This window comes from Micropterus salmoides, unplaced genomic scaffold, assembly GCF_014851395.1.
Source record: "Micropterus salmoides isolate LMB-PRFRI ecotype aquatic unplaced genomic scaffold, ASM1485139v1 Ms_hic_scaffold_20, whole genome shotgun sequence".
NCBI lineage: Eukaryota > Metazoa > Chordata > Actinopteri > Centrarchiformes > Centrarchidae > Micropterus > Micropterus salmoides.
The window spans coordinates 7753023-7825111 of record NW_024041151.1 but is presented as its reverse complement, the minus strand read 5'-3'; the positions used below and the strand labels follow the sequence as shown (position 1 = coordinate 7825111).

General features: G+C 39.5%; 2 protein-coding genes across 9 annotated transcripts in view; one reads left to right on the top strand and one right to left on the bottom strand.

Moving 5' to 3' along the window:
* pik3r1 (phosphoinositide-3-kinase, regulatory subunit 1 (alpha)) overlaps positions 1-4164 on the top strand; it is a 23190-nt gene extending 19026 nt beyond the window's left edge. For all 4 annotated transcript variants that reach the window (XM_038733022.1, XM_038733023.1, XM_038733024.1 and 1 more), the window contains 5 exons: positions 87-229; positions 335-511; positions 622-696; positions 793-963; positions 1455-4164. In XM_038733022.1, coding sequence (XP_038588950.1) covers positions 87-229; positions 335-511; positions 622-696; positions 793-963; positions 1455-1644 — 756 coding nt within the window. In that variant the 3' untranslated portion in view covers positions 1645-4164. The remainder of the gene's footprint in view (positions 1-86; positions 230-334; positions 512-621; positions 697-792; positions 964-1454) is intronic.
* Positions 4165-23024: 18860 nt separating this feature from the next.
* Positions 23025-68321, bottom strand: zmp:0000000846 (tenascin). Of its 5 annotated transcripts, XM_038733994.1 has the most exons (30): positions 68165-68321; positions 55337-55562; positions 47911-48469; positions 45484-46797; positions 44845-45108; positions 44624-44739; positions 43585-43738; positions 42538-42807; positions 41631-41816; positions 41443-41532; positions 40984-41247; positions 40241-40639; positions 38822-39265; positions 35735-36010; positions 33985-34257; positions 33540-33812; positions 33165-33437; positions 31582-31890; positions 30182-30454; positions 29811-29933; positions 28928-29071; positions 28678-28797; positions 28357-28500; positions 28125-28255; positions 27426-27558; positions 26915-27066; positions 26627-26723; positions 26382-26543; positions 25266-25429; positions 23025-24484 (listed from the first exon to the last, which is right to left on the bottom strand). In XM_038733994.1, the coding sequence occupies exons 3-30, from the start codon at positions 48386-48388 to the stop codon at positions 24374-24376; spliced, it is 7137 nt and encodes a 2378-aa protein (XP_038589922.1). In that variant the 5' UTR covers positions 48389-48469; positions 55337-55562; positions 68165-68321; the 3' UTR covers positions 23025-24373. The 5 variants fall into 5 exon arrangements, with proteins under 5 accessions (XP_038589922.1, XP_038589921.1, XP_038589923.1 ...); XM_038733993.1 differs by lacking the exon at positions 68165-68321 and having other exon boundaries at positions 55337-57090; XM_038733995.1 differs by lacking the exons at positions 38822-39265; positions 40241-40639; positions 68165-68321 and having other exon boundaries at positions 55337-57085.
* Between the last annotated feature and the right edge of the window lie 3768 nt (positions 68322-72089).

The window sequence follows — 72089 nt, the reverse complement described above, 5'->3', positions numbered from 1 at the left end:
GAGTACCATCCACATCCAAACACGCGATCAAGAATGTTACTGCAGTGTTCATACGACATGTACTAATACTGTGCCCCTGCGTCCAGGAAATCCAAATGAAAAGGACGGCTATAGAGGCTTTTAATGAAACTATAAAGATATTTGAGGAGCAGTGCCAAACACAAGAGCGGTACAGCAAGGAGTACATTGAAAAGTTCAGGAGAGAAGGCAACGACAAGGAGATCCAGAGGTAAGAATGTGCCACACTTTTACACCAGCTGTGTAAAAGATGCAACAGAAGCGGATAATAAAAATTAAATTGTGTGCAAAACTCATGCTTCTTTGTCACTTTCAGGATTATGGGCAACTACGAGAAGTTAAAGTCCCGAATAAGTGAAATCGTAGACAGCAAGCGCCGACTGGAGGAAGATCTGAAGAAACAGGCGGCCGACTACAGAGAGATCGACAAGAGGATGAACAGCATCAAGCCCGACCTCATCCAGCTCCGCAAGACCAGAGATCAGTATCTCATGTAAGTACGGTGCCGTGGCTGCTTCAGAAACTAAAAGCTTCCCTTTGTAGAAACTCAAAATGGCTCTGCCCTGGTTTCTCACGTCCACGTGTTTCCTCCTCTCTCGTTAGGTGGTTGACCCAGAAGGGAGTCAGACAGAAGAAACTCAACGAGTGGCTCGGTATCAAGAACGAGAACACAGAAGAGTGAGCATCCATTTTAACTTCAACAAATTCACTGACATGAGACACAAATGCCTTTTGACCTCACGACTTACTTTTGTGCGCTTTTGTATTTTCTAGTCAATACTCTATGGTGGACGACGACGAAGACCTTCCTCATCACGACGAGCGATCCTGGAAACTGGGCAACATCAATCGACTACAGGCGGAGGCTCTCCTCCAGGGCAAGAGAGACGGAACATTCCTGGTTCGAGACAGCAGCAAAGCAGGATGCTACGCCTGCAGTGTTGTGTATGTATCAGCCTGCGTGCTTTTTTCACACAGCCGTTAGAGGATAGGTTCGGTCTTTAAATGATAGTCAGGTAAACGCTGCTGTAATCATTCCTCCTGTTCATACTGCAAAGTAATATCGCTTCCTAAAAATTTCAGTGGTGCTTCTGACTTGACTTCAACAAATCAAGTCGATGTCTTCTAAAGTTAATTTTTTTTGGGGGACAAAATTCCCTCTTCTTGTTCGTATCCAGCAGGGGAACACAAAGAGGAGAATTTATACTTTATAAGATATTGACTCGATTCGTCTAACTCTCACTGTTGAAGCCTGACATTAGCTCCAGGTAAGTTTGTAATATGTTTTTGCACAAAACAAGGAGGAATGATTACAGCAAGTAAAAACCTACCTTTAACAGCTGATCCAGATATTCGAAAAGAGCGAGCGGTTTAGTCTGTAAAGAAAGGGGCGGTCAGAAAGAAGACTTTTATTGACTGTTGTCTTCTCTTTGCAGAGTGGAAGGCGAGGTGAAGCACTGCGTCATCAACAAGACCCCCTCAGGTTATGGCTTTGCCGAGCCGTACAACCTGTACAGCTCGTTAAAAGAACTCGTACTCCACTACCAGCACACGTCTTTGGTCCAGCACAATGACTCTCTGAATGTGACGCTAGCGTACCCGGTTTATGCCCAGCAGAGGCGGTGAGGACCCGGATAAATACACACATGGACACAAGAAAAGGCCTCATGGGAGTTGGAGATACGTGTCCTCAGACTCCATGATTAAGAAGAGGCTCCGTTTGCCGAAGTCAGACTTGAAATCAGAGGAAAGAAAGGCGCCGTACAGCCTGAAACATTTCAGTGACTTTGCCTGACCATGAGGCTGAGGCGAGTCTGAATGTACATTTTTCTCTTTTGCTTTTTGTGGGAGCACAGAATCAAGCAGACTGCTGAACCCTCCCCCAGCAGAGGACATTTGAGGCCTTTTCCTAACGGTGCTTGTTCGTTTTCAAAGCTTTACCAGCCGGGAATGTCTAATCGCAGCAGATAAACTCTTCAAATGGAACTGTACCCACCGGCCACAACTTTGTTTTTCCACTTTTGTTTTTTCCTTTCACGTCATCTGTGTGTGTGTGTGTGTGTGTGTGTGTCTGTGTTTCTGCACAAGTGTTTCTGTGTATGTGGCTGTGAGTGAGTGTGAATTGTCCATGTGACCAAAACTCATAGAATCAGGAAAGCTGTGTGAGACGTTGGTGGGCTGTGTAACACATACGCTTGTGTTAACTGTTGAGTAGCAGACCGTGGGGTCTGCTAATATATGTAGCAAAATGGCACTTTTTAAACAAAGTTTAATTTTTTTTTTTTTTTTTAAAAGACTCCTATGGACTTTTATCAGAAGAGCAGAGAGCCTTCTTACTGTTGAGCATTATAGCGCAGAAGTAAACTTGATCTTTACTGTGGGCAGGTGAAACTATGAATGGACTATTTCGTGTACATATGTGAAAAGTCGTGAATCAAAGTGCACCATACCAAAAAGGATCAGTTCCTGTTTAGTTCTGTTCTGATCTGCTATGCAATTCTTTCTCCATTATTTCTTCAGAATTGTGTTTTATTCTAATGCAACCCACAATATAAGCTTGTTTTATTGCTTGAAAAGTATCTTTTCCTGTGTAAATATCCAAGAGGATATTTTGTCAAAATGCCAAGATAATAATAGCAACATACACTTTATTTTAACAACTGGTATAAGATGGAAAAGATGAGTATTTTATTAGTGTCTTTCCTATTTTTTTTTTTTTTTTTTGGCTTCAAACTAATGTTCTTCTCAGGCAGAGCCTTTTGAGTATTTGAGCTGCTTCAGTCACAAGTACTATTTCTTACAGAGCTAAGCAAAGCATACATGCAGTTCTTTGTTGAGACGGACAAAGAAAGGTCGAGCACTCAGAGAATGGCATGATGGGATTGTACAACTGTCGTCAACCATCACCACGAACACAACAGTATAGATTTATTTTGTTATAAGATATATGTTCCCACATGAGAATATATCAAAAGCAGACTGGTGTGTTCAACTGATGGATATTGTTATTAAAGATCAATATACGTTGTCCACTTAGTATTTTTCTGTATCAGAAAATCACTGTGTTTACATAGGAGGATTAGCTCATTTCAGATCTGTCTGTAATTTCATGTTTCAAGAGGACAACATGTGCCAGTGGAATCCATGACAGAAACATTTTGCCACAGCTCAAATGCATTTCTTTCCTCGTCTTTATTCTAGCTTATTACAAGCCCAATGATTCAAGTGATTCAAGGAACAAACCCAGTGGACTGGTAATTATGATCAAAAATATTTTAGATTAAGCTTTTAGAGAAAAAACAACTAGCAATTGGAAAACCTCGTTAAGTCTAAATGATGTGAAAAATTAAATCACTCGAATGACAAAATGTCTTAATAATGCATGTATTTTACAATCCTAGATCTACTTGCCATTTATTAGTTTAGATGACACTTTAGTCCCACACCAAAATTTAGTCATGGCACAACTTCTTTGTCTACATGTGTATAAACAGGTTTATGACGACAGCTAAGCCTCCACTCGTGTCACTTCCTGTCAAAAGAAATGTGGATAATCAATTATGTCAACCGTTTTGAGAGAAACGCTGCGTGAACTATGACTACAGGGGAAAAAAAAAAAAAAAAGCCAGCACAGAAACACTTAGTGTTTAGTTTCTTTGCGTATTATTATTCTTACACCCCCATGGCAGAACTGTCCTGCAGCTTGAGCAAGCTACTACAATGTATTTTAGATGTATTTGGTCAGATTACTCATCCAAGATTAAATTCTTAGCTCACTGATAGAAACTGTCATTTGTCCTAGGTTTTATCACTTCTTTGTCATGTCTACTAGATAATATCAGACATTTGTTTTACTAGAAGTCTGATTTTATTTACCTCCCTAACAGCTGCTGGCATGAACTTTGTTTCAAATTGTCAAAAATGTTCTTTGACAAAATGCACCGTTATTTTCTCTGCCCCAATTCTGGGTTGTATGATTATTTTAGGTGTCTCTTTTTTTTATTTTTTATTTTTTTATTTGCTCATCTTTTTGTGGGTGTCCCCAGACATAATGATTGGATTGAGATTTACCAGTGTTTCCCAGTTTTGCTTCAAATCTGTATTGGGCTTTGTTAAAATTGAATTAAAACACTTCTTTTTAAGAAACAAGTCTTGTTATTGGATTAAATGTGCAACGTTAGTCGGTCGCCACATGTCTCAACAACTATTGGATGGATTGCCATTAAATTTTGTTTGTGATCCCAACTTTTCCTCTAGCGTCACGCTGAGATTGTTGTTTAAGGCTTTTAGGCAGCTAACAATTACTTTCATTATTGTTTAATTTGCCAATTATTTTCTGGATAAGTAACTTTTTGTCAGAAACAAAAGTGAAAAATGCCTGTAATGTTATATTCCATGGTGATGTCTTTAATATTGCTTGTTTTATTCAACCAAAGACTAAGAATTATTTTAATTATCCGTTACTTTGCTAATTATTTTTTCAAATAATTGTTTGTATCTTAAATATCCAAAATAGTGAAAAGATGTCCGCCGCATCCCTGCGTCTTAAATTAGTCCAAACAGCAGTCTTAAACCCAAAGAAATTCAGTTCACTATCACCGTTTAAAAAATTAAGGGTAGTGTTGTAGTCAAGACCGCCCAAACCGAGACCAAGTCAAGACCAAGACCGTGGGAGAGCGAGACAGAGTCAAGACCAAGACCAGTTCCCCACATTACATGACACACAATAAAATGTGGAATGAGATCATAGGTCCTTCACAAATTTATCTGAAAAATCTACATTCCCATTAAAACACCCACATCAAACACTTAGAGCTAAAATCAATATAAGTATAATCTTACCATCGCGGGGTGGGGGGACGTTAACGGTAACGGTTATTGGTTGCATTTGAAGCAATACGGACAATGCAATAGCAATTTGATGTTCCCAAAGTTGTGGTCTTGACTGGTCTTGAAATAAAATCCTGAGTCCTCAATGTCTGAGACCGAGACAAGACCGAGTACAAATGCGGTCGAGTCCGAGACGAGACCAAGACCATCAAAAAGTGGTCTTGACACCAAGACCGGTCTTGAGAACTACAACACTAATTAAGGGAACACCTAATCATCACAATATAACATCAAGTCAATTAAACTTCAGGGATATCAGTCTGTCCAGTTAGGTAGCATGAACAATTGCACATCAGCATGATTTATCAGCGAAATCTGATGTGACAACAGGTACACTGGAGAGGCAACAGCAAGACAATACCCAAAAAGGGAATGGTTCTGCAGGTGGTGGCCACAGACAGTTACTCTCTCCTCATTCCTCCTGACTGATTGCTCTCTAGTTTCAAGTTTTGCTAGTGTCCTGGTCACTACTGGTAGCATGGGGAAACCTGCAGCGCAGGTAGTCCAGCACCTCCAGGATGGCGCTGTCACAAGAAGGTTTGCTGTGTCTCCCAGCACAGTCTCAAGAGCATGGAGGAGATACCAGGAGACTGGCCGTTACACGAGGAGAGCTGGACAGAGCCGTAGTAGGACCGGTATCTGCTCCTTTGTGCACTGCCAGAGTCCTAAAAAATGACCTCCAGTGGTCTACTGGTGTGTATATTTCTGACCACACTGTCAGAACAGACTCCATGAGGGAGGCCCTCATGGAAATCATTAGAACTGTTATCTGACTTTCTGCTGGTGCAGTGGTCCGGGGTTTCTCCTGGTGCAGGACAATGCCTGTCGTCATGGGTCCAGAGTGTGTAAGCAGTTCCTGGATGACGAAGACATTAATGCTATTGACTGGCCCTCACATTCCCAGACCTGAATCCAGTTGAGAACCTCTGGGATGTTATGTATTGGTGTAGCCGATGCCGCCAAGTTGTACTGCAGACTATCCAGGAGCTGACTGATCCAAGTCTGGGAGGAGATCCCCCAGGACACCATCTGCCATCTCATTGGGATCATGCCCAGACGTTGTCGGGAGTGTAAACAGGCCCGTGGGGGCCGAACACACTACTGAGTCACATTATGAGTCGCCGTGATGAAAAATTAAAAACATGTATAACTTTGATTTTCGGTGTGATTTTAAATCAGCTGGTGATTTTGATTTCCACTGAACGTTTTTAGGTAATTTTGGTCACGAGTTATACGATAAAGATTTTGAGCCATTTCCTTCATCGAGCTCTGATGTGTGATTTAAGTGTTCCCCAATTTTGTGTGTAACTGAGCTAGAAAATGTACAAAAACAAAAACGATTAATTGATTACTAAAATAGTACACTCTAAAAAATAAAACATTGGATCAACAAAAAAAAATCTGTTAACTTAAAAATTCTAGTGGAAAACGTTAAGACTGATGGCAGAATTACATTAATTCAAAGCAATATTTTGAGTATGGTGAATTACCATTTCTAAGTAACATGTACTTAATAATTGTCAACATGAATGCAAGTATTTAAGTTGATCCAACATAATGTTTTAAGTTAGGTGAAGAAGCTTTTTGGCCACATTTCTAAGGAACTTGAACTTAATAATTAAGTTGATCTCTGCAAGTGGCTAACATAGCTACTTGTAGTTTATAAATGTAGCTATCCTACATGCTAACTGGAGCGGTGGCCAATGGGTAATCCCATATTAAGTTAGCTTGCCAAGACGTTTTCCCTGGCTGTCTGGCCACCTATTACTCCCGCATTTAAGCCTACTCAATCAGTGACAGGCTACAGCTACTAGCTAACTTTACCTCTGCACTCGGACTGTACTATCAACACTGCTCAAATTTCAGAGTAAGGACTTCCAGATTTCGGTATTCGGTTACAGTAGGCTATCACCAACAGAATCATGAGCGAATGCAAATATGTGTAATTAAGCATAAAATTACTTACCATTCACCATGTTACACTTTAATGTGTTTCAGCTGTGGCCCTGTGGTCACTCGTCTGGCCTTGAACATGCCCGCACATGCTGGAGAGGGAAACTGTGGGCCGTTTACACGTCATCAAATTGTATTTTACGTTAACAGAACTTAAAAATTAAAGAATTTTTTGATTAACTTAAAATGTTAAACTCTGACAAGTCATGATAGTATATTGAATCAATAGGCATAATGTGTGTGTCATCCAAGCTCAATAAAATAACAATTACAAGTAAAAAGTCTAACGGTATCTCGGAACTTGATTTTTTATTTCACAACAATATATATATTTAAGTAATGACTAAAGATCCCCTGAATCAGTTTGTAGTGCATTTATATTTGTCCATAACTTTGATTTATGACAAAATACCTGCAAAACTAATAACTTTCCCATCATTCTCATATGTATGTGATATTTAGTGCTAATAAGCAAATGTTAGCATGCTTACACGCTAAATTAAGATGAACATGATAAATATAATACCTTCAACATCAGCATGTTAGCATTTAACTCAAAGCACGACTTAGCTGCTAGCACCGCTATTTATAGACTTGTTTAACATTTCTTGTTAACATGGCATAAACCCAAACAGCTATGAATGCATTTTTGTACTTCTAACAACACAAAGAACAATTGCTTCTCCAGCCTCTGAGATTTGGATCATCATGCAGGTTTAACTTTTGCTGCCAGCAGACTGGATTTTTGCGAACAAACCGGTTTTTGAATGACAACTGGCCTTTATCTCGTGTTGCGAAACACCTTTGATGTTTGAAAGGTGCAATCTCAGTGGACATGACTGTCATACCAGACATGTAACAACACTAGAACAAAATGTCAAACCTGGATTCTATCCACTATTCATACAAAAACTCATCTGCAGTGGTAGAGAGGTATTGTGCAATTATTTGGCAGCTATGGATAAGATCATCATAATGTATGTAAAATTTTACTCAACATCGTTTCGTCTCTACAAAATTATTAATAACCATATACATTACTTGGCATAAGCATCACCTCAACCAGCAGCAACAATACAATGCATCAGTAATACAAATCCTGCAATACTTGGCACTTTGGTACATTTTGCTGATAATACTAAGTATTTACAATAATTATTCCATAAATAAGTCAAATCTCAAATGCAGCTTGTGATGATTTGTGCACCGTGGTACTGCTACTTTTACTAAAGTAAATGTCCTGAATACTCCTTCCTGCTCATCTTGTCTGCATTGTTCTGTGTAGTTGGTGAACAGATTTTACAGTATTTTACAATACCTTTGGCTCAGTTATCACAAAACAATACTCCCTAAAAATGGCCTCACAGGCAAAGGAACATTTATCAGAACATCACAACCTGTTTATCACCTGAATTTTAACCATTGTTGCATTTTAAAATAAAAATGTAATATCATGAATTTCAGTACTTAAGATTATGTACAGTAAGACTTCATTTTGAACACTTGTATTTATTCATTGTGCTGCATTAGTCTAAATATTGATAATGAAGTCTGGAGTCTGATGTTACACTGCAGTAAATCCTGATTTTACATCAGTCTAATTTTTCTGTTTTGTATCGATCACAAAGTTTGTTTTCATTCAAGACACCAAACCTATATATCACTTTTAAGTTTGATTATCTAAAAGTACAGTAAGCTAAAACTATATTTATAGCATGAAACCACACTTTACACAGACAGTACACTGCAACACTCTGACAGTAATTGCTTTGCATTTCCTTTCCTTTTTTTCTTTCCACCTCTATGATTTTAAGTACATGGCAGTTATATTGTGTATATTATATTGTATAGTGATATTTTATATTTCTAACTAAAATAAAACATGTATCTCAGACTGAAAAGAAAATGCACATATACTGTAGAGCACCTTTATATTTATTATTTTCCTATTAATTTTACTCTATTCATTTATCTGAAACGTTTGTGTGAATGTGTGATTGTGTATGGTGGAGGTTGTTTCTTTTGCTATGATGATGGAAATCTCAATAAAAACATTTTTAAGAAAAACTTGCAATTACTGTATGTTGCAAATGCTTGAAAGTACTGATCTGTATGCTTAGTAGTAAGCCCCGAAACTTGTGCTAATATGAGGCACCTGTACTCTGAGGGACTGAGCAAGTGATTTAATGTTGTGAACACAGTATGTAAAGGACAAGATTTTGCATTTAAACTTAATGACTTTATATATATACACACTAAAGTGAAATGCAGAACACGTGACCATAATACAATACTATGAAGTCAAATGTTTGCAGTGAGTCTTTTAGGGTGGAAAATTATCATCTAATGGTTTGTAGAGTTAACACACACACGTGCATTTTGAGTACTAGCACTTTGAGTATTTCCATTTCTACTCCACTAGATTTCAGGAGGAAATATTAAATATGTTTTACTCCAGTACATTTATTTCACAGCTGTAGTCTGTGGTTACTTTACAGATTAAGATTTTCATAGAAAACAAAAGGTGAGTCAATAAAATATGATGCATTTTGTAGATTTAACTACCCAACAGTGTATAAAATGGTTTTAATTAGCTCTGTGTCGACCAACTTTAGCACTGTGCACAGCAGTGCATACTTCTCTGCATTACTTTCCACTGGGTAAATTAAGCAATACAAGTTTCACAAGAGTGAAAAAGTGCTCGAAGTCATGGTTAAACCACATCTGCTGTGTACTTATTTCTAGTGAAAAGTGACTTGCAGTGCAGATCAACAAATAAAATGCAGCACAACCACCGCTATGAATATTACAAAAAGTTAAAAGTTAATTATCATGACACAGTGTAAGTGGCCCTTTTCTTCAGGTGCTATTATTACTATTGCAAGCTTCTTTACAACTGTAATTAATGGTCACAATCGGCAGGGAATATTTAATGACCGGTACAAAGATATTAAAAAGCAAATCATACATGAAAATGAAGCAGTACTTCAGCTTGTAAAAATCCGCATGCTTGAAACAATTACAGTGAAGTCCCACTCATTTTCTTGTTAGTCATCTGTAAAACAAGTCACCAGGAAATCCCATACATTTGACTTTTACATTTTTGTCCCTGGTCCTTTTAGAAGAGGAAGACTTTTAGGTCAGATGCGCTGACTGTAATGTAGCCACACCGGTTACAGAGCTGTAAAGGATGAGGTTTAAAGATAAGGCAATGGGTTCAGACGGTTTATCTTAAAAAACTCTGATAAGGGGAGCAGAGGCTCTGGCATTGCACAGCACTCTGTTAATATTTAACAGATACTGTATAATCTGAAGCATTGATGAGCACCTAAAGTCGAAGTCCACCAATTATTGCCCCACAAAATATTAGCAACATTGTCATGATCAGTGACGTACATTTCACGGTAAATTCAATGTACAGAATGACTGCTATCTCAATTAGCCAATGTGGAGGAAAAAAAAGTATTTCAGCAGTAAACCACATTTACCAGAAAGAAAAAATCATGCTGTAAGTTCCATTTTCAATCCTTTTAGGTGAGATACTATCTCCACAGAGCAGTTTTTTTGGAAATTGATAGATTCCAGGAAGCATGTTCATTGTGTTATCTAGATAACTTCAATGGGTAACAAAACAGACACAACCTAAAGGCTGGAACATGGACTGATGTACAAATGGACACAAAGATAAACCCAGGAAACCCGCTTCGTGGAATAGGGCCAAGTAACCTTTAAGTAAAGACTTTAGCTTCGACTGAAGGCAATTACAGTGAAAACAAACTGGGAATGACAGTTTTGTCCTCGGTTAGACATCCGTCCGCAATCAACTGTTCCAAAAATACACATGGGGCAGACTCAGACATACACTCTGTCTCCTGTCGAATGGCCCAGTGTGACATGTGGCCCAGCCTCCAGGTGCTCAGCTAAATGAACATCTGACCCCCGAGAGAAATAGCCTGATTAATCAAACACTAAACAGTCTCAGTTGACACGCTTACAGGGCGCCTCAACTTAAATAAGACGACTTTAGTACCTAGTCACATGCCACTGGGTGCATTGCCCTGCAGGAGTGTGCACGCTGTAAATAGTTGCCAATTATTGAGGCCATTATCCTGACTAAGCAACTCTTGCTGGAGCAATATGTGGCGTCTGGAAGATATGAAAGCACATATTCTGTCTTGATTGCAATCATTTGAACTTGAGTAGACAGGTCAGCACCTCAGTATAAGGTCAGCGCAACAGATCTTTGAAAAAGTTGATTGAATATTGTTGAAATAGTTCATAGTTAATTACTCTCTGAAAGTTAATTATAGCTCATGGAAGCATTTAAGGTAATCACTCATTGGAAATTGCAAATAAACTTCAATAAATCCGTTTAGAAATACTGTTTAATTAAACAGTATGATGCTAAATTTAAACAAATATAGGCTAAAAAAAAATAGGGCACATGCAGCACACAGCTAAGCTGACTCCATGACAACATTATACTTCCTGCTTACATCCTCCAAAGCCCCCAACTTAAACTTAAAGCATAATTAGCCCCCCAAATAGAAGTTAAGTAACTACAGATGTGACAAAATCAATTAATATTAGCTCTTTCTTCATTGACAGTAAGGCTCTGAATGTCCCAACATGTGCCCTGTGTTGAAATACTGTGGACCAATTTTATCTGAGGTGGGGCCCACAGTGTCAGAAATCTGCTGCTGCCTCCCTACCTCTGATTTTACTGGACAGCATTAAAGACATAACATTAAAATATTATATTTGCTTAAAGGCCCTGAAAACTTATTTTCTCAATTAGCTTCTTAGTTAAAACCATTTTAGTTATTTCACGAGATGTTATCTGCATTTTTTTCATCTACATGCTCTTCTGGTTTATTGCCTATTTATTCATGAATATGTAGTGTTATAGATAAATACTCAAGATTTAAAGTGATTATCCAGGGGCTTTAAACTGAAAAAAGGTTCCAAGAGGAATCTATAATGCGGTCTCTGGACTATGGACAAAGATAATACTTGGGCTGATTATCTAATTGCTAACGGTTAATCAATAATTAACGAGACAGGGTTCACCCAGCTGCAATGACATCAGCTCTGATTATTAACTGTGTGGATGGAAGTCAAAGTGCTGCTACATGAGAGCAAGCCAGACAAATGATTATTCCATTACGGCTTAATTCATTCATTTTGCAACAAGTCTGCAAGGTCACAACACAAACGACGAAAAAAACAGAATATCTGCTGCCTCAACAAAAACATTAGATTCGACTTTACAGTGAGATTAAACAAATCGGTTGAAGACCATGGTATTTTTATGTTTGTTCCCCCGCACTTGTTAGAGCTTGTTCGCCCTTCAAAGCTGCCCCCAAGGCCATAACAAATGATTTTACTTTCAATCCTTACTGTCACTGATCTGTTGATGTGTCAGAACGAGACATGATCTCAACAACAAGCTACACAATGACACAACAATTTATGAGAAAGAAACTTAAATATTCTCTGAGATTCTAAAGTCATATGATTGAAGAACGTAAAAAACTTGTGTTATAAAAGGTAACTGCAGAGTAGGCAGATGTTAACAACAACTGTCACATATAAACTGCTTTCACCAACCAGTGTTACAAGATACTTCCTTCTGTTCAAGGAACAAAAGCATAAAAAATTGGGGAAAAACTGCAGATATTTATAAATGACTAAGATGTGACACATGCTTTCAAAGTGGCTTTGTTGCAGTCCCTCATATCTTAACTATCAGAGCGCCGCCTCTTCTGTCTGTGCTGACTCTCGTCTTGTCGTGTATTATTAATAATTTGGAAAACACATTTTCGTAAATTCACAGCTTTAATCTTGGAAAACGAGAGTTATGGGTTTTTTCTTTGAATGTAACCCACGTCCCTGGGCTCTGTAATTTACCTACAATGGCCCTAATACACAGCATTGCATTGTCCTTTGGAACGATGAATACCTGTGCAGAATTTTATGACAAACCATGGAGCAGATATTTCAATCAAAACCATAAATCCAATCTGTTTGTTTAGACATTTAATGCTGAACCAAAAATGACAACTGAAAATTTAGGTCAAAACTCATTACGATACACTGTCTGGGGACTATGAATATGTATCTGCTATACATTTCAAGCCGATCATCCTATTTGCTGCTGAGATATTGCAGTTTTTCTAAGTTCTGACATGCTGGGGCCGTGTGAGCAAAAGTCAGGGGATCACCAAAGTCAGAGTGATTCATCCTCTGTATGTCACACATTTTGTGTTTAACCTAGTTGTTGTTTACATATCTCAGTTTTTAAAACTTTGACACGTTGGGGGTGGTGTCGGCACTAAATTAAAAGTCAGGGGATCACCAAAGTCAGAGGGATTTATCCTCTGGAGCGCATGAATGAATGTTTTTCCATGGAGATTAATGCTAAAATATTTCACAAACAAAGTTATATGTCATTTGTTGTAAGTAAAGATTTATTTATTAGTGTTTCACAATTTAAACTAAACATACAACAAAAGAACAGAAAAGTTAGGTAATGCTTCTAGTAAAATCACTTGCGTCTCAGTACACTTACCGTGTACCGCGTTATAGCCAATATGCTCCCTGCACCTACAGAATGATGTCTTTCTCTCGTGACCCATTTGAGCTAATTTGAGCCACGTCTCTCAGCCTTTGAGCTCATGAAGTATTCAGTCAAGATGATGGAAACAGTTATTGTCTTGTAAACCTTGCCTTAACTTTGCCTTCACAGATAAGCTGACCTGGTGGTGAATGAGAAACACTAAATTCTCCTTCACAATGGTGCCCTTGAACAAGACATGTAAGACACGAGTGCTCCTCGGAGGCCAGCATTATAGCACTGTGGTTTCTGCAGTTTCAAAGAGGAAATATGTGAATGTGGAGGACGGTGGTGACAGACAGAATGTTTGTCAGCTGACTATTGGCCTTCAGTTTTGTCGTCCTCAATGTCTGGATGGAGAGAGAGAGAGAACACAACAGCCCAATGCAATATCGGCAGAGATGTAAAACAATAGTAATGGTGGTTGTGGTAACATATCAATGAAAATAAATAACAGTACTAATAATGGTAATTGTAGCAGCAGGTGGCCTGCAACCACAGATCCAGAGTCCACAACTCTGGAAGCAGAAACACCTGCAGAAAGGGACAGAAGGAGAGAGGAGAGAGACAAAAAAGCACAAAACTACAGCAGAGGAAAGAAGTCCAGTTATTAGCATGCATTCATTGATAAGAATGCATACAGACGGAGAGGGAGAGGAGAGAGGAGCTCAGTGCATCATGGGAAGTCCCCCGGCAGTCTAGGCCTATAGCAGCATAACTAAGGGATGGTTCAGGACTCACCTGAGCCAGCCCTAACTATAAGCTTTATCAAAGAGGAAAGTCTTAAGCCTACTCTTAAATGTGGAGATGGTGTCTGCCTCCTGAACCCAAACTGGAACCTGGTTCCACAGGAGAGGAGCTTGATAGCTGAACGCTCTGGCTCCTAGTCTACTTTTGGAGACTCTAGGAACCACAAGTAACGCTGCATTCTGGGAGCGCAGTGCTCTGGTGGGGTAGTAAGGTACTATGAGCTCTGTACGATTAAGAGCTTTGTAGGTGAGCAGAAGGGTTTTAAATTCTATTCTGGATTTTACAGGGAGCCAGTGCAAAGAGGCTAAAATGGGAGGAAATATAATCTCTTTTTCTTGTCAGCACATTCACTACAACTTGTTTCTTTGTCATCTGTATGAAATGAAATCCTCATCCTGCTCTATAGATTCCATACCCACTTTTTTTTTTAAACATTCTTTCCATAATCATTGTCAGCATCTGCTGACCTTTGACCCCGCTGGTCTTAAACTGGTTCAAACTTAACCTTTGATTATTGGATTTCTTTCATGAACAGGTTTTCTGTTTTTGTAACAAAATATGGCGCATTCATCAAAGTGAGCAGAACTGCTGTCTGCCGACTCTAGTTATCGTTCTTTTTAAATATTCCACTTGATCGAAGTTCTTTGATACAAAAGGCTTTACACAACTTTGTTTCCTCCCACATGCAGCAGTCCTCCTCAAAACCTGTAAACATACTGATTTGTAAAATCGGTTCCCCTTTAAACCTGGTGACACTGTGAATGTAGCACGACTCCTCAGCTATCTTTCCAACCAACAGCTGGATGATACAGATGGTACATTTTTTGTACCTAAATGAATTGAAATCTGATGTTCTTTAAATGTGCCCTCCTTCTTCTAAAGCTCCTCTATAATCCCAATTTGTATGTTTTTCTGTTTGAAATCTAAGGGCTAAATTTGACTTAAACCTACAGTTTCACAACCAAGTTACCAGGGTATTACTATCGTGTTTCCATCTACTGAGGACTCTAAGTAAAATGAAATCATTTTAGCATAGTACTCCATGCTTTTATTTCCTCTCGCCTGGATTATCGTCTTTACTCCAGCCTAAACCATAAGTCAAGTTGCTCACCTCTAGCTCATCCACCAAACTCACATAATTTACACTCTTGCATCTTTGCACTGGCTCCCTTTGTTTCAGAATCGGGTTTAAAGATGTTCCTTATAGCCTTTACGGCTTTACATGCTCATGCTCCTATTGTTGAGTTGTTAATCCCCTATGATCCTCGGGTCAGGGGTCCCCTGATTTTTTTTCCAACCACAACCCTTTTTACTCAGGGGGACTTTTTCAGTCAGCACTCCTCAGCTATCTCTGTAGCATCTTTTAAATCACTTATTTTCAGTATGAATGTCTTTCAGCCTGAAAATAACTTAATCAACTCACTTTTTGAGGAACATTCTTGAAATTCACTTTTATTGGCAAGCCCTGTTTTGGTTTCATTTTTTTATATGCTCTTCATTGTTTTACACTGTTCAGTAAAGTGCCATATAAATATATTATGGATTTCTTTATTATTTTGGTATACATTAAACATACGTGTTCATGCTATCAGCTCTATGGGAGACAGATCAGTGGTTGCTGACTGCACAAGCAACTGCACAAGTCATATTATGCTCATTTTCACGTTCATAATTGTATTTAGGGGTTGTACCAGGGCAGGTTTACATGATTTCATTTTCATTTCACTTATCAAAAACGGACACCTCAATGGAATGACAGCTGATCAAATCTATATTTAGCTATCACAACACAGATGGGGATTTATAAACATTTCAAATGTCAAAGGCCACGGAGGAGCTGACCTCTGGGTTTGAATGCCCGGGGATTCATTGTGATGCTAATCCTGTTTTATCCAAGCGGACCCAAAAATAAACTGAGCGCTCTGAAGAATGAGCTGTAATCCCCGCCACCGAGCCCGTGTGCTCCTGTTCAGAGTCGGGATGTTATATCACAGTCAGAGCTGCAGAGCTAAAACCATCATCAAATGAGAGCGAGTGAGAGAATATGAGCAGGTACAACAGATATTGTGTAAAGGGATTTTCAGAGTTGATTTGTTTTTCCCAACATATAAATAAAACAAATGCTCGCCTATTGTGGATTTTAAGCATCCATGTGCGCAAAAACCCACAATGAACACACATGCACACAAACACAGAATGATGCAGAGGAAGGGATCCTCCTCCTAAAATGTGAGTCAAAGGAATAATTTTAACATTTTGGGAAATGCACTTAATCGCTTTCTTGCATATAATTAGATTAGAAGACAGAAAATTACTACTATTCTCAAGTCTGTATGTTAAATATGAAGCTGCAGCCAGCAGCTGGTTAGCTTAGCATGAAACAGCCTACCTGGCTCTGTCTAAAGGTAGAAACATTCATCTACCAGCACCTCTAAAGCTCACTAGTTAACACTTTACATCTCATCAGTTTAATCCATACAAAAGCTAGTGTAAAAACGACATGAGCGGGTTGTATGGGGGATGTGTGCTGGATAATTTCTTGGTTGCACCAGTGACCCCAACCACAAATTGTTGTTGTAACACATTGGGATTTTGTACAAATTAAGCAAAGAGTCAGGCTGGCTGTTTCCCTTTGTTTTCAGTCTTTACGCTCAGCCAACAGACACGAGTGTCATATCAACTTTCTCATCTAACTCTTAGCAAGAAAGCAAATCTGCATATTTTCTAATATGTCAAACTATTCCTATAAGGAAGCGATTAACACATAATGTACAATGAAAAATTCTGAAGCCATCTAAGCAAAGCACCTACGTTTGTATTTCAAATACAATATAGCAAAGTAAATGTCTTTTGGTTAGAAAACAGGCTTTTTAAATCAGGATTACCACAACTATTTCTATTGCAACATAAATGACTTGTACTATACATTCCCAAATGTATAGGCTGATGGAATTTCTTAGAATTTGCTGTAAGGAGCTTTGAATCCAAACTGCCCCCAAGTCCAGATGGCAAAGTGATGAAGTAAAGAAATTAGGGTGAACTCCATAGTAAGTAGGACTGCAATGAAACAGCTTGAGCCAGTCATGTGTGAGGTTCAACATGTATGCTCTAAACACAGCTACAATCCTCTTAGGCTCAGGTCCAACTTGACATACATCTGCAGCGATCTAATGAAATGTATTTGCCCCTAATGCTCTCAATATAGAGGAAGGACCATACGCTACAGTGTAATGATGATAAGATCGCTTCAATTGGGTTAAAAGGAAGGAAAGCAACTGTATTCAGAACAAAAGAGATGAAAACTAGCATGACTTCAAAGCTCCAGCCGAATAATTCAATTTAATGTAGCTGTCAGCTCTGCTTTCTTGGCTTTTAATCAGAGGTCAGACATCTGGCCTTGGGGCTTTCATGTAATTGCTCTGCTTTTCTAAAATGGACAATTACACCAAATCTATAAATTTAATCCAATCCACTGTGATTAAATAAATGAGCTCAGTTGTTAATCTATGAAATAGGGATCCATTAGAGATCACTCACCATCTTGAGGTTATATCCTTCTATACATGTTGGTATGTACATGGGAGGTAACCGACCCTCTCTTCTATGGTTTAATTTGACATGTCGGATGGCTGCATCCATTGTTGAAGCCCACAGATGTCAGGAGATGATCACAATGATTAATGTTTATAATGGGATCATTCCACAATCCATGTTATGTATGTGCATGATTTCATGGGGATAAAGTAAAATACCAAAGCACTGCATAATGTTTAACCCTTATATAAAGAGTTTTAAGCCTCAAACTAAGCCAGCCAACAACGAGGTGAATTATGACCAGGTGGCAACTTCCTGGGCTGAATAATTAAGCCAACGCGGAAGTTCCAAAATCTGTAGTTCATCAATGGCCAATTGAGGTGGACTCCAAAAGCGGGTCAGTCGCCACAGAAAATGCCCAACTTTACAGAAGAAATTAGAACGTTGTTTGAAGTTCAAGGTGTCCTGTCAACAGTTTTACAGCCATCTCTTTCAATATTATCTAGCTGCAGTACCGGAGGCTGCAGTTTCAGGCCCCCCACAATCCTGGGACCCCAGTTCTAGGACCGTAGATCTTTTGCGATAGCGCCATCTAGTGGATTGATGGTGGTAATACACAGCAACAGGAATGCGGTCATGAAATTCCAGCCTCCGGTATTGCAGCTAGATACTACTCATCTCTTTTATAACGGTGGTCTTTAGGGAAAATGCTTTTTGGGCCGCAGGGGAAGTTTTCGTTGCAATACCGCGAGTGGCCACCGGGCAAAACCGGACGTAAACCATCCTATCCATGAATGCACTTCATGATGACTGGTCAGAAACCTATAGGTGATGTCACAGAGACTACGCCCATGTTTTATAGAGTCTATGATCATGACCATAAAACATTTTATTCGGAGCAAAACATTTAGTGGAAAACGGAATAAATATTTTAAAAGTGAAGGAACTACTCATCCCATAAACCATTGCGAATCACACCTTCACAAAGACTTCCGACCTAACAACATGTAACTGACTGTGATATTTTAATACTCATTGCGGTATGACGACAACATGATAGTACGACTCATGTAACCAGCCAGTCTTGTTTTTCATACTGGTCCTGACTGAAGCCACAAGAGAGCCCTCACAAACTCTACACTCCAGTAACTTACGTGGCCCTTACAACACTCTTGTCCACGTCAAAAAGGTCAAGTCATGGCTGCTCTGTGGTAAAACACGTTGATATCAAATGGACGTGTGTGGCTTCTACAGGACGTGTCGCAGTTACCATTTTTTCACAATCTCAAAGCTTTTGGTAACTCTACCTTGGTCAGAAACAACATTCTGGTTATCTTTAATAACCAAAATCTTTGATCCAGATTATGAAAAAAGGCCAGATCCACACGTGAACTCATCGTTTTGTTCCGCAAACCATTCACAAACAATGTTTGCTTTGTGGCAGAGCACATTATCCTGCTGAGGGAGGCCACTGCAGTCAGGGAAAAAAAACGAATGTAGATGGTCTGCAACAATGCTTGGGTATGTTGTACGTGTCAAAGTATCCACACGAATGGCAGGACCCAAGGTTTCCCAGCAGACCATTGCCCAAAGCATCACACTGCCTCCACCGGCTTGCCTTCTTCCTATAGTGCATCCTCATGCCATGAGTTCCCCAGGTATGGATCCTCAGACCAGGCCGCCTTCTTCCATTGCTCCATGCCTAATATATCCCACCAACTGACAAGTGCCAAGACAGTGTTATTCACTTCACCATAGTCAGTAGTCATAAAGTTATGGCTGTTTGTGTTACCATATAACACAATATGACAAATTTGACTTTTCAGATAATGCCACATGTGGACATTTAATTATATTATATTAAATTGATCCATCTTGCTCAGAACCAGCCCTACAGTTAGTCTGAATGTAACGGACAGAATCTGCAGTACTGCTGTTTTTTGCTGCTTGAATGCAGCACATTAAAGATGCATGCAGCATTAATCAATGATTGATGTAGTATGCTGTGTGCATTGTTAGTTTTAAAGTTTGTTTTAAGCAGTCACCCTAAAGGCAAGTTATACAATGTCTCTTTGCTGTACAGTCAGTTAAACATCTTGTCTATGTGTAAAAATTCTCAGCTGCATCATTATTTGTTAGGGATGAAAACTCAAAATTAAAAAAGAAAATTCTATTTATATCTGCAGGCTTAAATGTAAAATAATGTTCTTTATGCCACAGTCATCTATATCAGAACCTGCATGAGGAATTTACTATATAAAATATATATAAAATAATCAGACAGAGCGTGAAATTAATTATTTTTCACTTACATATGTCTAATGGTGGAATGGAAAATAGTGTGTGACATGGCCACGGCAGATGATTTAGATACATGTTCACACAGTTCCAGGGACTCTGCACCGAGAGCGGAGCCAATTCAAATATAGCACAGACTCTTGGGAAAAAGTTTCCTTGAAAAACATGATTAATGGCAGTTCAGCATGTTTCAGCAGGGCTGCATGGCGTGACTAATGCAAACAGGTTTTCTTAGGCAACAGGGTAACCTTTGCTCAAAGGGCACATATGGAAATCACATTTTTATTTCGGTTCCTATTTGACCTCATGAAGGAAAAGCTCTGTGCAGTCTCCATGTTGCTTTCAGAATATATTCAATACCCAGACACAATTCCCTTTTCTGTAACTTGGAAAAACTGCACCAAATCATACAGTAATAATACTAACAACAAATAAAACATTACCTTAAAAACTGCTAATTTAACAGAAACCAGACAGTGACATGACAGATTTTTCTTCTTATTGCATCAACAGGAGAGAGTTGCTTGTGTAAATTTGAGGCAGCTCTTTGAGCAAACAATGATCCAACGCTGTACAAATACTGACAGTATCACAATGTGTTGCAACACCGTGACACTTCTAAGAACTGTTGGCTAATTTTGATTCACGCATCTTGAAGCAGGTCCCCATTGAACTGCAGCCTTACCTGGGATGTATACGTTACCCTATAAGAAGTATGTGTATATATAGTAACTACAGCAGCTTACTGCAGTATTTTATACTTTCTAGTGCGGATAAATCTAATCCAAGCAAGACTTTGAGTCTGCAGCCATGCTTGTGTCTCTGTGAGTCTGTATTTAGGCACAGTAGCAGTGCTCTTAGCTAAATGCTAACGTCAGCGTGGAAGACTTTTAATGTGAATTTACAACTAAGCGGTGACTATCAGTAGCATTTCTAAGCAACTGCTTAAATTTAGGTCATGGGTGTCAAATCCACATTTTCCACACTTTAGTACATCATGTCATGTGTATAGCAATGAGCTAGCAGCTTAAAGAGGTAGTAACGTTACTTCAGAAGTGATACAACACAAGGCTGAACAGGACAACCATATACTACCTGATATACATACTGTGAGAAAATTAGACTAACCGTCTACAGCCATGCTGTCTAGGCCGTAGTTAAGCACAGTGTTGCTTTGAGGTATAATCAGGCATAATGTTTACCACCTTCACCAACTGAGAATAGCATGATTGCATGCTAACATTTGATAACTAGCACTAAACAAAGTACAGCTAAGGCTGATGGGAATGTTATTAGTTTTGTAAGCATGTAGTCATAAACCAAATTGGACAGACTCAAATTTTGACATGATGGTGCTAGAGGAAAAGTCAGGGGATCACTGAAGTGATTAGGATACATCCTCTGGGAACTATGAATATCTGCCACAATGTAAAAGATTTTGTGTTATTGTGTTTAATGGATGTTGTGCTATTTCACTGGATAACTTACAACTTTGATCTGCTGGTGGTGCTACAGGAAAAGTCAACAGATCACCAAAGTCATTGGGATTCATCCTCCAGAGACTATGAAGGACAGTAGTTTTAGAGATATTTCCATCTTGATCAAGGATCGACCGACAGACATCGAGACGTCTTGATAAACATAGATATTTTTTCAGAAAAACTGGACGCCATCTAATCCAAGAACCTACACATCTATTTAAAAATGCAATGTCAAACAGTACATGTCTTTTAGTTAGAAAACAGGCTGTATGGACACACTGTACGTCCATTGGTGGTTTTTGTTACCTTTGGCTAGCTGCCTAATTTTGACCTCCTTGGTCAGCCTTCTCAAAAACCTGCTGGATTTAGGACACAAACAGCAGCCTTTACTTTTTCAAGCACTAAAAAAAACAAAACATGTTTATTGTAGTTTGACTATTTCACCAAGTTAAAATCCATATCATCTCTTAACAAGAGCTGTTACCGGCTTTTATCTTACCTCGTGACATCAGGAAGTATCTGTTCCTAAAAGCTAAGGGGAAGATCACTTGAAAGCTTTTACTTGAGGACCCCTATCACTGGTACTGTTTAGAGCTATATTACAAGGACACTTGACTTAAGACCTCCAAGTTCTTATTTAGAGATGTCTCAGGATGAAATTTGATCTTGGCAAAATGCAGATAGAAATCCAAGTCAACAGTACATGTGGAAAAGTCCCTGCTTTCCGCCAGCCGACATCTAGTATCTCTCCATTCCTCTTTGTCATATTGAAACTAAATGTTCCAACATCCTAAAACCTCAACAGCTGAGTGTGTCAGGCTTCTCTGAACACACGGAGGTTGATCTAGGCACGAATACTCAGAATCGACTGCTGTGATCGTGACTAGACGAAACATTCAGTCTAAGGTCTGACGGGTCTCTGGGAGTATCGGATGCTAGAGGCCAAAATGTGCCCATTAAGGTGAGCTGCACAACAACAAACAGTGCCAGAGGGGGCAGAGAGGACACTGAGGTGGGCTGCAGATCAAGATGAATGATCCAGGCTGCCAAGGTTGGGGAGTAATCACTAGGTCACCTGCCTGATGTTGAAAGACTTAAATTACCTACTGCTTGCAAGCCAAACACAACCTGAAGTAGGGCACGTAGATCAGCCATATTTAATTAAAATGATCCCTCGTTTAAGGCTCTTATTTAAGGATTTTAAGAAGTTGGCAAGTCTTCAAACACCAAAGTCCACCCTTGTTATATGCGATGAGTGGAACTGTTTCACTTTAGATCTGGAAGAGTTTGACCTAATTAATGGATTTACTGACAAGTGTAGAAAGATACTGATTATGAAACCTTGTGTGGCTTGTACAAAAAAGGCTCCAGTTGCAAAAGAAAGACGAAAGAAAGAAAGATAACAGTGATTTTAGCCTCAACTTCGGAACAGTGAAGAGACCCTGGCACAGAAATATTAGGCCGCACTCAAGAAAGTATGTGTCTAACAGGTGTATAAAAGACTTTTACTAAACATGCATTAAACCAAGCCTTGGTTCAAAAGTCACCAGAAAACCTTTTCTAAGTGACGACGGGCTTTAAGTTAATTAATAATTTTTTATTTAAACCGGAGAATATTTTCTGATATCAAACATGTAATAACAGGGTTTCTAAACAAAATTCAATGGAAGACTTTTTAATACCACAAAGAAATACTATTTAATTCCTTTGTCATGGCCATGCAATAATAAGCCTACAATTATTTATTAGGAACATGAATTTATTGACATTTATGACTGTACTTCCCAGCTGTATATAACTAATTCCTATTATGGATAATCAATTAACGAGATCTGGACCAAGAAAAACAGCAAAAAATTGATGGACGCATTAACCAATTAAAAAATAATTACTTAATCTTAGTTTTTGCTCAAACTGACACTTGCTCTGAGCTTCCTTGTTTGTTACAGTCCACAACAAGGGAAGAGAGGGAAGACAATTCAAAGCTTCAAGACTTTTCAAGATCTGCACATTCCATGCATAATGAATATTTGATACTTAATTGTCATTCTGTAAAACATACTCCTAAGTAGCACCAGACAACCAGATACATATAGTACATTATAAATTCCCTAACCAGCATTGCATGGAGAGTAAACACTGCCATCTGCTGGAGTGGAGGTGTAAATTTATAAAATCAAACAAATTTTTCTATTTGTATTGAAGGCTGCAGAGCATCAGATTTCTTTCCAATCAAAATAAGTAAAGAACATTTAAATTAGATCAGTGGCTAAATTATATTCATTACTGTGTTATTTTATATAATTTATCATTGTCAATAACTAAGGAATTTATCTAAATCAGCATAGAATGCCACTGAATGAACTTTCCATTACTTAAAGGGGACGTGGGCAGCCTGACGCCTTGTGACTATGTGCCTTTGACAAGTTACGGTCTCAGTGGATACATCCACATTTCCATCCATTTAAATTTTACAATTACTTCTCATACGATTACAAATGTTTGGTCCCAATAACACATGTACTGTATGTCCATTCACACTCAATCAAAAACTCACTGCTACTTTCTTTTGGAACCCAAAATGTGGGAACACAGAAATATAATCACACATACACAACTGTGCCGAATTGGGATGGCTACATAAAAAAAAACGGCTAATTGTTTGGTTCTTTGGTGTAAAATTAACCAGGTTCATTTCTCGCAGCCAGAACTGAATTACATTCAGTGTGATTGTCTTTGTGTGTATTTTAGAGAATGATCTGAGTGAGGATGATGGAAGACAGAAGTTCATGGGGGACGGAGATGAGGTGTAGACGAGGAGGGGTTCACGAGTCTATGATCGTTTTTTTCTGCTCTCAAAATTTCTGAAGTTGGCTGGTCTAATCTTCATCTCTGCAAATTCAATTGAGTGTTCGTGGCCTTTCCAGTGGAACCAGTTGATCCCCTGCAGAAAAACAAAATGCAAATCATAAGAGAGAGACTCCAACAGTGAGACATCGAATACATAGCACATCATCTTTCCCTAAACTATACATCCGCCAATTCACGGACATGGAGGGAATTTTACTGGAAAAATCTGGTCTGTTTCTTTATCACATCAAAGCAGTTACATAATGTTAGAGAGTGTGGAACATCTGATGTAGATCACTCACATGTTTTTACACTTACAAGGAATTTGTTTTGGTGCGTAACCATAGACATAATATATAAATATAAAAATATGAAATTGACAAAACATACAAGTTATTGAATAATAATTAGACTATAATTAGACTACAATTACATTTTTCACATGTGCATAGAAAATGGATATGAGCTGTTTGGTACTCTGTAATTTCTCTTGAAGAGTAAAGGGAAGTGACAGATATTTAGCAAGTAAAAAAAGCTAAAATAGCTCCCCTGACAAAGGACCACTGGCGAATAATTATTTGCAGGAATTTTAAAAAGCTGTTACATAGTTTTTAGCAGATGTCTAAAAACTGACATCTTAAAACAATGGACATTATATAAGACTCAAAATGGCAACGGAGCTGCAAATAAACCCATCAACATATGAAAGATGAATAAATGTGAATGTGTTAATTTCCCAGAAAGTTTTTTTTTCTCATTGTTTGAGGTTGCAAATGTCTTGCAAATGAAACAAAGTGGGAGAAAAAGTAATCTTTCCATGAACGAGAAAAGAATAATCAGAGATTTTATGAAATGTGTGGAAACTGTTTACATACCTTACTGTGACTGTTGTCGCCATATTTCCCCATGAGGTTGACGCGATGACAGTTTTTATACCAAAAGGCACCTTTGTAGGACAAGGCGCAGTTGGTGACAGCAATATCATTATCATTGTCATAGGTGGAGAAGGGTCGACCCTGGTGGTACGTCATGGAGTCCCCTGGTAAAGATATTGACAGTAAAGCCCAGAAAACACAGCTCATGTTTTCATGTATGTGAACGTTTGAGCTTATTTAAAGACAGTGTCTTATATTAAGTTAGCCGGTCGTTACTTATAAGGAATAGTTCAACATTCTAAGAGATATGCTTATTCATTTTCTTGCAGAGAGTTAAATAAGAAGATTGGTTCAAATCTCATATCTGTGTGTTTAATGTAGTCACCAATGATGAATCCCACAAGGGATATTATAGCGTTTAAAAGCAGTATTTGGAGGTGCATGCAATTCTCGGCATAACAACTGGAGCTTTCTGATCAGATGCCGTCGTGCTGTTCCGGTGACGTTAGGCCATATAAGTTTCTTTTATGGTGGACAGTAACATTACAGAGTTGTCGTTTTCTTTTAGCTTAAAAATAATCCCAAACTTTGGACACTTCCTTCTTCGTCCCTCGCTATTTTCTCTCTCTTCCTCCACTTTGCAACAGCACCATCATAATCACGTCGTGTTCACACAGCGTAAACACGATGTGCGACAGTAATGAATGTCCATGTGCTGTATAGTTATATGGATTAAACAAAGCCTCGATGCAAAGAATTTGCTTTTTAGTAATCGAATGAATCGTTTCAGCCCTAGAACACATAAATATCTATTTTATTTAATCTACACAAATACTGTGTTAAGTGTAACAACGACAATGTTTGTTTTTGATAAAGGGTCATGTGCCAGACTATTTCTTGGCCAGAAGAAGATACAACAAACTAAATATAAAATTTTGAAAAAGGAAATTTAGAGGTGCTGGTAGTTGGATTTTTGATTTATGCAAAGCTAAGCGAACTGGCTTATCTGATGTACCTTAATCTTTCTTTGACAGATATGAGTGGTATCCTTTTTCTCATCTAACTATCTGCTAAAAAGCAAAAGAATGTTGAATTAGTCCTTAAAATAGTACGTACCTGCTGTTCCACTGTACGCTCCGATGTAGATTTTATAGCGTGTTCTTGGCTCTGCAATCGTCAGCCTGTCGTACAGAGCGTAGGCTGTTTCCCCGTTGTCCCTCAAGTCAACTCGCAGCTCATAATGACCAGAATTTGTAATTTTATGGAGATTGGAGAGACCTATAATAATTTAATATGTGTGAGTTTAGAAGGGACTGAGTAAGAGGCAATGTGAGTTAAGACTAGAAGACGAGTGCTCTTACCCAGCCAGAACTCATCATTCATGTTACCGAAGCCAGCAGTGTAGTTCTTCCAGTTCCTGTAGAATTCCAGCTTTCCATTCTGGCGTCTGAGGAAAACCTGAGGAGGACCGACTATCATGAGTGTCACAACAGCTTCAAGATAATCAAAACAAGCGCAGGCCAAGGTCACTGTGGAGACGTCTATCAGTAGAAAAACAGGTGTTTTGTAACTAGTATGGTTCTCCTGTTCAATGTGAATTATGCTTTAAAACGTCCTTTAATTGGATTCCAGCAGGTTGATTTACTTACCATCCACCCTCCGCCATCTGTGGTCATGTCACAGTACACCTTGATGGGCTGGCTCTCCTCTCCTCCCACATACATGGTGTACAGACCAGAGGTCGTCTCTCCATTCAATAAAATCTGAGCACAGTCCTTAGGGCTTCTGTACAACTGTCCAACTAGAAGCACATATTAAAAAGACATAATCTTAAGAGACCTCAGAGGACACATCTCTCTCCGTTATATAAAAAGAAGCACAAGAGAGTATACCATATCGTGCAAGTAAGTAGGGACCTTGGAAAGAAAGGAAAGGAGGGAAAAATAAAAAAGGTTTTTCCATCGGGAGCAGCTCAGACAGAATGAAAAATAAGCACAGGTGGAATATCAAATTCACTGAAAGGAATTTGCGTTAGCTGTTGCGTAACCCATAACCAGATTCACTGCTGAAAAAGTACCAGAAAATCTAGTTAATGTTGATTTTAGGCAACACACACACACACCTGATAAACAAACTTGCTTGTTTTTTTTTTGTCCTTACTGGTAGTGAAGACTGTGTGCACGTGGCTACTCCTCTGGGCTCCAGCGATGGCCTGCAGTCTGACAGTGTACTCTGTAGAGCCAGATAGCTGAGCCATGCTATAGGAGGATGCTGTCGGGCTCAGCACCACTTCCTGAATCCATGCACACACATATTAACACAAAGCATTAACAAAGAGCAAAACCATTCTGGAGATATAACTACAAAATGTGCACATTTTGCATCACTGCTAACCATTTTATCAAAGAACACCACTGTTTTAGAGCCACTGGTTTATATTTTTTCACTGCTGCATGGAAAACAACTAGAGAAGACTCGAAACATTAAACATTAAATATTTTTGCTTTATTAATAATACATAAGGTAAAGTTGACATGCTTGTTGCATTTATGAGCTATGGTGACAAAAAAATCAGACCTAGAAGACAAACAGACGATGTAAAACAAATTTCTTGCAATGAAGTCTTTAAAAGTAGATCTCTGATGTCTGAGTTTCCTTAAATGCACCAAGAAGAAAGTTTTTAATTGATTGCCATTCCCTGTTGGTAAGAACTGAAAAGATTGGCTGCCAAGAAGTTCGAAAATCAATCCAAAACCTTGTGGCATGCTTTGGAAAATGGTCGTCAGTAACGCTGAATTCATGCACTCAGTTTTTTTCTTTTTTTTGTTTAAACTACAAAAACCACCAGGATGCACATACCCTGATTATACCATCAGCAGAGGAGAAGGTGAGTGTGTAACCAGTGACAGCAGCCTGCGGAGGTTTCCACGTGAGGGTCGCACTGTCAATCTGAATGTTAACAGCGGTCAAATCACGAGGAGGGTCCACATCTGAAAACACAATGTCACACTGTAGATTTATCATTCAATAAAAAAATCTACATATATACATTTTGTTTAGGGTCAGAACTCTTTGACAAGTCTCAGCCTACCAGTGGTGAATTCAGTGACAGCGGAGTCGCTCTTCTGAGCTTGTTTCGTCGCGTGTACTCCAACTGTGTAGTGGGTTCCTGGAACCAGGGAGCCCATCTCGAACTCCACTGTGTTCCCAGAAACATGCTCCACCACGGGGGACACTGCAAGACAAGGCACAGTCACACCAATAAATCAAACCACACAGTCAAAGTCATTCGTACCCGCCCTGATAGCTTGTGGAAGGAAAGCAGGATGGCCAATAGACATAGGATGGATGAACTAATTGTGCTTCTTGTCTAAATTAAGGGCTAATACAGAGACAAAGAACACAAACACACCTGAATCAGCAGTGTAAGTAATGACGTAGCCATCGACAGTGGCCACGGACGGTTGCCATACCAACAGGGCTGAGCTGTCTGTGACATTAACTGCAGTCAGGACCCGAGGTCTGTCCAAAGCTGAGGGGCACAAACAGGAAGACGCGGTCAAGAGAAACGGCTTCAATTCAGTTTTCTATAAAGTGACTAACGTTATTACAGGTCAGGAGGACTGAGACAGAGTGTTGCGTAAGAGACGAAGAAAGCCAACCTGTGGTTACAGTGTCAGTGCTGGGGTCACTTTCCTCCAGACCCTTCACAGAACTCACGGTCACACGGTACGTCTTGCCAGGAGTCATATTGGGCAGCAAAGCCTCAAACACGCTGCCATCCACAGTCAGTGCCATCGGGCTTCCTGTAGAGGACAGAAAACAAAATGTGGCTTCTGCACACACAAAGGCTGTAACATGCTGATGTTGGGTAAGTTATGTTTCCAATGTTCACTATCTTAGTATAACACAATATACATTTAATATGTCAGCATGCTAACATTCACCTGTTTGCGCTAAACACAAAGTAAGGCAGATGAGACTGTCAGTTTTGCAAGTATTTGGTCATAATTTAAAGTAAAGTATTGGACAAAATCCAATTCTGACCTGATGATGGCGCTGCATAAAAAGTTAAAAGGATCACCAAAACTCTTACATTTCATCTTGAGGTAGGTAGGAATGCCTTTCTGTACTAAATTTCATGGCAATCCCTATAAAAGTTGTTAAAACATTTAACTAAAAACCAAAAATGTCAACATCATAGTGGCGCTACAGAGAAAGTCAGAGGATCATAAGAGTCATTAGGATTCATCCTCAGGGGACCATGAATGTTTACACAAAAGTTCCTAGCAATCATCTGACAGACAACATATTTTAACCCGGACCAAAGTGGTGGACAAACCGGCGCCACATCACTACAGAGGCTAAAATTCACCTAAACTAATAATTTATTAAGATAATTTATGATAACTTTATATGTTGTAAACTAAACTGTGTAACTAAATTCAAAGGTAAATTCTAAATTCAAAGGTAAATACAAGTTGTAAATTAAATTTAAACCAGCAATTAACTATTGCAATGCAATAACACTGATCGACTTCTTACCTCCTTCAAAGGGCACATAGGTGATACGATAGTTATCCACATGAGAGTGAGGCATGGACCAGTGAACAACGGCTGAGGAGTCTGTCACTTCAGAGAAGTGAAGTCCCCTTGGAGTGCTCAGGCCTAGCAGAGAGCAGACAGGAAAGCAGAAAAAAAGTGAAAAAAAAAAAAGAAAACTGTGAGCTTAAGGGATTCAAATTAAACTCCAGAAATGTTTCCCAAAAGTCCATTTTCCGTTAGGAGTCAGACATGGAGTTAAGCCTATACAAATAAATAAAAGATGATTAGTGGGGCTGTGGTTTCATTTCTCTGACAGCAGATGTCACATATCAAAAAAGTAAGTTTAGTAGTTAGTATAACACTTTTTATACCTGTCTGAGCAACCCCAGTAATAGGTTGGGAGCGTTGGTCCAATGTGACACCATAAAGCTCGATTTCATACTCAGTGCCACTCATGAGTCCAGTTAAAACCTTGGTTCGTTCATCGCCACGGACGCTGTACTCTTGAGGGTGGGCTAATCTTTTGCCGTCTCTTATTTTGATCACAAATCTGTCAAACATGTCTTCGTCAGAAGTCCACGACAGACGGAAACCATCAGCTGTGATGTCCGAGACAAAGAGATGCTCCACCTCCGGCTCAGCCTCTGATTAGACAAGGAAACATAACGTTGCAGTACATTTGGAGTTTTCCCAGCCTGATTCATCAACTTCAGGGAGATGGCCAAAGACATCAGTTTGGAAGAAGTCAGCAATCAGGCAAGATGGTTTCCAGGTGGCAGACAGGGTTACATTCCAGCCTGAAGGCCTTTCTGTCCACCACCTCCGATCTGCCATGCTCAGGCGTCCGTTAGTGTAAACAAGTCAAAAACACAGCACACGGGCTACAAAGGCCGCAAGATTGAGTGAATTAAAATGACAAGATGCTTTTTGTAAGTGTTTATTTTTGTCAGTTAACGGGTTCACATTCAATAACAGAGCTGTTGGAGGGATTTCAGCAGGTTGAGACGAGGTCCCCATGCGTCTTCAAGGCCAGCCTTGATGCATTCAGTGCATTGCAATGAAACAAATTAGCTTAGAGGTTAAATCAACTGACATTTCATGCTCAGAATGTCCTGTTGATTATCAGTGTTTTCCTACTTTTGATAATTTTTTGTTTTACTCATTGGTCTGTATCCATTCACTGGAGTTTCAGCCAGATCGATTAACCAGCATGAAAAGGTAGCAGCATGGTGGAGGTAACTTTAAAAAAAAGATGTCTGTAAACATCTGTGCATGTAGCTCCAATCAGAAATCTGAAGGAAAACACATTTTAAAATATGAAAACAAACAAACATGTTCGCTCATATTTTGGAGGTAAGAAGAAACAGACGGGAGCTCCACATCTCGTCCTCCCGGTGACGAAGCTGCATACCAAGAAAACTCTTAAAAGAAGAGTGAGCTCATTCTGGGAAAGTGTTATAAAAAGTTAGGGTTAGATTACAATACTCAGCTGAAGCCTCACCATCAAAACATGGCATTAACCAAGGTTTACCAAAACTCAAGCTCAATGTTGTTAAATTATATCTTACGGAAACTTCGCATTTTTTAAAATTATACCAAAAGCATGATTATCAAAATAATCATGCCGTTTACAGACAAGCCAGGTTGTGATGGTGAAACTTCAGAATTGGATCATAAAGTTTATCGATTATATATGTACAGTAGTTGCAACAAATTAAGGAAGTGCACTTTTTTAGAAAGGCGAGGGGCCTTGCAGTGCACTGACTGGTACCTGTCACAGCCACTGTAGTCAGAGGCCGAGAGAGAAGCCCCGACTCTGACACCCCGGTCAGCCTGACCTCATAGCCTATGCCGGTGATAAGGCCCCACATGTCCAGGTGAGTTTGGTTTCCTGGCACAGTGAATTCCTGAGGCTCCAGCAGCCAGCCAGAGTCTGTCACCACTATGTGAAAATGGCTGAAGCCGCCACTAGAGGGTGCTAATTCCTCCTGCTGCAGCTGCTGCTTCACCTCCCAAGACACACGGAAGCCGTAGGGGGTTATGTTGGAAATGGTCAAGTTTTCCACTTTAGGCAAAGGAGCTGGAGGGGAGTGGGTTTTGATTTTTGGGTGTATTTTTGTGAGAGGGAACAAGATTCCATTAGGAGGATAATGTGTGCAATGGTTGCAAAAGCAAAATCTGTTCTTCCTGTGAGGTGATCAGTTTATTCCAAATTCCAAAGCCAAAACACATTATGGGCATATTTGGCATGCATCACAGTGCTTTAAATATTTTTACAACAGACTGTTGATAAAATGGATGCAACCTCTCTTTCCTCGCCCAAAGGTTTCTAAAGAGAAATTTCAAGCTTGGACTTTGGTTTACTGTCTGGAACAAAACCATCAATGCCGGGAGTCCTTACAATAACACAAAGATGCTGCTCAAGACAATTAGAAGACATGCATCACAAGATGTGAAGACAAAAACGTCTTCGGTAGAAAATAGATAGAACTCAAGACTTCTAGTGTTCATTAGTGGTCCTGCGTCTTAGCTTTTAGCCTGATGTCTTCTACTGACATTTCTATGGGTGCCCTCCAGACAAGTGGCAACTCTGTTTGTAAAGGCAAAGTATAATCAATGCCAGCTCTTTATCCGGTGGTGAAAAGTACATTTACTCAAGTACTGTACTTAAAGGGTAATTCTGGTATTTTAAACCTTTTTGTTTAACCAGAAACTTCAGTTTTGCTCTGAAATCTCGCAACATTGGAAATGTGAGTCAGTATGTCATCTTACTTTCTGACAATATTAGGGAAAGGCTCTCTACAGGGATATACATTTTTACTTTAATTATATTTTGATGCTAATACTTCTGTACTTTTACTTTGGGTACATTATTATTAGATAAAATAAATCTACAGCATATGTAAACTAAAATTTTACGCTTGTGCTGTCAAAGCTTATAACAAAAGATGGTTGCTCTCCCAAAGACGTTTATATAATATAAAAAGGAAAAAATATAGTGCATGCCACAGTTAACATGTCAACATTTCTGACCTCCTTGGGGTTAATAAATCAAATGGTTACATGCACTAAAATGCTACTACATTGTGAGAACAGTAGGTGCTAATGATGCGTGTCAAATTTGCTCTTAATGGTTTTCAGGCTTTGTACCCGTAGATAACAGGTATTGTTACAAACTGCAATAAATGTGAGTTATTTTGGTATATTATTCTGACAGGAGACAAATTTCCCCAGAGGGTACTTAAATCCATTAAAAGGTTTTTCCAAAAGTCTCTTAAATTTTAAAAACACAAATTATTTACATTTACAGCTACAAGTGATGAGGGTTTAAGATATGAGAAAAATACGTAGTACCTGTGACTGCGTGGGCTAACACAGAGGGAGTGTGGCGCCCATGAGAGATACCGTATAGTTCAATATCATAGCCTGTAGCATCCATCAGGTTAGAGATCGTAATGTTACGAGCTTCACCGGGTAGTCTGAACTCCAGCGTATCAGACTGCTGCTCAGGGTCACTGACCCGGACAACAAAGCCATCAAAGTGGCCTGACACAGTGCTCCAGGACAAGCTGAGGTTATGGGGGCTCACAGATGAAGCAGATATGCGTCCCAACTGTGGGACATCCTCTGAACAGAAAAAGAACATTTCCTTTCAGTTATGTTGTACTGGTAAATTACAATGTGCTTGTTCGTACATGCAGTATCCAAAAAATGCATGTCATGTGATACCTGTTGTAGCTACACCAAATAGGGGCTGTGTGTTCTGGCCACCAGCGCTGGCGTACAGCTTTATGTTGTAACTTGTGCTCGCTTTGAGCCCCGCCATGACTGTGGAGTGCACGTCTCCAGGCAGAGCGCGCCCCATTGCCTGCGAGGGCAAAGCAGACTCTCTGACTTCTACTATAAAGTTATCAAAAGCCTTCTCTCCTGTCCGCCACGACAGAGAAAATCTGTCTGAGGTAATGTTAGAAACAACTAGCCTGGACAAATCAGGCTCTTCAGCTACAGGGGAGAGAAAATATAAGATGCGTTCATTTATGAAAATAGAAAAGCCATGTATGCACACAGGCCCAAGTCAACTTTACAGAGCAGATAACAACTGAAGAATATTTAAAAGCTAATAGATAATCCTATTTTTTGTAAGATTAATGACAAATACACAAAATCATAATACCTGTTGATGCAACAATACTGACAGCACTTGTTCGGGATCCCTTGTATGTCACATAGAGGTAGGCTACATAGTCAGTGCTGGGCCTGAGCCCTGTGACGTCATGGGACGTTACATTGCTGGATATGTTATATTCCTTTGACTCCATCAGCCAATCAGAATCAATTATCTCCAGGATAAAACCATCAAATTCTCCTTCAGTGCCATTCCAGACGATTGAAAAGCTCTCTGACGTTAAGTTTGAGACATATAGTTTGCCAACCACTGGTTGATTCACTAAAGAGAGAAATCATTATTAGACTTTCATCAAAACCATTTTGCAGAACATATACTGATAGATGTAATCAATTATTGGTATCTGGTTGGTTTGAATTATCATATAAAATGTGTGTAGTGTTACAGAACACTCACCACCACCCACTTGCAATTCCTGATTGTCTGAGTGGCTTAATAAAAGATTAAATACATGCATATATTTTTGCATAAAAATTTTGTACAATTAACTTAGCAGCTTGCATTTTAAACCAATTACGCCTTTTGCTTTTATGAAAAACATGAAATAATTAGATGTAATGCCAAGGGGAGAAAAACACAAAAGCCTTCATAGTAATAGCTGAAGATTACTGGCCTGCAAGTGTTGATTAAAATGTAAAAATGTGGCGAAGGAAGAAATATAATAGGACTAAAAGACTCTTTACGTAAATGGAGCAAGATCGGATCATGAGGTTGATCTGTTAGCAGTAAGGGTAAATTCTGCATTATGTTAGCATCACAGCAATTCAAAGCACAGTAAGACAGCTGCAGAGAAAGTCTAACTTATAAAAACAAATTTCTTTACATGCAATGAGAAATATTCAGTTGTATGCAAACATGCAGAAGACAATTTAGGCATCATTCAGATGTAACACGAGGTGGCATTACTGTTAACCTCATTAGCTTTATTATTTATTATTAGCTTTTTACCTTGATAACGACAAGAAGATTTAATCATTTGCCACCTAGTAGTTCAAAAGGAAATGGAGGATATTTACTTTGACGTTCAGTGAAAATAACAAAACTAAACTACGTCGGTGCCATTCACACAAACGAACAGATCTCAAATGTCACTACAGTCCCCATTTGAGTTCTTACACATCCATGGGCAAATGATCGCTCAAGGTTAATCAATTATATACTGAATGAGGTTTGATGGGATGAAATGAGATGGTCACGCATGATGTGACGGGCGTGTGAGGGTGGAAGTTATTGGTTTGCTTTTGCAATCATTGCAGCACATCAGCATCAAACTTCACCACGATGCAGGGGATGGTGGGGGTGGGGGTGGGGGGGCTTCATGCACTTTGGTAACTGGGATGGAGGGAGCAGTTCGGGGTAAGGGTAAACATTTGAGTGGCGTTTGCTTGGCTCAGTGATACGGCACTGGTGCGCATCACCATGCCCTCTCTCAGCTAGATAGAAACAGTGGCTGGAGGGTAAAGAATGGCTCATGGCATGTGGGTTAAGATGAAGCAGTACAGTACTCTGTGGTCAGGGTGTTGGACAGTGATGACAAAACAGGAATTAGGTTATTATGTTGCTCTCGTTTCATGCAGCGAGCTGTGTGGATGCTCCACTGTGAGTGGGACTACAGAGGTTCTAGTGTCAGTGTATGCTTCACAAATACCGACTGAAAGAGAAAGTCAAAAATCAAAGGAAAGAAAGAATATTAAAGAGCTAGAGGACAAAACGCTGCAACGCTGCAAGTTGCAGGTACCTGTGGTGGCTTCAGTGTACACGGGTTCAAGGAAGGAGCCCTGATACATCCCAAACAGGCCAACCATGTAGCTGGTGTTGGGATTCAGCCCGGAGATGCCCAGGCTGAAAGCATCTCCCGAGAGAGTGAGGTTCTGGCTCTCTGCGAAATTCTCCAAGTTTGTTACCTCAATGACAAAGCTGTCATATTCCCCACCCGTGGGGCTCCAGGACGCAGTGAAGCCGTCCCATGTAATGTCAGAGATGGTGAGGTTCATCACCATGGGCTTCAGCTCCTCTGGTAGATAGACAGATCACAGAGGTCAACTGATGGCAAGATGGACTGTAAAAATATGCAAAAATTACTTTTCAAGGCACATTATTCAGCGCTGTAAGTACGACAGTATCTGAACTGCAGTTTGGTAAAAAATAATTTCAGAATTGTGGCAATAAAACTAATAAGAAAATAAAGTTGCAAAATTACAAGAAATTATTTTTAGAAAAAAGTTGGAATATTTCAGTGAATTTGGAAATGTTATTTATTTTGAGAAAAATGTTGACGAGTTGAAGTTGACTTGAATGTTTTTGCATTAATCTTAAAATATTGCAACTTTGTTTTTTAAAATTTCAAACTTTTCTCAAAATATTACCATTTCAATCTAGAAACATTACAAATTTAATCTATACATACATATATACACATATACATACATATATATATATACACATACACATACATATATACACATATATACACATATATATATATATATATACATATATATATATATATACATATATATATATACACATATATATATATACACACATATATATATATACACACATATATATATATACATACACATATATACATATACATATATATATATATACACACATATACATATATACACATATATACATACATATACATATATATATACATATACATATATATACATATATACATACATATACATATATATATACATATATATATACACACATATATATATACACACATATATATATATACATACATACACACATATATATACATACATACACACATATATATACATACATACACACACATACATACATACATACATACACACACACACACACATATATACATATATATATATATATATATATATATATATATATATATATATATATATACACATACACGCGCACACACACACACGTGCTGGTCATATAATTAGAATATCATCAAAAAGTTGATTTATTTCAGTAATTCCATTAAAAAAGTGAAAACTTGTATAATGTATACATTCATTCCACACAGATTGATATATTTCAAGTGTTCATTCCTTTTAATTTTGATGAATATAACTGACAACTAATAAATTCCAAAATCAGTATCTCAGAAAATTAGGGCATTGTGAAAAGGTTCAATATTGAAGACACCTGGTGCCACACTCTAATCAGCTAATTTACTCAAAACACCCGCAAAGGCCTTTAAATGGTCTCTCAGTCTAGTTCTGTAGGCTACGCAATCATGGGGAAGACTGCTGACTTGACAGCTGTCCAAAAGACGACCATTGACACCTTGCACAAGGAGGGCAAGACACAAAAGGTCGTTGCTAAAGAGGCTGGCTGTTCACAGAGCTCTGTGTCCAAGCACATTAATAGAGAGACGAAGGGAAGGAAAAGATGTGGTAGAAAAAAGTGTACAAGCAATAGGGATAACCGCACACTGGAGAGGATTGTGAAACAAAACCCATTCAAAAATGTGGGGGAGATTCACAAAGAGTGGACTGCAGCTGGAGTCAGTGCTTCAAGAATCACCACAGACGTATGCAAGACATGGGTTTCAGCTGTCACATTCCTTGCGTCAAGCCACTCTTGAACAAGACACAGCGTCAGAAGCATCTCATCTGGGCTAAAGACAAAAAGGACTGGACTGCTGCTGAGTGGTCCAAAGTTATGTTCTCTGATGAAAGTAAATTTTGCATTTCCTTTGGAAATCAAGGCCCCAGAGTCTGGAGGAAGAGAGGAGAGGCACAGAATCCACGTTGCTTGAAGTCCAGTGGAAAGTTTTCACAGTCACTGATGGTTTGGGTGCCATGTCATCTGCTGGTGTTGGTCCACTGTGTTTCCTGAGGTCCAAGGTCAACGCAGCCGTCTACCAGGAAGTTTTAGAGCACTTCATGCTTCCTGCTGCTGACCAACTTTATGGAGATGCAGATTTCATTTTCCAACAGGACTTGGCACCTGCACACAGTGCCAAAGCTACCAGTACCTGGTTTGAGGACCACGGTATCCCTGTTCTTAATTGGCCAGCAAACTGGCCTGAACTTAACCCTATAGAAGATCTATGGGGTATTGTGAAGAGGAAGATGTGATACGCCAGACCCAACAATGCAGAAGAGCTGAAGGCCACTATCAGAGCAACCTGGGCTCTCATAACACCTGAGCTGTGCCACAGACTGATGGACTCCATGCCACGCCGCATTGCTGCAGTAATTCAGGCAAAAGGAGCCCCAACTAAGTATTGAGTGCTGGACATGCTCATACTTTTCAGTTGGCCAACTTTTCTAAAAATCCTTTTTTTGTATTCTTATGATATACTAATTTTCGGAGATACTGATTTTGGGATTTTCATTAGTTGTGAGTTTTAATCATCACAATTAAATGAAAACATTTGAAATATAGCAGTCTGTGTATAATGAATGAATAAAATATCCAAGTTTCACTTTTTGAATGGAATTACTGAAATAAATCAACTTTTTGATGATATTCTAATTTTATGACCAGGACCTATATGTATGTATATATAAAAAAATATAGTTTCACAGATTTTCTCTAATAATTTAAACATTGTTCTTGAAGTATTACAACTTTTTTCTCAAAATATGACCTTTTTGTGGCCCCAACACTCTACCATAAATAGTCAGAGGTTAAGAAACAGAAAATAAGGGATGAAAGGAAGATTGTCTTTTACAATAAAACATTAACCATCTGTAAGGAGAAAAAAAGTACCATGCAGCCATTCAGAAATATTTAGAAGATAAAAACAAATGGATGTGATGATGGATTGTGCTGAAAGCCTTGAAAAAGAAATATACGCTCCATGTACCTGTAGTAGCAAAACCTTTGAGAGGTAAAGAGGACTTCCCTTCCACCAGCCCTTGCAATGTAATATTATAGTGTGTAGAGGGGGACAAACCCTCTATTTCAGCCTTCCTCACACTTCCTGGCAGTGTGGTCACATGACCTTGTGTCACCCCTGACGGAGCACTGAGCTCCACCAAAAAGCTGTCAAACACCTGGTCAGGCGCCGACCAAGCCAGGCTTAGACTAGTGGAGGTAACATTGACTGTGAGGTCCCCCAGTACGTCCAGGTTTGAGCTTTCAGGCTCAGCCCCGGATCTCAGCACACCAGTATCAGAAGAGGAAGGAGCCTCAGTGTTTAGAGGATGGGGGGGATCAGAGTTTTGAACTGCTTCAGTATCCAGGGCAGACTGTGGGGTGGTTGGGGTATCTTTGATGCTCAGTACATCTGAAGAGGTAGGCTTGGGTGCTACAGTGAATAAAAGCAGGTTAGAGAATGAATTTGTTACCGGCTCTGCTGAGGACTGAAAAAGAACCTGTGAAGAAGAAATTGGTTTCAAATAAGAACAGAACATACTTATAATTCAAATCAAATAATTCAGCATTAAGTTATGTTCTTTTTCTGCCTAATTCCTGCAAAGATCTCATCATTTTCCCGTCTCCTTTTATTCCAGTTTTTCCAGGACCACGGTTTATATCATAAAGCAACAGCTAAGGAATTAATGTCACTTGAGTTAGTGTCATTAATTTTTGAAGGTCTCTGAGTAGTCCACCAGAGTGGAAGTACACAGTTGTCTTCAAACAGATGATGAAGCCATGCACAGCCATTGTGTTGCTGCAGTCCTAAATAAAGACTGTTGAGTCACTTGTTTGACATGCGAGTGACGCACGGTGTAATTTTCTCTGACTGCCTAGAAAATCATTTAATTGTGTAAATGGGATTGGACAAGACGATGAATGATGCTGATGGAATTAGTGACACAGGCTTTCAGACAGCAAAATGGTTGCATTTAAATACTCAAATGCAGGAAGAAATCGGGACAGCCAGTGTACTGTAACCCTTTGTTTCTGAAAGGTATTAATGACTCGGGACAGAGTTCCCACAGTAGATTTCTTTATGTATTTGGATTTCAGGAAGCAACATTTTGCCACAGTACTGAAGCCTTGTCAGATCCCATGTGGAATCAGGTGACAATGAGTATTTTGTGAAAGTACAATCATCTCTGATGGGTTTGTCATCATACTGTCTCATGCCAAAGGTTATGCAGATGATTGTAATAAAAAATATTATCAATGAGAAAAATAGCAGCATGCAAATCAAATCACTATTTTGATCTAGCAATTTGACCTCTATCAAATTAATCCTTCAGTGGAAATTTGTTCTGTAAAAAAACTACAGGACAAAGTTTCTAATAAACATTCAGACTAAAAGAGAATCTTATACCTGTGATTGCAACAGCTTCAAGTAGCGCAGATCTCTGGCTACTGGTTATTCCATAAAGTTTAATTTGATATTCTGTCGATGCCTTCAGGTCTTGGATTTTAGAGCCAGTGGCATCACCAGGAAGTTGGACTTCTCTCACATCCCATAATTCCAGCGTGTCTTTATATTCTACTACGAAACTATCATAGACACTGTGAGCCTTAAGTGTCCACGAGAGGTCAAACCCATCAAACGTGATGCCTGAGACGGACATCGTTCCAAGCTCATCCTCAGGCTCCGTCCCAGACAACTGGGACTCAGAGGGGTCTAAATACACAAAGCTAATCACATTGTCCTCTGAGGCTGTAGGAGTCGTTAGCTCACGGTCGTCTGAGTCTGCTAAATAAAACGTGAAAGAGGCTACAGGAAAAACAAAAGGGTACAGGTGAAGAGAGCATCATGTAGGTGTGATCTCATTTTCAACGTGTTCGTTTTATTTCCAAAGTCATCTAATTTCTAACTCTAAACCCCAAAGGTTATTTCTGGTGTGCATTCTTTTAAAATATACCAAGTTAATCCTTATGGATTTACAATGACGAACAAACACTTTTAAACTTCAAAATCTAAACAATTGACTGTCTAACCGAAGTTCCTTTCCGTAAGGATGATTTGGGGGACGTAACAGCACATGCTGAATAACTAAACGTTTTTTCCCTCATCATTTATTCTAAGATTGAACTGTGGCAGAATTGTTCCCTACCCACCTGTAGATGCAGGAAGGATGACAGGTGTGCTCTTCTTATGACCCCTCTCTGCAGTCAAAGTGATGGTGTAGCTCATTCCAGGAGTCAGGTTGGACAAGACATATCTAGTCGCTGTAGCAGGGATCTCCACCTCCTCAACCTGCCCATCTCTGGAGACGTACACCAGCCTGTAGGCGCCAACCTTGGCCCGAGGTTTCTGCCATCTCAAGGTAAGGGAGGTCTCTGTGGACTCGACGTCTTTGAAATCCCTGGGAGGATCGAGGTCTGACAGAAGAAGAATTAAGTGCATAACTGACTGCAAAATTCTTTCTTCACTTCTGCTGCATTCTCAATATAAATGACTGTTCCCCCCATTAGTTTCATTTCTTCACCCAATTTGTATCAACAAACTTGTCCGTGTATGTGTGAGGTGTCGTGAAGGGGCGACTGTTTTGACAGCTGCTCAGCAGCTTCTCTCACCAGTTGCTGCATTTGTAGTAGCAGGGAGGCTCTCTCTCTCATTCTTCACGGCAGTAACACCGATCCCATACTCTGTCCCCGGCTTTAGCCCTGACATTTAGAGGGATAGAAGGAAAATTACCATGTGGAAATATTAATACAAGCAGTGTGTGGTCGTCCTTAAAAATGTTTGTCTCTTTGACCCTTACCAGTGATAGTAGCTTTTGTGGTGTCTCCTGGTCCCCGTGGGAGCAGTTCCTCACCATGAGTCGCTCCAGAGATGGGACTGTATTTGACCCGATAGCTGCCAACATCAGCTTTACTGTTGGTCCACTCCAGAGTGATGCTGTCATCTGTCTGGGACACAGCCTGCAGGTCCGTGGGGGCATCCAGGTCTACCGTAAACACATTTATAATCATATTAGGACAATCAACCCTCTGACCACAAACTTTAGATTTATACAGAGACATTGAACGTATTATTATGGCTATTACTACTGGAAATTGGGTCACTTGTGCACAGCCCCAAAGCCCAAATGTTTCCAGTGAAGACTTAAATCTTCAAAAATGCATCACAAATACTTGTTCTCTTTTACTCAATAATTTACAGCATGGCAGTTGTTGGGACAGGTGCGATCTCCAAATTCCTCCCTGATGTATCCCTCATCGCAGCTCTACAAATGTTACTCAAACATGAGGAAATTGTGCATTTTTTGGGGACTATTTTTCAGCTGCAGCTTACTCCAAAATAGGCGTTGTATTGAGTATTTGGGTGAGCAGGACGGTGTATGTGTGACTCAAAATAAACTACAGTAATAAATGAACATGTCATCCTGTGCAACTCCATGTGTTTGTAATAGATTTTTGGTCAACAATGGAGGTCTATGGCACAGAGAAAGAAGATATTTCAGGCTCTATATACACAGACAGACAACTTGTTAGTACATTCATAGTTGGTTTTGGTCTTTTCATGGAATTTGTTGAAAAACAAATGAAATACACTGAATATCACCATCTCTTCAGTATTTATCAAAACATTTGACCTGTTTGTCATTGAAACCATGCAGCTTTCAAATAAATGAGAATATAAAGCGAAATCTGCAATCACAAGCCTACCTGTAACGAATGTGGTGGTGACAGGATCACTGCTCATGTCTCCACTCCTGGAGATGAGCGACACCTTGTACTCAGTGTCTGGCCTCAGACCGTCAATGCTGTACTGCTTGTCTGGTGGGGAGATCTCCACGATGGTTTCATCTGACAGGCCGGAGCTGGGCCCATAAAACATGGTAACTCTGTCAATAGGAGCCACCGGCTGAGACCAGCCAACCAGAGCCGAGGAGTCTGTCACATCCTTCACCTCCACCTGCTGGGGGCCGTCAATCTCTGGTACAAAAAACAGCCCTTTTAAGACTCAACTTGGCTCTCTCTTAAGACAAAGCAATAATGTGGATCATCAAGGGAAAAGGTTTTCATGAAATATAACGTGATTCCCTTTCACTCTGACGTTGTGTTTACTACCTGACAAATCTCCTGTGTTCACATGTGGAGGAAACATCTTTTCTCAATGTTTTGGAGCCTCTGGGGGTAAAAGGCTACGAGAGGTTTAACATTACTTCTATCATTCATTTCTGGGAGCTGTGTCTAGTTTCAGCCTACACAAATACATGACATCAGTAATGAAATGGTGTGATACCGTGAGAGTCCAACACAGACTTGTAAACTAAATGGATATTCCATGCACAATGAGAGTTGTTTGGGCTTGCGTGCCATGTCGATTGCATAAGCAACTGGAAGCATTTCAGAACATAATGTATGGAGTAACACTGCTATAAAAGCAGAGGACAGGAGCTACGAGCAAGATTTAGTGAAGGAAAAAAATACTATTACCATGTTATGCTAGGCTGAGAGTCAATGTGTCTGAGTAATTACTCTTTAGCTAAAATCTGTTAGATGGAACTGTGGAGAGCCAGCAGGGATTTCCTGTTACTCATCTCACCAAACTACTAATATCTGCCAGACACAGCAAGAAAACGACATACCATCTGAAATGGATACTTTCTTTGGTACAAAACTGGACGGTTTTTATCATATATGATCTCACCACTTCACTCTAAATAATCTGTGTGCTAAGAAGATATTTATTTAAAGCCTGAAACTCACTGGTAGTGAATTTTTCAGATGTTTGGGGTCCTCTGGTGTTGTTCTTGATGATGTTGATGGAGACTTCATACTCCTGTCCTGGTCCAAGTCCTGACTGGAAAAACTTGTTTTGAGAGGACGGAAGAGTGCTTGCGATTTTTCCGTTTTCTTCCTTCTGCAAGGACACATTAGCAAAAACTAAGGTTAAATATCCTGTTAAAGACTTACCCACACAAGACCAGATTACTGTGAGAAAATCAGGTTACGACAGAAAATCAGACAACACGTTTACACGCACTTACTGCGGTAGTCTTAATTACACTACAAAGTCCAGTTTACACCCAGCTGCTATTTAGCCACTGCAAGCTTATTTTAATTGAATTTAAAAAATAGTTTGACATTTTGGGAAATATTCTTATTTTCTTTCTTGCCGAGAGAAAGATGGGAAGATCGATACTACTCTCATATCCGTCGAATCAGCCATAATTTAACCTTAATATTTGTTTCTACACAAGTTGTGTTCAGACTATTTGTTGGCTGGAAGCAGCTGGAGTCTTGTTGTCACTGAGATTTTCTTCAGACAAACCTTAGCTTGCTGTTTCTACCCATTTCAAGTCTCTATGCTTATACCTAAGTTCACTTATGGAACGTTTTTACCTTCTGGTACATAACTGAACTGAACTGACGTCACTTCCATCAGTGGCAATACAAAGCACAAGTGAATAAAACACCAAAGACATTATCCCCTAAATGAGTAACAACTCTGCAGTAACTGCAAAACTTTTAGGCCTCTGACTTATCAGCTGGCACAGTAATTTATTTTCAAAGAATTACTGGCTGGAATTCTGAGCAGCAGATTTACCCGCAGTTCTGTGACATCCAGACTTTTACTCACTGGGGGTTTTCCATATGTCAAAGCAATTTTAATGGTTAGCACTGAAATAAATCCATGTTTTGCTGAGACTTTCAATAAACTGGCATAGCTTATCACCTCTCTATTTTTCCCCCTCTTGGATAATAAAATCCTGGGCAGGCCTTCAAAAGAGATGGGCAGACTGACCGTGTTGCGGAAATAGATCTCCCAGCCATCAAAGGGGATGTCCAGCTGGTCCCACACTACCTCCACTGAGGTCTCTCTCACTGATTTGAATCTTAAGCCCTCTGGCTGGGGAAGGTCTGGAAGGATGGAAACAAAAATAATCACAAAACAGTTACCATCGATAGCTTAGCCACATGAACTTTTTTCTACAGGAATTCGCAGTAAACAAGCCTGGAAACAACCTGTGGCCACCCTCGCGCTGACAGGGACACTCCTCTTGTTGCTCAGAACAGCGTAGACATTGATCTGGTACTCCATGCCAGGTTCAAGCTCTCTGACAGTGGCAGCGGTTTTGTCTCCCGGCACAGTGAACTCCAGCTGAAGACCACCAGGAATTGTGGGCACATATGTCACAAGGTACTCCGTCACCAACATCTCGTTGTTCCAGGACAGGTCCACTGTGTCAGAGGTGACCTCGCCAACAGTGAGATCCTTTGGAGGAGACACTGGAAAAAACGAAAGCAAAAGAACTCTGCTGAGGCTGTTGTCTTGGACAGTTTCTTGTGCCTTCAATCACCGAGTATTCACCATACAGAGCTAATGCAAACTCCAGAGCTACATCTGGCTGTGGTGTGAAGAACTGCCAAAAAAGTGCGAACAAAGTGCAGACAACGGCAATACCCAAACCAAAAACCTCTTTTAAATTCACTAAAATAGTTTCTCTCAAGATGAGTGGTGAGTGCATTTTGAGAATACAAGGAAATTACGTCACTGGATTGGTTTTTATAGTACATCTAGTTAACACATGGAAACTTTCAGGGTTTGTAAACTGCCAAATCCTTTTTTTGTGTGTATTTCTGCACAAGAGCAGAGTTTCTTACCTTCTGAGCAGTCTTCTCCAATGTATCCCTCATCACAGACACACTGACCATTAATGCAGCGGCCTTTGTCATGGCAGTTGTTAAGACAGCTCAGCTCCACACAGCTGTCTCCTTCATATCCACTCTCACATATGCACTTTCCATTGATGCAGCGCCCCCTGTTGTTGCAGTTATCTGGACAGGCGAGCACAGAGCAGTCTTCTCCTGAGAATCCTTCCTGACAGATGCACTTGCCATCAACACAGTAACCTCGGGCTAGGCAGTCATTGGGACAAGCTTTCTGACCGCAGTCTTCACCAGAAAAGCCTTCGTCACAAACACACTGCCCATCGATGCACTGGCCGCGGTTTTGACAGTTGTTAGGGCAGCTCAGTTCACCGCAGTCCTCGCCGGTGAAACCTGCATGACACACACAACGTCCCCCAATGCACTCGCCGCGGCCATAGCAGTTGGACGGGCAGGTCCTGATGCTGCAGTCCTCACCAGCGAAGCCCTCCTCACACACACACTGGCCGTTAACACAGCGTCCCCTGTGTAGGCAGCTGCTTGGACAGGAAAGCTCTGCGCAATCATCTCCCTGGAAACCAACATCACAGGCACACTGTCCGTTTATGCACTGGCCTCTGTTGTTACAGTTGTTCAGACAAGCTAACTGACTGCAGTCTTCGCCTTGATAGCCCGTGTCACAGATACACATCCCGTTGAAGCACGTACCTCTGCCGTTACAGTCGTTGAGGCAGGTGAGCTGAGAGCAGTCTTCTCCACTGTAGCCAGCAGTGCAGACGCACTGGCCATCTACGCAGAAGCCATTACCATGGCAGTTGTTGGGACAGGTGCGATCTCCACAGTCCTCCCCGGTGTATCCCTCATCGCAGTAGCAGGTGCCATTCTCACAGCGTCCACGGTCGTAGCAGTCTTTGGGGCAGATGAGTTCAGAGCAGTCGAAGCCAGTCCAGGGTTCGTCGCACACGCAGTCTCCGTCTTCACAGCGGCCACGGCCGCGGCAGTTGTTGAGGCAAAGGGTTTGAGAGCAGTCTTCCCCGAAGAAACCATCCGAACAGATGCAAATACCGCCCACACACTGACCGTGTGCTCCGCAGTCCACAGGGCAGACCGCGATCGTGCAGTCTTCACCGGTGAAGCCCTGGAAGCACTCACACTTCCCGTCAACGCAGTGGCCGCGGTCCTGGCAGTTATTGGGACACACGGGTTCAGTGCAGTTGGGTCCCTTCCAGCCTGGCTGACATACACAGCCACAGGTTTCAGTGCTGTAGTTTCCATGACCGTTGCAGTAAGGTTTAGTTCCAACCTCACCTTTGATAACAAAGTAAAGAATATTTATTATTTGTTTTTTTTTTCATATTTTGTGCAATATGACTTCAGTGGTATTATATTGAATTGATTAGCTTTCTTGCAGAGTGTTAGAGGAGAAGATCGGTACCACTCATGTCTGTACGCTTAATCTAAAGCAACAGCCAGTAAATGATTGGTTTAGTTTAGCGAAAACAAACAACTAGCCTGGCTCTGTCTAAACGTGGCAAAAATCTGGTAATTAACGTTAGCTTCAATCTGTCAAAAAACCCTGTAAAACCAAATTACACATAATAATGTGGTTTTAATCAATGGTCTGGCCAATAAATGGTCCAGCACACAACCACAACTTGTCACTTTTACACTTTAGTTGTTGTACAGATTAAACAAGATATAACATGTTAATTAGTGAGCTTTAGAGGTACTGGTAGGTGGACTGGTCACAATTTAACAGAGCCAGGCTAGCATATTTACCATACGGACTTGAGTGGATGCTTTTCCCTGCAAGAAAGCGAATAAGCACATTTCCCAAAATGTTAAACTTTTTCTTTAAGTTGCACTCAAACTAGAGGTGTGGTAAGTGATTCTGGAGAAATCCAATACCATGACGAATACAGCTAGCATAAAGAAATGTATTGGATTATAATTAAATATCCCAACTTTAAGGCGTCTGATCCGTTAAGCTATTTAGATGCTGGCTCTAGCTTAATATGTATAGCGTACACATAGGATAATCTTCAACTCTCTCACAAAATGTCTTCCTGTTTATATCCTTGAAGGCTGCGTCATTGAGAAACGGTCCGAGGCTTATTTTAGCAACTACTAGAGAAGAATTCTCATTTAGTCATTTATATTCAGCAACTGCATGTCACGGCATTTAAGTTAAACAAAGCCCCATTCAAAAAAATGATGAGTTGATGGGAGTATTACACCCCCTCATTGAATTCCAATGACCTCAATAGATGAATGGAACAGATGTGCTTTATACTGAAGGAAACTGGCTGGGTATTCTTAGTGCAGCACTTTACAATGCAATTTTAGAAAGAATAAGGATTTTACTGCAGTGGCTGTAATCTATATATGACAGACAAAGCATGGGCAACAAATCACACCTACCTGTGACCTGTGCGCTGCAGCAGGCCCCTTCACCACTGCACTGATCTCTCAATGCTGAAACTTCTCCCTCAAGCATCTCCAACCGGCTCATGAGGTCTTTCAGGCCGGGCATGTTGTCGGTACAACCACAGGCCTGCCGAGGTATGTTGATGCGGTGAGTGAAGACGATCTGGTTCTCCCTGTCGACTGTGTGCTCAGTAGTTTGATGGCCCGAAGAGACTGCTGCATCTTCGGGATGGAGCGGCATGCTCTCTGGAGCGTCCAGGTTCACCGAGCACAAGGAACTGGCAGGGACATTAATGTTATAGACGTGGTTGAAAACCACAGGTTGGTCTGTACTGGGGACGGTCATGTTATGTTCTTCAGGGGAGGCCAGCGTCTGTCGTCGATGCCGTAGGATTTTCTTCACAAGCCCAGCATTTGATAAGCTGAGCAAAGCAGTCAGGAGGAGGCAGACCAGAACGCCTCTTGTACCCATGCTAGATGTGGGACGTGGTTTTAGTAAAATAAATATCAGTCTGAACCTCTGACTAAAGGCCAATCCTGGGAATTGGGGGTTCTGGAAAACAGATACAAAACAAAGCATGAAACAAATGCAGTTTCCTGTAATGTTTGTACCTGCAACGATGAGTCGATTAAGAATGGAGTAGGGAGATGAATCATAACACTTTATGATCCGCGGCTGGGCTGGCCGACTAGCCGGTCAGCTGCAGTGGACCGCTGTCTGTGTGTCTGTGAGACTGGGCCAAACTAAAACTTTCAATATTGAAGGGGGATCCCAGCGGCCTCGCCCAACTTGTTTTTGCTGAAATCTGAACGGCATCCGGTTTGTGTGACAAGTCCATCAGAGACGGTAAATATGGAGAAAAATAAGAATTATGGAGGAAAAAAATTTTATCACAAGAGGCAGGTAAATGTGCCAAATTAACCAACCTTTTCCATGGTGCAACAGTGACAGGTACAGGGGCAGTGTGTGGTAGGCTATCTATTTTATGGGCCTGAATTGTAGTTTTTGATTGTGATTTTTAATCACTTGACAGCCCTAATATTAAATATTCAAAGAAATCTGGGGTTGAACTGCTCACAGGCTGTAGAGTGACAAATAGATGTTGCTTTGTTTTAATGGGTCACAGGCCAAAAGGCTGGGAACCATTGGTTTAGACAAATGTGCTATTTCACTAGCAACTAAAAATTAAAAAAGGTGAAACCTTTACAGTATAAAAGAGGTATACCATTTAAGTAAATACGGTCATTGTTTAAGTGGTTCCATTGGGGATATTCAAAATCTGCATTTGACCCATGCTAACTGTGCAGCTATTACAATGAAATCAGTGGTTTCAGGATCCCTTCACACTACTCCAGTCAATCTGTTTATTTACCATTTGTCACAGTAGTACGGTGTATGACAACAGAATACTGCAAGCAACTGTGGGTACAGGAGTCTACACAAAAGAGGTTTATGTAGTGTTAAGATTCATTGCTACATTTAATTTACCCTCATTTCTTGTACAGTTATCAGGGAAAACAGACATCCACTCTTCATGTACTGACGAATTAAAAAAATGCTTCTATACAGAAGAATCCACAGTTGTGCTGGCACATTAAGTTTTTCATAGTATGCGTGCACATATTTGAAAAGTATCAGCTACATGAAATAGTACATAACATAAAGAAATAGAATTCTTATCCCATCTACAGGACTCCTCCTCACCCACGATTCGCTCAGATGACTTCATCAACTGGACACCAAGAATGCAGTAATTTGTGGGAGACAAAGTAGAACTAATGACAAGCTTCTTCCTCAGCGTGGGAAAGCCTCCTTGGATTACTCACTGTTGTGTTTCCAAAGGATCTGAGTAAGCACGGGATACTGAAAATCAATAGAAGATCCTCTGTGTGTACAGACATAATATATCTGTGCTCTGGCCTCTTTCTCACTTATGGAAACTTCTTTGCTTTAAGACTTTTTCATGATCTATAAAAAGCTGATACAGACTTCTCAGAAAGCTACTTGGTAGAATTTGCAGGCTTTTGATGAATTTAAGTTTTCTGTGTATTTCTAATCACCTATTTCTTTAACCACCCACAGTAAGTTTTTTCCAATCATCTCACCCTCATACAAGCAGACAGGATGTACGTATGCCCACAGGTTCACATGCATGTCTGCTGCTGTGTCTGGGAGGCAGCAAACTATACCTCTATAAAGGGTTTGCATCTCTGCCAGTAATAGAGAAAGTATCCAGACTGTTTGATTGGTAGCGGCCGACAGAGCTTGCAGAAGCAAACCAATGAAGAATGACTTCCAGAGGGGAATTGTTAATGCAGTGATAGCTACAAAAAGACATGTGGTGCATCTGGATTTAGGTTCTCATGAAGACTTATGGAAACTATTTATTGAAACAATGCAGATACTCGGCTGTCAGGTAATGAAAGTAGATGTTCAATAAAAGGTTCAGCTGAGTGTTTGTTGCATCTCAATGTAATCAAGACTGCATTCACCTTTTTTTACCCCCCTGCCAATGGATTATTTATGAGGAGGACATATTTTATCCACCAGAGATACAAAACCAAAACAGATCATGGTACCTGCACATAAATCCAAACGTTCAATCTATCAACAAAAAAAATTCCAGGAAAAAATATGGAGGAATAAAATATCTTAGGTTGTCACATGAAGAGAGAAAAAAAAATCACCATCCTGTCCAGATTTAGACAAATCTTTTACATAGCGCTGAGCAAAAATAATTTAATATCATTCAATATCGATAAATATCACCATACATTTCAAATTATTATTTCTTTTAAGTTTAAGATTGATTTTTTGCTCCAGAGCGAACGCTGAAGAAACCAATTGTGGTTTTAAACTTTTCTTTATGGTCAGAACAAACACATGAACAAACAGTGGATCACCTAACAAATCTGAGGAAGAACATTCAAAACTATTATGATAAAATCAGTTTTCAACAAATGTGCTTGAGTAAAATTAAGTAAAACCTTTTTACAGTCCCTTTTCCTCAACAAAATAAATATCTTAATAGGGAAAATTAAGTGCTAATTTGTTAGTGATTCAAAATCAAACATTTACTTATTTGAAGCAAATGGACCTACCTTATACCCCAAACCACAAGATTGTATCCTTCACATAATATAGCGATATAACTTACATATCGGAGTTCTTGCAATTACAAGTTTACATCCAACTCGGTACTTAAAATACAGAAGTGACTGAAAGCCAATCAATCCACAGTATTTTAAGCCTCACATGACCAACTCGGTACTCACACATCCCTCTTGATAATGTGAATGCTCAAAGACGTTAACCTATACCATCAATCCAATAGGACGTGAACGCGTGAAAAATTCACACCAAGACCCTAAATATCTTCTAGAATATCAGAAGCTCTGTAGACTTTTAAGTGACAAAGTACAGTAACTTGTCTACTGCTCTACATGAACTGTTCAGATTTCTGACAGAAAGGTTCAGGGAAGGTTGAGCCGGTGTGTATTCATTTTTCCAAACTATGAAGAGCTCTAGACAGGTTGTGATAAACTTTTATATTTAGGGAAAACCAATAAAATAGATTAAAGACAATGTGACAACTTGTGGGCTATTGGCCAGCAGTCTTTGAGTACAGCAAGTGTCCTGCAAGCTGACAGGAATAATTTCTTCCATTTATGTTTTTTATTTGGTTATGTTTGGATGAAAAATGGGTACAATGGGTGTGCACATATTTTCCAGTCACTGTCACTACAGTGTCTTTAAACAGTTGGTGTTGGAGGTATAGGTATGAAGGAAGACTCCCGTCATCAATCCTCTTTTCTTTCCCTTGTTGTCCTGACCTTTGACCTGATCTCTTTCTTCATGTGCCCCTTAACAGCATGAACGTGCCCCTTCACCAAATCTGCACAGATAAAAAAACTGGGCTCGAGTTTCACGAGTTCTCGCACATCTGGTGAGTGGTAGGATAAAGGCAGGTTATGACCGGTGTTGTAAATCTGAACCTAGGTCTAGCGTTATGTCTCCCATCTCCGTCTAGAAAACTTTACAAGACATAAAGACTGATAAAATGCGATAAAGAATGGATGGAGGTAAAGAATTAATCCCTTCAAATCCTCAGCAAAGCGTCTCCCTGCACAAGTTTCAGCAGAAAATGTGCTTTATAGCTTTAAATGTAACTCAATGCAGCTATTCTATATTTGTAAAACAGCCCTAATATGATTTTCTGATATTGTAGCCATTTATCTATATTAACAGACAATGTACAGTTAAATTGTACAAGCTTAATGTTTCTAAAAAGCCAAGAACACCTCATTCAAAGCAGACCAGGGGTTGACCAAGGACATCTCATTTGACTGCGGGACATGGGAAGACAATTTGGAGTGAAAATTGAAATAAATATAACCTGTTCACTAAGCTATAATCCAGAATTGCTGTTGCTTTAGTATTCTTCCCCCATGCTGGCAGCAAGAAGGGAACTTTTCCGCGTGGAAAAGAGAAAGTGGGAATGTTGGCCCTAGACTGACGACATCTGTTTTGGCTAGTCAAAGAAAAAACAAAAAGGCACTGAGGTCCTGTGTCCACTGCATGTAATATTTCATGTTTAACTTCTAGTCTTTGATTCTTTCTATCTGTGCAAATCAGCCAGCTGAAGGTCAGTGTTTTATCACCAGAAACAAACAGTGCTGTCTTCATTTCACACTGCGATTTAAACCATTTCATCCATGAGAACATCACAAGTGCAGCATGTCCGGACACACTTGTTGTGGAAAACATTTGTGGCTGACAGCAGAGAGTCAGGACTCTGGTCAGCGATGAACATTAATCCGGTGCATCTGCTTGTTTGTTCATCTGCATTTTTATTTGGCGTGAATGGCAACTGGAAAGTCTGATACACCGAGCATCTGGAACAGCTGGGAATCATGTCAAGAAAGTTAACTGGACTAGTTACTGTAGCTGAGAGCAACAATAGCTGAAACACCTCATTAGGAGATTACAAATTTCCCCACTGCTGCGCAAAAAGCCTGAAGCAGTCCTTTAGGAATAATAAACCTGAGCTTTATGTGTCCCCAGGTAAGCCTAAGCAGGGTGCAGATTTCAGTTTCAATTTGCAACTATGGGGTGCCTCCTCAATCAAGGAGAAAAGGCTTAAAGATTTGTAATAAGCGAACCTTTCTTTTGAACTTTGGTCCAGACTGAAATACCTCAATTATTTGATGGGTTGAAATTTGAATCCTAATGACTTTAATGATTCCCTGATGTTTTCTGCAGTGCTATCATGAGTTTTTTTTTTTTTTTTTAAGGAATCTGGTTCCAGCTTCTCAAATGTGATGATTTGTGATGATTTCTTTGTCATATATGTTAGTAAACTGAATATCTTTGGGTTTTGGGCTGTTGGTTAGACTAATCAAGCAATCTGAATATATCACCTCTTTTCTCATATTAAAAAGAGCCCTGTGGAGGTTTCTTGTAATCAAACAATTATGTTTACATTCACTTTTACTCACCAAAACACAAGTATTTTAAATTAACAATTGTTTACGTCCATGTCTATTAACTTGCAGTCTTCTTCCCTGCCTCTGCCAGCACAATGAAGCAAAACTTGGCATGTTAGTGTTTGTGGCTGATTGTTCTTATGTAGTTTGTATGATGCTTTGACAATATTGTTGTTACACATTCATGCCAATAAAGCTAATCTGAATTAGTGCCGCCTGTAGGTCAGTAGAATAGACCTCGCGCACGTGTACAAGACACAAAACGGGGACCCCCTCATAGAAAAACAGTTCCATAGCGCTAATAGAGGTTTAAAAATCCACAAGGAATCTGTTCCTGCTGAGAAAATAACCAGTAAATACTCAATTATGAAAATACTTAGTTGCAGCTTTTGTCTACAGCTACGCTTGTAGCTCTGTGAGGCAGCAATGCTCATTATAAAGAAAATTCAACTGTTGATAGATAAACCAAAGTATTAAACAAACTGAAATATTATATAATTAGTGTTTTTAATGCTGCGCCGGGTAACAGAAGACCTCCCTACACTGGTTAATGATCAAGAAAATAAGAGCAGATTTTAAATAGCTAGAAATATCACAACTTACAATGAGCCATCTGTGCACCATCCCCCTCATAACCAACACACCTGATTCTAGACACTGGCAGATTTACAGTGTTAAAGGCCTAACACTGACACAGGCACAGCTGACCTGCACAGTTATATAATCATGTAATACCTTTATTGGAGTATCCTGTACTGTAAAATTATGTCAACCATGAGCTAATTCAGTTTCTTTGATTTAGGAGAAAGAGAGACATGAATTATTCGACATGTACGCCCCTCACTAACTCCCAGTGTCACCATACTCAAAACACAGTGTGATGATTACTTATGATCAACCCCAGGATCTTTGTGTGTTCTGAGGTCACGCAGATGGAAACTGTGTCGGACGAGCCCTGGGGGAGCTCCAGCTACTAAACCAGCTGTCCCTCAGACAGACGTTTGCTCACTGAGACACCTATGTCACTCTGCTGCACAGACACATCCCAGGACATCTAGCACATAGCAGAGAGGCTGTAAAAGACTCCAGCCTGGATAGCTGTGAATGGGCGTTGATGTGCTTTTAGATAGGAGTTGGAATTTTGCTGTGAGATAAAACAAATAGCTTGAATACGGTTCTACAGTACATCCGCAGAACTGGATGATTCTAATCTTTAGCCGAAATATTTATTTCTGTACATAAGTTAAAACCACCGTAACGCAGACTTAGACTTCAATTAAGTAGGGCTCCTGTACTGAATGGATGGAAGTATTTTTTCTGCTTGCCCACACTGGCAAATCCTGCCACCCACTTTTCCCTTAATGTAATCTCCATGATGGAAAAATGACACACTGAGAACTGAATTGCATTGCCCAAGGTAATGAGATGAATCATCAGTCTGCAAAACCTAACCAGACACAGGGATACTTACACACACACACACAAACAGATGGACAGTTTTTATTTTTGGAGTATTGATCTACAACCTGACAAAATCTGAGAGAATCTTTTTTTTGGCATGAAGCGTGCTGGCCCTTCTACTAAGACGATCAAAGCTGTGGATAACTCTTCCACATGTTCACTCCCCGAGTCAGTCATCACCTCTGATCTCTGCATTGGCCGCTATGTGTGTCTGAGGAAGAAGTTGCAGTATACACCAGGAATGTAATTTCAATAAACTATAATCAATGCCTTCTGGTGTTGTGGTAACCTGTGCTAGACAGAAATCTACAGCTAAAAATACAACTGATGATGTGTCAAACTACTACTGTATATATCTCTATTTTGAAGACAATATTTGGAATTCAACTCAAAGGGCATTTACAAATTAATTAAAACATTTGTCACATCAAATCCAAGTACATTTCTATCAGGGATAATTATATCTTCTTACCTGTACTAGTGCAATCTACTTATCACAAGCCCGATCAGGTAAGATGAGGCGCTCCTCAGAGTCTCCACACATTCATTGAAGCCAAGAAAATGATGCTTTGCTCTGTTGTGTCACTGCTCTGTCTTGCAGCCTCTCCAGCAAGGTGGCAGCTCTGTCAGTCCTCCCTCAGCCAGCTCCTTATCTTCCCTCACCGTTCAAAGCTCAGGCAGGAGGTTCAGCTCCTTTACTGACAGAGAGAGAGTGTGTGAGAGAGAGAGAGAGAGAGAGGGAGAGAGAGTGGGAGCAAATGTCTTTTAAAGTGTGAGGAGTGTTTAGGTCAGACCCCATTGCTTAAACTCCAACCCTTAAATAGCCGTCATTCTCCCTCCCTCCACAGCTTTTCTTCCCTCCCTCTACTGTAACTAATGGATGCAGAGCTGGGCTGCTGCTGCCTTTAAATGAGATGCCAGTGTTACTGGGAGTCATGACAAAGCGAGCAGTGCTTGTGGTTGTGCAGGAAAATTAGAGGGGGAAGCCAGGAATGAGAGGAAAGTGAAGTCAGAATGTAGACAGCAGACCGACGTTTCCTTTCAACTGCATTAACTTTGCAATAATTATTTATGATTGTCTCCTGCACGATTGAGGCTGCAGGAACCAACCATACTCTTTGTTCATTTTACTCAAATTAAAAAAAAACAAACTCATTTTTGAGGAAATCCCCCACAATCATCCATCACCACTGCTCCTTATTCCCATCAATCCCTCAGCTCACAAAGACTCACCGTGTGACTCTTACTCCAGCTCTGTTGCTGTGGTGAATATCTACAGCAGCTAAAACCACATTTAAATGCAAGCACTCTTAATTGAATATATCTGTGGCGAATTCCCTGACTGAATAGTTTCCGTTACTATCCAACTGGCGATAAATTAATAAAAAGTCACAGATAAAAGTGTAACTGCTTTGAGGCCAATTCCCGGAGGAAATGTTTCCTTGCTCGGAAACAGTTATTTCTTGCGCTGACAAAGTTACGTCCTCATACATTTAACAGATGCTTTGAGCAGGAAACAGACACATTTTTAACTTGGCCATCTTGGATTAAAATGAAAGCAAGCTGCAAGGGAATATGTGGTATCAGTTGGTCCCAAACCTGAATGTAAAACTGCAAGACTAGCTGAGGTTCAGCTGGGGAAACAGGCAACATGTCACCATACGGACGCAGTCAACACAGTTTAATCTTAATATGATTAGATGAGGATAAAGCAGCTTAAATCTTTAAAGCGAGTCTGTGAGACTGGTGAAGATGTTCACGATATGCTGGTTTATTGTTTGTTGTGAATACAAAGTGTAAAAGACCTTTAGATTGAGTAGGACCATTCAGATTAGGCATTAAACACTTACTTTCATTGCTGATTAACCTGCTGATGGCTTTCCAGATTAACCAATCAATCATTTGGTCTATAAAATGTCAGAAATTGGTAAAAGAAAAATGCCCATAACAATTCTCTCAAGCTCAAGGTGACGTTTTCAAATTTTCCTTTTTGTCAGTCCCAAACCCAAAGAAAAAACATTTACTGCCACATAAGATGAAGAAAAGTAGTACATTTATTATTGAGAAGATATGACTGGGGATCTACTTGACATTTATGCTTAAAAAAAGATTAATTTGCTCTGCTGAAATGATTTATCGAGTAATTTAAATAATTCGATTACTTAAAAGCATTGACACAAATTCTTTGCATCGATGTTTTGTTTAACAGCTGGTTTGTTTTGAGACCTTTTCTTAAGATACAAATACATTACTATTATTGAGTCTACATGGAGCCACAGTTGGTGAACAAAATGTTAAAGTCCTATCAAAAGATTTGACCTGTACTTCTGAACTCTAAAAGAAAAATAAATAAATTCCAGTTAGAAACGTTTGTTCTGGCTTTGTTTATATAAACTGACACGGGGGAGGAGCATCAAAGAGTCAAATTAATGGACTGAAACAATAAATCCTGACTAATCTGATGGCACAACAGAGATAAGTAGATTTGTCACTTTTCATTGCAGGATGATTGGGTCAGGTAAACCAAGCCACGAGGTACAAAGACAATACGTGTCTGTACTTCAAGATCTTGAAACAGGAAATAGAAGCATGTCTGAAATAGAGTTCAAGTTGAAGAGGTTCCCCAAGCAGAGGATAAACTCATAAAACATGCCACTATTCATCAAATCAAATCTTCTCCTAAGGTTCAGAAGACTCCAGGTATCCGGTCTGAGGGCCCTAAAGAATGAGAATGTGTGTGGAACCAAGTAAATAGGTCACACTGTGGCCCCCTTGAATTTAAGCCTCCACATGTGTTTCACATGTACTACACATTGCAATACAGCCCATGTGGCTCTGGCACGAACCATAGAACATTTGCTGCTATTGCTGACACAAAAACACTTAAGACTAAGAGTGTACAGCTCTGAGCTAAATGCTAACATCAGCATGCTAACATGCTCATAATGATTTATGTTTAGCAGGAATAATGTTTAACATGTTCACCATCTTAGTTTAACGTGTTAACATGCTAACACTGGCTAATTACAGCACTAAACACAAAGCACAGCTGAGGCTGGATGTCATTAGTTTTGCAGGCAAGTGTTGGATAAATTTTAAATCTGACCTAATGATGGCCCTAAATTAACAGTTAAGGGTCACTAAAGTTATTGCAATTCATCCTCACGGGATCTATTGCATGAACCAAATTTCATGCGATAGATCCAAAAGCTGTTGATATTTTACTTAAAAAAACAAACATGTTAACCTGTTGGAGGAACTAGAGGAAAAATGGGGGGGATCACTAAAAGTCTATACAACATTTACAAGACATAAAATAGTTATTTATTATTCAAATAGTTAAAATACATATTTTAGTCTGGACTAAAATTGTGGACAGAGTGACAGACCAACATTGTCATCCCTGGAGTCACACTGCTAGCATAGCAAAAAATTACTACACTAAAATGAAAGACTATTAGCACCTCTGAATTAAACTCTGATATCCACAATAAAAGGAGGGTGAACAGTAGTAGTAAAAAAAGTACAACAGTCAGACACATTCATGAGTAAATCTGCCAAGCAGATGGCTCTGTGAGGAGACTCAGGCCACACCAAAACCACCCTGTGTTAAACACAGGTGTTCTTGTGTTTGCAGATTAAAGCAGGCGTTACAGATGGATCTTGCTCAACTTAAAAAAAAAAATAGGTCCAATTCCTTATTCTGAGCTTTGATTTAACATGTGGCCACAACAAGATACAGAAAAGTCCAGTGAAATATTAATGTAGACTACAGTAAGAAGGCGGTTTTTGCTTCAGAGCAGAGAGAAGCAAAGTGTTAAGATTTAATAAAAGAAAGTGAAAGACAAAAAAAATAAACATTTTTTTGTTTTCTTATAGCAAAAATGTAGACACTTCACTGTTTACATCTTCTCAAATGTGAATATTTGCTGCATATGATAATAAGTAAAATATCCTTCAGTATTGGACAGAGTTTTGACAGTGAACGATCTATTTTGAATATCAATAAATTATTTCAAGCAAATAATGGAGGATTACACACTTTTCTTTATCTCGGCTAATGTAACAATAAAATGATTATCTTTAAGTTTTCAACAAAACAATCTTGGACTTGGATTGGTGTTTTACCATCATTGCATTAAATCACTGAATTGTTTTGAGAATGAGAGCATGGGATTCTTTTTAATACAAGAAGAAGGTTTTCTTTCTTTTTGTGCACTGAAATACATTTTAGACTCCGGTGCACTTAATGGCTTGCTTTCAGAACTGGCCTAAGACTAAACATTTGTTGGTAGTTTATACAGTGGCATTCTTTCCTAGAAATTATGGTTGATTCATCCAATCCATACAGCGGAGCTGACATGCTGCTTGGTCCAGTCCTCTTTAATCTCAACAGGCTGAAAATGGCATAAAGAAAAGCAAAGCGTCTCCAGTCTGACCTTTAGACAGGGTTGTAATCATAGAGCTCAATAAGTCATGGGTAGTTTAGGCTCAACTGTTCACCTAAAATTAACCATGAGGTCAGTAAATGTAGCAGCTTTATTTTTTCAAACGTGAATGGAAATAACAATGACTTGACTATTAAGAGTTTTCCCTTTACGAAGATGCACAAAACCTAAGAAAACATGTGCTAAGTTGTCAAACACGATGTTGTAAATTGCGCTGACAGAGATTCAATTTAATTACATTGCAAAAAAGACTATGTTGTACAATGAAAGACTCATTATTTTCCCCTCTCATGTAGACATGCATTACGTTGACATATTTACATGGTTACTTACATAATGTTCAATTATGTAGCTGTACAATTACTGAGAGGCTCTAAAGTAGGAGGTGTATGAGTTGTTTGATCTTTTCTAGTTAAAGAGTACAAACTAAGGAGAAGACAGAATGGGGAACAGCCTCATTTGAAATAAAGTTGCTTTGTAAATGTTTTATGTAAAGTAGCTACTGTTTAAATAGTTCTAAATTAGTTTTGTTTGGTGTTCAATGAAAGTTTTTGTTTCAGGTCTCTCTAAAATGGAATCATCTGGCACATACATTTCCTATAATTTAATAGATAAAGGTGTATATACTACAATCAAACGACAAATTTTAACACAATTTCAAGAAAATTCACAAAAGAAAATGCAAATGAGTGTATGTTGCAAGATCCCTAGCTATACCGACAATAACATAATAATCAGATCATATACCAAGATAATACTGTGACATATCGGTTTATCTGGACTTTTAGATTGTGAGTTTTTTCCAGTGAGGCTCATCAGATTTATTATCCACAAACTGTCAGAAACTCATAAACACTTCTTAGATGACCTCATTAGTTTTAATGACCCACTGTAACTCGTGTAAACCCATGACTTGCAAGATGCTTGTAAGAATCTATATCTGTGAGTCACTTGTAAGAAACATCTGCCAAAAATTAGTTTCATGATTTGCTTCTGGTCAAATATCACAAAAAGGATAGACTTGACGAGACAGGAGGGTTATGTGAGGTGAAATAATGACAGGAAGCTAAAGTACAAGCACGGGATTTAAACACATAATAAATTAAATACTCAAAAAATCAAAAAGTAGTGGCAGTGAGAGGTGAGCTGTAGCGTGTGAATTGTGTTAAGAAGCCTCAAAATACTGACACCTGATCGTGTTGATAATATTAACATTGGGTGACAATCAAACAACAAAAGACAGATAGAGAGCCATGCATCCTCATATGTGGTGTTACATCCTTACCAGTCTTACTCTGAGTCAGCTAGAGGCCATGTGCAGACACTGAGCAGACCAGAGATGTCCCAGCTCACACAAACATGAACTAATATGGCTCTGAAGGCATCACAAATCCCTCTCAGGTCGATCCTGAGGCTCACCAGCACATCTGCTGGGAGCTTCTGATTGCAGTTACTACTATGAACAGCTTCAACCAAAACCACAGACGGCAAACTCTGTGTGGAGATCCCTTCCCTTTGTTGTCTCAGTGTGGGAGCTCTAATGAGCTTGTGCTCTGCAAGTGCAGATTAGAGGATCTGCACTTGCAGGCATTAGTTTAGGGATTAGAGTGACACTGGTGAATGATCTGTACTGAATGTGACCCTTCATTAACAGCTGTGTTTGGTTGGGATGAGCTAGAGCCCGATATCTTTAATAAGATCAGCAATCGGTAGTCGGTCATCACTGTAGTTACTGTCATAGTAATGAGATGAATAACTGCGTTCACCTTTTATAAAGCAGGTGCATATAATTCATATTTAGGTTGCAAATCCAGCAGCTGGCTGCATTTAGTAAGGCTTGACTTGACTCAACAACGACAAAGCTGTGCTACCGTCCTGGGTGGACAAATGACAATGATACGTATAATATTTACATTTCACCATCTTAGAATAAGATTCAGAATATTAGTTTAACGTGTTAGCATGCTAATATTGGCTAATTAGAAATAAACAAAGTGCAGCTCAGCCGGATGGGAATGTCATTAGTTTTGCAAGTATTTGCTCATTAACCAAAGTATTAGAGTATCTTTAGTTGAATAGATTAAGGGGTCATTCAGTTTTTACAGTTTACCCTGAGGGGAACAGCAATGCATGTACCAAATTTCATGGCAATCCATTAACCAGTTTTTTGAGATTTTACTTAAAAAAAAAAACAAGTTCAAGCTCACAGTGGTGCAAGAAAAAGTCAGGGGATCACCAAAGTTAGTTGGATTTATCCTCTAGTGACTGAACTTCTGTACAAAATCTCATGACAATCCATCCAAAAGTTGTTGAGATATTTCAGTCTGAGCCAAAGTGGTGGACCAACCAACAGACCAACTGACTGACATTACATTTCTTAATTCATATTAGATAAGGAATTCTATGTACAATTGTTCAGAACCCCTTTATTATTTGAACACCTGAAAAGATTTGAAACACTGCCCCAGCGTTACAAACTACAAAAAGGAAATTGAGTCTGGTGTTCTAGTCGACACAATTTAGCCCACACTTCCCCAAAATAATCTTGGTGCTTCATTTTCTCCCTTTGATCGGTTCATTTGCTGAATTAATGGTCTTATTGAGCAGGGAGAGAAATTATCATTGTCAATTAAAACAGACAAAGAAATGTAAGACAGGCATTGACTGCATTAGGAGAGTCTTTTGTCACTGCTGCATGCCCAAGTGAACTCAGTGTTGTAAAGTGAAGACGTTCAGGGGTTATTAACCACACAAAGAGTTTCCTTCAGACTTCAACAGCAGATATAATCTGCCTCAGTCAGAATTTTAAAATAAATCCATAACCTTTAACTGTATTTGCTATGATCACTTAAGTATAAATAACTTTCTACTGCAACAATGACAAAGACTTTCATAGCTCCTTTTCGATGTACTTTGTTGACGATCATTTCGATTCTAGATTTTTCCAAATACAGTTTGTGCACAAAATCTCTGTCACAATAACACTGACGCTTGCCAACTCAGAGGGAACTCAAATCTTCTTAGGCTTTCTGAAGCAGTACCACACATTGTCCCAAAATACATCTGCAAAAAATCCACTCGAATGAAGCTGTGAATGTGTCAACTCAGATATCAAGTGGAACACTTAATGCCAAGGTCTCCACTGATGCTTACAACACTGCATTGGACTGTAATCCTCTCTCGGGTGTTGATGACATTCATGCCAACTGCAATCCTGCTATGTTCTGTTTGGAATATTAATATGACACAATTCAACATCTAACTTAAATGAAAGTGCCAGAGCAATATTTAAATGTATCTGAATGCAAGAAAACCCTTTAAGCAACCTTAAGCGAACCTACCAAAGCAATGTCTACCCTTATCGCTTATGTTGTGAGGAGTTCAGCCAGATTGTTTAATTTGAATAGTTTATGAAGTCCTTAAGAGTTATCACTATCTAGTACGGCTGGACCATTAATTGAAAAGTAATCTAAACCAAAATACAGAACCTCTAACCGATGTCATTTTACCGCGTCAGTTAAAAATCCTGTTAATATTTCCCTTTAAAAACATAATACCGCGTGTGAAGTCACATGACTGCGTCCCCTACAGTCCTGCTCAGCTTTCAGACCAGAGCCTGAGGCTCTGGGAGATGCTAGCTAGATAGTTGAGCATATCTACAGTACAAACCTTGTCAGTGAACTATGAGCGCAAATCGTCCTGCTCTACTATCTAGTATTTCATAATAAAAAGTGTGTGTGTGTGTTTTCGTTTTTTAAATATAGATTTATCTTACATTTATTCAAAGGATACACTTCAGGTACAATTGATTAATTGTTCTGTGGTACATCAGGAAATATCCCAATTGAGGTCAGAGCTAGTGAAAAGCACAGCCCTGTCTCCTGGAAAATTGCATGTATACTATGTTTTGAAAGTAACATTTATCTGTCAAGTCATAAAAGTTTCATATACAAGACAAATCTGCAAAATTAACATGTTTTTATTTAATTTATATGCAATATAAAATCCGCTTGAAGCAACTAACGCACAATTAGAAATAGTTTTAGTTATATTTAGGCACTTATATACCAACAAATTTAAAAGTGACTTTCCCCAACCGTAACCAAAACGCCTTTCCCAACCACGCAAGACTCATGATGCGAACCACCGTGCCTACAATCAACCTTGACCTACTACTTCTATGTAGCACAAAAAAACTTGCCAAAACAAATGAGTATTATGTAAAAGTAGGGGAAAGGGTTGGATCGTAGTGGAAGACTCGACCAAGGTCTTTACAGTCTTACACCGTAATGTGTTCACATTTAAACTTGCAAACCAATTTCAGACTGGATGAGATCTTGCTAAAAACTGCTTCACTTGCAGATGATGTAGAGCTGATTATGATTTCTTTAACTGTAAAACGTCCTGCTCACTTCTTGATTGTTTATGTTGCGCGTTAACATCAACCAGCTGATATGTCAGTAACAGATTTTTTAAAAAACGCCCAAATATCCATACCCATAACAGCCTCAAAAATCCAGTATCTTTAGGGCAATAAAATCATACACTATCTTTTGTATCTTACAAATAAGGATAACTATAATTACAGCGTGAAAATGTTTCTGTTGGCCGACAGAAATCCTTCTCAAATATTGTCAAAATATTCATGTGCTGCTGATTCTACTGTGTTGGCAGCTTAACACTGTGGTTCCAAACATGTCACTTTGTACACAAGTTATGGCATACAGCTGAAAACAGTCCCAGATAAGTTATAACACTGGTACTCTGCAGAGCTGTGCTTCCAGCAGGGCCTCCCCACTTTCAGGGCCTGTCTCATTGCGTCCAGCTGACATTTCCCCAATGTGGGAGATGGCTGGTCTTCACAGAGGCTACTCAATCTGGCCTCAGTTAGCAGCTACTCAGCGCTTTTATGCACACAGCTGCAGGAACTCTGCGGTCTTGACTTGGAGAGGACCATATGGAAAATGTGTGGGAGCACGAAGTGATCGTTCTCACTTCTGTGACGTCTTTCACTGTGAGGTCTGCAGTTTTTCATCCATATGAGAAATAGTCTATTAAAACCTCTGTGAAAGTTTACTGGTAAATGATAAAGCTTAAATGTTGAAATTAAGCACTCTACTTAACTGAGGCTGATTTCTAAAATTTAAATAACACCACTAAAGATAAAGATTAATGCTAATGTGACGCCTAAACTTGTTCAAGCATAAATTAATTGGACATACAAACAGTATTTTAACAGTAAATATGGCTTGGTGGAGTGAAATATGGCAACTCTAACAAAACAACTGCACCATGTTCAACTGGGAACAGGCAGAGGTAAATTATTGCCTCTAATCGGTTGCTGACTGATGTGCAGATAAGGTGGCTGGCCATCAACGTAAACACTAGCTCTGCAGCAAAGAAGGCATAAAGTGTACATTCAGACTAAAATAAATACATCATGTTGATACAGTGTGTTTTCAACTAGCCACCGGGCCACATTGAGGCAGCACAGCACATCATTTTTCTCTGCAGTTGAAAGGAAGTGGACAGTAGTGTCTGCAACTGATCATTATCTTTACAAGATGCTTTTATGTCTGATAAAAGAAGGTTGGAGATACATAAATGGGCTGTCAGTTGAGATTAATGAAATTTGGCCCCATCTGTGTGATTAACAATGGAAACCAAACTTGTGTACAACGTGGCAAACATGGAAGTGACATTTTGCAGGCTCCATCCCATCTATCTGTGGTAAAGCCACTATAAAGTCTTTAGAGTCCTTGACAAAAAAACAAACTCAGCCACTTATCATAACACTGCACAGGTGCAGGTCTTTTGGAATGAAATGGACTGTGTCCGAGTCATGTTAATTTCTTCACTCGACCAGAGTTGGCTGGGAGTACGGGTTGTTCAGCAGGCCTCGTGTGTTAGTGCTGGAGTTCAGTGAAGGGTACAGAATATCCACAACAAAGCTTCACTTTCATCACGCAAAAGGCAGTAATTCAGTTATTAAATCCAAATTGCAGCCATGTTTTCCCTTTTATAAGATGAACTACAAGATAACTCTAGTGCATTGTCCAGGTGCTGCACTGTACTCTCTTCGATATGTCAACATAACTTTATCAATGATGTACAAAAATCTACTTTCAGCATTTGTGAATCAATTCAGAATCATAGGGGGTAAAAAGTTTGATTCCACATCTAATATCCTTCTATCTAAAGAGTTTATTTAAGCATTTAGCTATTCTGAAACATTGGTCAAACAGCTTCCAGGTGTCGCCACAGTATATCTGCAGCAAAGACTGAATTAGATCAATATACTAGCTTATTGGCTCCATTCTGAATGAGTAAAAGCCACGACAGGAGGAAACTTCAGATCAGAAGATGCGTGAAAAGCCATGAACATTTTTTGCTCATGATTCTATTTGTATAAAACATGGTAGGAAACATTAACAAATGAACACAAGTGCAACCAAATATTTACCACATGAAGTCATTTAATAAAAAAAAAAAAAGAAAAGAAAAAAAGAAAATGTGCTACAGACAAATTTAGAAATGGGAGAAAAATAAAACTAGGTATCAATCAGCAGAGGGTATTTCTCCAACTAGCCCATTCAACTGCAACCAGAAAGCTCAGTCATCACTTGCAATACAGTCTGTGAGGTCAAAAGAAAAGAGCAATAAAACATATTCAGTTTAGAATTCATAAACAATGTTTGACCTTCCAAGTAATTCTAGACAAAAGGCTACTTCACTGTTATCTCAAACAGCTTTAACATGTCAGTGTGTTTATATCTTTCTGTTTGCAGGAGAGATCTTTTTCTTGAGGAGCTGTTTTATGCAACTCCAGATATACCAAAACTGAACAGACACTAAGGTTGGGCCAATTTCCATTGGATGATGTGAAACACAATGAAACATCGGGATGGACGATGTCATCAGGTGCACGTGCGCGCGGGGGTCTTATGTGCAGTCGTCTTATGTGCAAGTCGCGGTGGATATTTTACGCACGGAGCAGGTAAAGCAACAGTGAACACACAGGGTGCAGAGGTTGGTTTCAGTTGTTTCATAGGCTGCGTCATTAATAAGTCGACATGCGGCTCAGCTGCTGCCGTGATAACGGATCGCAGGTGGAAATATATGGAACAAAGACATGTTCTCAGTCTTTTAGGCGACTTTATAAAACATACTGATCAACATACAGCTGATGGAGAAAATGGAGCAGATGGTGTTTGAGTTAAAGCGGAGACCTTTTGCTACGTTTGCACCTCCCATCCAGACTACAACGATGAAAACAAAGACCTAAAACTGAGAAATTTGGAAACGCTGCCAACCCCGTTTTGCGTTTCAAAACTCCGGAGGGCGTTTTAGTGAAGACGGGACAAAACGGAGGACTTAAGAGACGATGACGCAGCCGCTCACGTCGTTTTAATGTAGACGGAGATTCACTCCAAAACGCAGCGGAAACGCTGGTGTGGACGGAGATGGTATTTGTTTTAATTCTCTGTTTGTAAACTAAAACGGAGTAGTGTGGATGGGGTCTGAGTGTGGGGAGAAGGGAATTCCAAGGCAGGTGCAAAGCATACTTAGAACAATGTTCGTGGTCATTAAAACCTGCTTTCACAGGGTGGTATAATGTGAAAATTTGAGATTTTACAATCACGATGCCTGGCTCAATGTCATGATGTCTGCCAGCCATCGCCAATGGACGATGGCATCGTGTATCAGCCTAACAGACACCTCTAATAATTTCCAGGAGATCAGCCATTAGTGAGAAATTTAAGTGAAGATGAGGATGGCTTCAGTTTCAGTGACAAGTCCAAACAGACAAGAGTTTATCAAGCAGCAGCTGCTTTGTGCTCCAAACACAACAAGTTCAACACAGCCGGGATGAGGGAAGGTGATGTCATGCTTATCAGGCTACTGGAAATGTAAGCACAAACTTCTGGATAAACATGTCTATGGTAAGTTAAACATCACTGTACCGGATTATTTACTGGAAAGCAAATGGAATGTAATCAAAACTTCTAATCTCACTGTTGTCATTGAGAAAGATAAGAGTTTAAAAGGATAGGTTCACATTTTTTCAAGATTATCTTAAAACAACAAAAGAGTTATTGGAGGCTGTAATTGTCCCTTCTGTCCATTGTAGCATGAAGAAGTCCTTCCCTAACGCTATTACACGTGCAAATGCAAAGGTTCACCAACATTAATATTTCTGTTACACTAGCAGCCTGGACATAAGAAGAGCAATGCTGATTGGTCCAGACAGAAATATCTCAACAACGATTTGACAATTTGTCCCAACATTTAATAATTGATGCCTATTAACTTCAGTGAGCCTCTGAAACACATTTTTCTCATACTGTTCACTGCTTCAGCACCTTTTTTCAACCTTTATCACTTACTTAAGCCACCAACTACTGCTTTTAGAAGCTGCTGCGAGTAACTAGTTAACCATGCAGCTAAACAAGCTGTTGCGGATTCTGCCCGGACTGAAAGCTTGGTGCTCCGGGGGTGTGTTGGTGTTTACACCTCTAACATTAGTACAGAAGATTTGGACCGCTTAGCAGCAGCTAGCAGTTACTGTGGCATGCATACAAGAAGTAATGCTATCTGTCCATCAGGAAAGCCAGAGGACATCAAAGTTATAACCTTAACGGAGCGGGGGAGTAACACACAGTAACTCCGCTTTAATCTTGACAAGCCGCAGAGCTGTAGTCTCTATTCATTAGTCACTGTAACTTACACTGTACATTTCCAACTAAACCGAGCCTTACTGTTGACCCTTTCCTCTCTGCTCTGACTTCCTGCCTGGTTTGATCTGCTCTATGCTGCTTGATGTGGCTAGCAGAAAAAAATAGACCAGCTACCTATTCTCTGCGGAGCGGAGGAGAGCCGTTTCTGGGACGCACTGGGGACGCGTCTGGTGGACTCACGAGCATTGATTAATGGCCACGATTAGCTCCGGCAACCGTGGCGCAGCCGTAACGCGCCGTAGACGGAGTCAGTGGATTTTAGCCCCAAGGGTCCATCTCTACAGCAAGTTCCTCTTCTGCCACTACACACTCACACACATACACGCTACGCCTACACATGCGCACTGATGCCCCCTACCTTGAGGATTAGGGTAACATTTCTGCACTTTAAAACATTTATTAAAAGCTTTTTTTTCCCCTTTTCTCATTTTATTTACAGCATTATAAATTGAAATTTATATTGTAATAGGCTGTATATTAACTTATTGGGAGAAAACTGGTGGTTCTATGTAAAATCAGAAGTTGAGCATCCCCATATCGTCAAAATGGCATGATCCTCGTTTCGCTGCGAAGCTTCGGCTGTGAGATTGACAAATCAGGCTCCGCCCACTGAAGCATCGAATCTTCGACTACTCGGGGTTAGCCCTAGTGATTTTGTATTATTTAGACTTTAAAAACTGTTAAACTATCATTTAAAGTATCTAAAACCTTGATGTTCCAATTTATACATTTCTCAGGCCACAGTCAAGACTTGTTGCATGGAGGGAAATGCAGTCAACCACACAGAGTGAACATGCCAGACTGTGGGAAACACCAAATCACCCAGTCTTCCTGCTGCACACGAGTGAAGTTCTTCCAGATATGAAGTCAGATGTTTAGTGGTTTGAAGTCCTTGTGGAACAGATCTGTACCACAGAGAAAAAAAGCAGCCTTCATTTTAACCCTCGTTGGATAGAGGCCACCTAGTGACGAACTGCACTGAAACCTTCAGCAGGAGATGCAAGAAAGCCCAACATGTGTTGTGATGTTTATTTTCAGTTTAACAAACCTCTCAAACTGTTCTGCAGTCTGATGACTGGTTTTACCCCAATATTATGGGAGGTGAATGGAATTTATTTTCTTAATTTTGTAGTGCTCTCACTTCTTCAAAGTAGAAAAAAAAATATTTTGTCCATCTAATCCTGAGAAGGCGTCCAAAAGCAAGTAGAGTTTCACCTGCTGATAAAGGAACCGCGGGATTATCCCAATCATTTGCAGGTCTATTATAGGGTGTCGGTGGTCTGGTTTGATACACTGCTAACATAACTGGAACTACAAAAGACCACCAATTTCTGCAATCCAAACGATCCTGAGCAGAGGCTGGCTGTATGTCTAAGGTAGGGACACACATACACACAGGGCTTTCAACGTTTGTCCTGCTTATTTATAGATTTTGATAGTGGCAAACCTGCGTTGGCGGATCAACAGGGTGGCTGGCATGTGGTTTAATGCTTTTTGGTGTCTAAATATTTTAGCATATGATTACTGTAAGCCATCGGGTCAGAGAGGTGGTCCTATTTCTTCTAGAACAGACATTTCTGATGACAAAGCAGAGAACAGCCACTCATAAAAACGTCCCTCCCATCAAACGCCACAGCCTCAACTGCCCAAACCAACCAAAACAATCTGCCATTACCAAGACAACTCTACTGGTGCCTTATGATGTGGGTGACTGTGGGAGGTGGAATATTTCCATTGGGTTACTGGCACACAGTCGTGCCACAGACAATTTGAACTTTAGGGACATTCTGCGGTAAACTTGGTGTTTTATAGACGATCAGCAACAAGCTTCTGAGGCTGCTGTAAGGATGGAGCAGCTGATTAAAGGTGTGATAATGACTTTATTGGTATTTTTGCACAATATTTAAATGCTTACAAGAGGTTACTATTTAATTACATAAAGTTGATTAACTGAGCAAATTTTGGACTGTTGCCTGGACAAAACAAGCAATCTGAGGATGTGAGCTTGGGCTCTAAAAAGTTGTTTTGGGCATTTTATTGGCTAAACAAGACATTCTTTAGCTAAATGCTAATGTCAACCTGCTCCCAATGACAATGCTAACATTCAGATGTGAGGCAGGTATAATATTTACCATGTTACCTAACTTAGTTTAGTATGCTAGCTAACAATAATGTAAACACAAAGTACAGCTAAAGCTGATGGAAATGTTATTAGTAATCCAAGTATTTGGTCATAAACCCAATAATTGGACACATTAATTTCGACATTCTTATGGTTTCTAGAAAAAAAAAATTAAAGGATGACTTAAGTTTTTTCAATTCATCCTAAGGGGGAGCATAAACACCTCTACCGAATATAATTTCAACCTATCTAGTAGTTAGTTATTTATTTAAATGGGTAACAAGAGCCAATTCTTTCTCTCTTATTTATTTAAGCTGCAGTGATTAATTGATTAGTCGATTGACAGAAGAAAATAATCGTAACTAGTTTGCAAGTTGACTAAATTAGCCTAAATCCTTTTTCAATCAGTGTGAATATCACATGGGTTTTAAAGTGTTGGTCAAATAAACAGAGAGAAACTGGACATGTTCTTACAATTTCCTTCACATTTTATAAAAGATACGTTCGACTGGTCGATGATTGAGAAAAATATTCACACTAATAGAAAATGAAAATACTTGTATAGTTGCAGCCTTAATTATTATTCTTTTAAAAAAAAGCATCCTATTGACAACTTGTACAATATTTCTGCATTCAAAAAAAGTCTACAACTCCACAAGTTGTCATTCTGTGACAATCTGCCATCTGACAGGGGTTGTGTTAACATTCATTTCTATTTGCCTCAAACTGCCTTCCATCTCCAGGAGAACGCGACTCCTGTCTCTAAAACCATGGTGAGGTAAACACAAACATCTCAAACTGTGAGTGATAGAAGGAAAGCTCAGTGAGGCAGGGAGCCTGAACGATGGATGTTGTTTGTCTAAACCAGATGTGCTGACAAATCAGCCAGCTGCTGTTTTCAACAACAGAAACAGTTACATTACAGCTGTGGGCTGATAACTAGAAAACATCAATTGTTGTAAAACATTCCCTTTGTTTTTCATAATCCTACTCCATAAAAATGAAGGATATTTTAAATCATTATGATGGACATTTGATAATGGATAGTGGTAGTTTGTTTTTCTTTCCAAAGAGGGCCATTGATCAAATCATGGTAACTAACTTAGATAATAAAACAAAGTGTATAATATACATGAAATAATAAACGTTGCAACTACAGAGCAAAGATATTCAAAATCAACTTTGAAAGGGAGTACTCTGATGTGTATTTTCAACAAAACAGTTGCCCAGAATTAGTATCGCAGTATAAACAGGAAAAGTCCAATCACCCCGAGGAAAACTGTGGTGTGCACTAAATATTAAAATATCACAAATACAGTAGACAGGTTAGAAACACAGGGATATATACGCACTTACAAATTTGGAAATATATTTTATCTTATTTTGAAATGGCGGTTACCAAATGTATCCTCACACTTTTCTCTTATAACACCTCTAACATGCACAAAAGCATCTGCCAACTGAGTAAATGTAATGTAATGTAGTGTAAAGGACATTAATATGTCTGCTGAGTGAGACATAGAATGTCAATTTCCCCAAAACATACAGAATAAAACAAGCCAGCCAGTCATTTCTTAAAGTATACTACCTTTTGTCCACTTTAGTTCAGATTCAACTGGAGCAGATGAAATGAAGTCCTCCAGGAAGAATCTTCCATCAACAAGCCAAAAACATACAAGTTTAATCCAAGGGCATCACGCATGATCCAGTATCACACCAGGGGACATTTTATCCATCAATTGAAACTCATTCCTTTAAAAAGCAAAAAAAATATAAAAGTAAACAATGAATTTATCTTGAGCAGAACAACTGATGTTTGTTGGTGTTAACGGCCAACAGTAGCTGATATGTGCATGGGTCATCTGCCTCCCTGCACAAAGTCTGTAAAATTAAGGAGCCAAAATCAATACCGGTAAT

What these genes read in the sequence shown, in the direction of transcription:
- zmp:0000000846 (XM_038733994.1), bottom strand. Translation starts at nt 48,388, where the DNA reads ATGGGTACAAGAGGCGTTCTGGTCTGCCTCCTCCTGACTGCTTTGCTC. An exon ending in CATCCTTCCTGCATCTACAG is followed by an intron (nt 40,640 to 40,983) that starts GTGGGTAGGGAA and finishes TTTTTCCTGTAG; the next exon opens with CCTCTTTCACGTTTTATTTA. An exon ending in CAGATGGCGGAGGGTGGATG is followed by an intron (nt 26,724 to 26,914) that starts GTAAGTAAATCA and finishes GGTCCTCCTCAG; the next exon opens with GTTTTCCTCAGACGCCAGAA.